General features: G+C 42.3%; 2 protein-coding genes across 5 annotated transcripts; both read left to right on the top strand.

Annotated features, from left to right (window-relative positions):
- The first annotated feature begins 15,299 nt into the window (after positions 1-15,299).
- vps11 (VPS11 core subunit of CORVET and HOPS complexes) lies at positions 15,300-25,831 on the top strand. The gene is made up of 16 exons (XM_034232945.1): positions 15,300-15,502; positions 17,577-17,725; positions 17,818-17,953; positions 18,058-18,221; positions 20,664-20,911; positions 21,201-21,402; positions 21,536-21,687; positions 21,877-22,063; positions 22,268-22,411; positions 22,754-22,951; positions 23,074-23,235; positions 23,350-23,483; positions 24,068-24,270; positions 24,350-24,521; positions 24,716-24,938; positions 25,347-25,831. Exons 1-16 carry the CDS (start codon positions 15,361-15,363, stop codon positions 25,509-25,511), a joined length of 2,781 nt encoding a protein of 926 aa, XP_034088836.1. The 5' UTR covers positions 15,300-15,360; the 3' UTR covers positions 25,512-25,831.
- Positions 25,832-27,117: 1,286 nt separating this feature from the next.
- hyou1 (hypoxia up-regulated 1) lies at positions 27,118-51,250 on the top strand. 4 transcript variants are annotated; one of them, XM_034232940.1, is made up of 24 exons: positions 27,118-27,324; positions 28,263-28,338; positions 28,571-28,664; positions 29,629-29,707; positions 29,874-30,028; positions 30,417-30,493; positions 30,573-30,754; positions 31,047-31,162; positions 31,896-32,082; positions 32,247-32,381; positions 42,860-42,942; positions 43,131-43,263; positions 43,505-43,689; positions 43,891-44,029; positions 44,331-44,388; positions 44,855-44,931; positions 45,035-45,205; positions 45,341-45,561; positions 45,648-45,735; positions 45,927-46,183; positions 46,272-46,356; positions 47,986-48,241; positions 48,340-48,447; positions 49,897-51,250. In XM_034232940.1, the coding sequence occupies exons 2-24, from the start codon at positions 28,269-28,271 to the stop codon at positions 49,944-49,946; spliced, it is 3,006 nt and encodes a 1,001-aa protein (XP_034088831.1). In that variant the 5' UTR covers positions 27,118-27,324; positions 28,263-28,268; the 3' UTR covers positions 49,947-51,250. The 4 variants fall into 4 exon arrangements, with proteins under 4 accessions (XP_034088831.1, XP_034088829.1, XP_034088827.1 ...); XM_034232938.1 differs by having other exon boundaries at positions 45,032-45,205; XM_034232936.1 differs by having other exon boundaries at positions 45,026-45,205.
- Positions 51,251-67,735: the final 16,485 nt, after the last annotated feature.

Raw genomic sequence — 67,735 nt, 5'->3', positions numbered from 1 at the left:
CCAGGCGCCAGATGATGCACCCCTACGCACAAATAATCTTGACTGGTAGGTCCCTAGGCATAGCTCACGCATCTTAAGATCACCTGTAGCCTTTACAAATATTAATCATTGTTAACCAGTTAATCCCGAAGGTCCCCCCAGTGGACCCCTCCCACAGTTTTTTTTCTCTCACATGTCTCAGGGCTTCTTAACATTTATGAAACTATTAATGTTTCATACCCTTTTAAAGGTAAGAAACTCCACTAACTGACAATAAGAACAATTGTTAGCTAGAAAAAACACAAGAGTAATACCAAGCCTTTGAATTAGCATTGAGCGAAACAATGCTAACTAATGCTAACGCTTTTTTACACACAACACACGGTGGAAATGCCCGTATCTTAACTGCACAAACAAGATATACGATTTAAAGCTGAGACTCCACAGATGTAATGTCATCACTGTAAGACCTCGAATTCCTGGAGCTATCAGACAGAAAAGAGAAAGTAAACAACATCCGGTTCCAAAAATATTACAATAATTACGTCTTACCTTTTTTGATTTGTGATCAAAAGTTGTGTTCAACGGAATAAAAACGCATCTCAAGGTTAATCCAATGTCGTTGTGTCACGTAGAATTTTTTACTGATAATCAATCATCATATTTATGGCAATATACTCGGTATAAAGTATTGCCGTCTTACAGTCTTATAGTATTACCTATAGTGAAAATTTCTGAACAAATTTCACCCACTGACGACGAATGGCTGGGTTTCTTGGAAACGCATGAGTCGATACGCCATTCTCTGCATTTGCTGTCGCACTACAGCCATACAAAACACATCTATTCACCATAATAAAGGTTGGCTATTCACATGCAAATGCTATTGAATGTCCGCCATTGTTTGTGCCCGTCTTCCTCTGCTCTCGTCATCACCCGAAGATTCCCGACGATTCCCGAAGTATTTCGTTTCATTGAGAGGGCGCAGTAAAATTGAAAATAAAATGAAACTAGGCGCATGAAATTAAAAAAAATTGTTTATTATGCTTATTTTTAATACAAATACATAAGTTAAACCCAAAATTCGCGGATTTCCACTATCCCTTTAAGTAAGGCCATTTTTCCAGATCTTCTTGTAGAGGAATATTGTGCTTGGAAACAGGCATGGTTTTATGTGTAAACACATCGGATAGTTGAAGGAAATTGTTTTCGTCCAGACTCGATATTTCCAAACCTGAGATATGATGACTAGACACAATCTTTCTCTGATTCATTGTCTTTAGGAGAATGTTAGTCCTTTGTCCTGTAAGGTTTAGCCTCCTCATTAAACTTTCTGTGCAAAAGGTGGATGAACTTCCATGGTCCAGAAATGCATAAGTTTGTAACACTTTGTCCCCTTTGTGGCTCTTTACTTGTACTGGTACAATGGAGAAGATGGAGTTTTCATCACCGGCCCCAATGTGACCACATGTATGAGGTGAGATGACACTATTACTTTCCATTGGCTTCCCATTCTGTTTTGTGTGTTCTGCTTCCTCTCTTTTGCCTTTTTGTTCAATGTGGAGTATTTCAGGATGACTTTGATTGCACACATAAGATGTCAAACGACTGTGGCAGTGTTTGCTCATGTGTCCTATTTTTAGGCATCCAAAACACACCCCTTTTCCTTTCAAAAAGTCAATTTGTTCTCTGTGTGTTTTCTTCAGGATGTGTGGACACTGCTCCAATGAGTGACCACTTCTTCTGCAGAACAAACACAAATGTAGGGAGTTGTAGCTTGATGGAGGTATTTTCATTCCATTCGTTGTTACATGTTCTAGCACTGGTGTTCTTGGGCAGGTAATAATTGTTGCAAAACTACTTCCCCTTAGGCTTGGTTTTCCCTTTGAAAAGGTAGAGATAACAGTTTTGATAGCTGCAGTTGATTTATCATCCTGGATGCTTCCAAACAGAGGATCTGACAGTATCTTCACTTGCCTCTCTATGAAGCTAACAAGGTCAGGAAATGTAGCTCGATGCCCACACTCTTCCTGTAGCTGACATGCTCTATTCCTCCACTTGTCTCTGAATTTGTAGGGTAGTTTCTGAAGTATGTGTTTCATGTTTGAAACAACATTAATTTCATCCATATAGGTGAGATGTTCCATTGCATTGCAACAACCTCTTAGGAACAAAGAGAAGGCTTGCAGTGCTTTCACATCTTCGGCTTTGATAATTGTCCAGGTAAATGCTTTGTTCATGTATGCAGTGGCGATCTTATGTTCATTACCAAAGTGCTCTTTAAGCAGCTGTTTTGGCCCTTTGATAACCTTGAGCTGGAGGCAGATGTTGGCAGCTGCGCACTAGGTCCTGTGGTTGTCCTCTAGTGTATTGCTCTAGGTAATGCAGGCAGTCACTTTCATCATTAGTTTTCCGCTCTACTCCTCTTTCAAATGCACGGATGAAAGCTTCAAACTGCAATGGGTCACCGTCATAAACAGGAATGTCTCTTGGAGGTAAAGTAGAAGTGAGATGTTGTTGAGCCAGCATAGCAGTGTTGTCATTTTGCCTCTGGATTAGGTTATAGATGTCACCTTGATTACCATTGTTGATTACAGGTGGTGTGATGTCAACATGTCCCTGCACATGTGTCTGTATACTTTGTCTGGGAATAGAGGTTTGGGCTTGATGAGGCAAGAATTCAGTGGCCTGTACGTTAAATCTTGCTGTAGGGTTTCTGTAGTAAGAGCTCATCCCATCTGATGCTCTAGAGGTGTTTCTTGATCCCATGCTGAGCACGTTTAGCCTGGCATTGGCTTCTGCCAGCTTAGTTTGATCTATGTCTTCCACTGCCTAGATCACTGAGATGTGTGAAAGTGTCCGAGTTTTCCTACCTGAAAACACCGGCTCCGTTTCGCCGCTCCACCTGCTCTCCTTCTGATCCTCCCGGCTTCACCTGCCTAGCTCCTCCAACGCTGCCTCCACCCCATTCCCGGACTTTTCTAAACGTGTCCTGCCTTTGGCTGGCCTGGACCCCTCTTCCGTGGACTACCTGGAGCTAGCTGCCTGCATCTCTGCAGTAATCAAGCTGCAGGATACCCGCTAGCTGCTAATGCTAGCGGCTGCCCGGCTCACCTGTCCACTCAACGCTCCGTCTCTCCTGCCTGGCATGGCATTGAGGTACTCCGCTGCGAGACATCTACAACTCAACAACCATTCCACACCGTTATGCATCTCTGCCATCAAAAACCACGAACTTCTAAAACGAACCAGATACATCCATAGAGGCTCCGGTCGCAAGTTTGTTTACTTTCACACAGGTCAATCGATCCCCGTACTCTGGTCAGCTGAGCGCACACCCACCTTTCGACAACGTCATCACAACAATACAGACGTGCGCGCCCCCTGTCTGCAAGCCCTGGCAATGACACCGGAGTCAATCCTCACCACACAAAGCAATATGAAGCTCACTCTGTTTAATACCCGGTCCCTCAACAATAAAAGCCACATTCTCAACGAATTCATTCTGGACAATAAACTGGACTTTCTCTGTCTGACAGAAACCTAGCAACAACCTCTGGATTATCTCTCACTCAACCTCACTACACCCAATGGATACTCATACATAAATAAGCCACGCTCGGAGGGCCGAGGTGGTGGAACTGCCGTAATACACTGACAGGACATTAAAACCAGCCTCATCCCCATCTCATCTGCTCCTTCATTTGAACACCTGGCTTTTCAACTCTCTGGTCACACACAGTCAGTCCTGGCAGTTGTCAACCGCCCTCCCAAACCAAACCCATCATTCCTCTCTGATTTCTCTGAATTTCTGACCCAGCTCTGTTCTTTCTCCACCTCAGTCCTCCTACTTGGTGATTTAAACATCCACATGCACTCCACTGACTCTACAATAACTACAGACTTCACGGACATGCTTAACTGCTTCAACCTCATTCAACATGTCAACTTTCCGACCCATAACCGTGGCCACATTCTGGATCTTGTTTGCTCGACTGGACTAAACCTTCACCATCTGTCTGGCTCAGACCTCTTCCTCTCCGACCACTTAGCCATCACCATGACCATCAACATTCCCACCCCACCACCAAAGCAAAAACGCAAAATCAACTTCCGTAAATTAAGCTGTGTTTCAGCTACCTCGCTCTCATCCTCGCTCTCTGAAAAAATATCCACCACTCCCTTTGTGGACCTCCATAGCCCCTCTGATCTCACTGACTACTACAACAACATTCTGTCCTCCTGCCTTGACCAACTTGCACCCATAAAAACCAAAACAGTTTCCTTCACCCACTCTGCTCCCTGGTTCACCCCTAAACTCCGTCTGATGAAAACCCGTGCCCGGCAACTTGAAAGACTACGCAATAAAACAGGTCTCACAATTAATTCTCAAACCTACAAAGACCACCTACAGCAATATAAAGATGCCCTCTCCCATGCCCGCACCACCTACTACTCTCAGTTAATCCACTCTGGCTCCGGAAACCCCAAAACACTCTTCTCCACAATAAACAAACTCCTCAGCCCCCTGGACACGACCACTCAGTCATTCACAGTCGACAAATGCAGCTCTTTTCTCAAAAAATGTCAAAGCAAAATAGACAACATTTACAGCAGCTTAACCACTACCACACCAGCTCTCCCTCAAGCCACCTGCCCCCCCTTATCCTGCCAACCCCTGTCCCAGTTCTCCCCTGTCTCCCCTACTGACCTCTCTGATCTCCTCACAGGAATGAAAACTGCCACCTGCACCCTGGACCCCATTCCCTCCAGCTTTGTTAAGGCCTGCATTCCTACTCTCTCTTCACTCATCATTACAGCAATCAACTCCTTCCTGTCTTCTGGTACCGTCCCACCGTCCCTCAAAATAGCTGCTATCACCCCTATTCTGAAAAAACCCGGACTAAACCCTGACAACCCTAATAACTTCAGACCAATCTCGAACCTACCCTTTCTGTCAAAAGTTCTGGAACGCGCTGTAGCGTCACAACTTAAGCATCATCTTTCTGCTAATAACCTCTATGAAACTTTTCAATCCGGATTCCGCTCAAACCACAGTACCGAAACCGCACTCCTCAAAATTACAAATGACCTTCTCCTCTCCTCCGATGCTGGTAACCTCAACATCCTCATCCTCCTTGACCTCAGCGCTGCCTTCGACACTATCAATCACTCCATCCTCCTCACCCGTCTTGAAACCACCTTCATTGCCCTCTCTTGGTTCACTTCATACCTCTCTGACAGAAACCAGTTAATCTACATCAATAACTGCAAAACCCCCACTGCTCCTCTCCCCCGAGGTGTCCCTCAAGGTTCAGTTCTCGGCCCCCTCCTCTTCATCCTTTACCTGCTTCCCCTTGGTCACATAATCTGCCATCATGGACTTCAATTCCACTGCTTTGCCGACGACATCCAGCTTCTCATCTCCACCAAGTCCATCTCCACTGCTACCCACTCCATTCTGACAAACTGCATCACTGAAATAAAATCCTGGCTCCAACTTAACTTCCTGAAACTCAACTGCGATAAATCTGAAATAATAATCATTGGACAAAACAAGCTCACCACACCTATCCATAACTTCACCCTCAACATTGACAGCTTCCCAGTTCAAACCTCCCCTCACATCCGGAACCTAGGCATCATATTTGACCAAACCCTCTCCTACAACAAATACATCAAACAGATCACAAAGACAGCCTTCTTCCACCTCAAAAACATCGCCCGTCTACGTCCATCCCTCTCTCCCACTGCTGCCGAAACCCTTATCCACGCCTTCATCACCTCCCGTCTGGACTATTGCAACAGCCTCCTCTACGGTTCACCTGCAAAAATCCTCAACAAACTCCAATACATCCAGAACTCCGCCGCCCGTCTACTCACCCACACCCGAATCCGTGACCACATCACCCCCGTCCTCATCAAGCTCCACTGGCTCCCCATCCCCCAGAGAATTCAGTACAAGATCCTCCTGATGACATACAAAGCCCTCCATAACCTGGCCCCATCCTACCTGACTGACCTCCTCCACAGACACACTCCCACTCGCTCCCTCCGCTCTGCTACTGCCAACCTCCTCCCCACCCGGACCAACCTCAAGTCCTGGGGCGACAGAGCCTTCTCCGTTGCTGCACCCACCCTCTGGAACTCACTACCCCAATCCATCAGAGATTCTTCCAAATCACCATCTTCCATCTATCAAAACCCACCTGTTCAACACTGCATTCAACCACTGACCACCCCCCTCCCCCCCTATTTTTTGTTCTGTTTATCTCTTTTTGTATTTCTTTGTTATCTACTTTTTTATTTATTTTTTGTTTTCTCTTGTCTTTTTTTCTCCTCTTAATTCTCTGTCAAAGCGTCTTTGAGTTTCATGAAAAGCGCTATAAAAGTCCCATGTATTATTATTATTATTATTATTATTATTATTATTATTATTATTATTATTATCTCTTGGATATGTCTGGCTCTTTCTCAGCGTCTGTGCTTGCTGGGGCAACACAGGACTGTGGGTCAGTGGGCATCTGACCCCCTCCCCGGGCGTAAATGCGCTTATGTTTCTCCGGACTCCTGGAGGGTCGTGGGGGTGACGTAATGCGCTTTGGGCCCTTACAGGGCTAAAGGGCTCCCCTCGCCTGCCTGGGGGCAGGAGGGGGAGAGCCCTCCATACTATAGTCCGTACACACTCTGCACGGGGTCAGTGTCTGAGTGTGGGGACATAGGGGGCACTTGCGCTCTCCCCGTGCTCTTTAGGGACTCAGGAGAGAGGGTGCATAGTGAATCCATACAGCTGCGGACTTTCCCTGTCTGCCTATAAGCGGACGCAGGGGAGCCCTCAGCACTGTTTTCGAACACACTTTTTTGTGAGGCAAGCGCGTCAGGGTGTGCTCTGTCGGCCGCAGCCTGGACTTCTCCACGGTTACAACCGAGGGAGAGGTGAGTGAGGCGCAGCGGCTGCTAAAGCCGGTCAGGGACAGTGAGGTGGAACGGTGTGCTGGACAACAGTGCGTGCATACATCCGGCCTGTGAGAGATATAACGCCGGGTTACGTATTGTAACCCTTGTTATATTAACACAGGCGGAGCCCTCTACCTTGGGGCACTGTCTGTCCTATACCGCTCGCTGAAGAGTGGTGTAGGATGGTGGTCAGGAGGCGAGGCCTCCTTTTATACGGAAGTGAGATGCGCACGCATTCGGCTACGTCTATAGAAATCTCAGTAGGTGAATGCTTGCATGATAAGGTAGTACCCATAGAGTCCAGTTGAGGACTCCGCCTGTGTTAATATAACAAGGGTTACAATACGTAACCCGGCGTTTAACGGCACATTATTTTTTTTTGACTTATCTTTGAAAATTATCTTTTAAATTGACAAACATCATATGTGTAATTCGTGGCACAATTCAAACGAGATTGAAAGATAATCTTTCTCTCTCCATTGACTTCAATACATAATTTTTCCGAAATAAGGTCCCATGGTGGTCCACCGGAAAGGGAGGGACTTCGCCACTCTATTGCGATCACCGTCTTGCTACTGCGTTGCATGATGGTTAGTTAGTCATTTTGTCCGACTTGGGCTGCGTTTCACATCTCTTATTTTTCATTTCCTCGCTCCTCGGTCTCGGTCTCACCGGAAGTTGATTTGTCTGCGCCATCTTGAGTACCGTCCCATGGCGCTTATTTCTGCCGGAGGACCGAGGAGCGATAATGGAGGAGCGATAACCGAGGAACCACCAGACCATCCTTCGATGAAATCCTCAGACACTCGCCCCGCCCCCTTACTGTGTATCGCTCACTGATTGGACGATGCAGCGCATGCACTGATCTGATGCTTCTTGACATGAGAGCAGATTCCCAGCGGAGTGAAGAAAATACATGAACCTCACGAGAGTCACTCCTCAGTTTATACCGTGTTTTGTTTCAATTAATGTATCATTTAGTTACACATATGTGATATATCTGAACAACAAAGTGGTCACAAATCATTTTATTCATTTGTTGGAAACATTTTCATAATCGCTTTTTTTGTTTTACATTTTCATTTATTGTCATTTCCATTCAGTCAGTCATTAAGTGCTATTTAAAATGTTAATGTGCTACATATCCACACAAAAACACAAAGTGTGCAATCCAATGAATGTTAATCTAACTGGGTTTTGATAGATAACATATCTCTTTTTCTTCTCTCAATTATTTTATTTCTATTGTGCACTCTAATCAATATTAATCAAACTAATGTTCGTTTATACATTTTAAGAATGGCGTTTATCTTTTTTGAGAATGAGTTCTTATTTGATTTTAATTATTTGGGTCTACAACAGATGATACAAATGTTTGTGTCAGTAAATGTGTACTAACAGAGGCGGGGGTGTGTGCAAATAACGGGGACAGAGCTGCTGTCAGACGATCAGCTGTGCGGCGTCATCACAAACGGACGTTGCTTCATGTGACACTCCGGAGGAAAGGACGTCCCATTGCTCTTAAAACTAATTTCCCTGCTTCTCGTGGTTTCCTTGCGTCTCTCCATGCTTCCCTGGTGGGAGGGACTAGTCGCAGGGAAACGACGCAAGTGAGGGACGCAAGGAATCCGTTACGAACTCAGACACTTAGGATGTAGGACCCAATTGCACGACCCGGGAGACAGAGGTAAAGTATTTGTAAGATACTTTATTTTCCAATACAGCAGTGAACAACAAAAAGGGTAACTATCAATCTCTAGCCGAGATGACAAAAATAGCGAACAAAAAATTAAAGCGCTCACATAGTGAGGAATGAAACTTTTTACGAGCACAAGAAACATTGACCTGACCTCATCTATGGTTTCACTTCGGTTAAATGGATTCTGTTGTGCACCGACAGAAATGCTAGAGAGGTTCATGTTGTTTATGTTTGCTTTCTCTCATTCCAGGCTTCTTGATTGTTTGCACCTGTCATCCATCCTGTGTCTCCTGTGCTCATCAGTGTCAGCCCCGCCCCTGATTGGTCCCACCTGTGTCTTCTCACCCTGTGCTTAAATTCCCCTGTCTCCCATGGCCCTTCTCACTTCTCTTATTTTTCATTTCCTCGCTCCTCGGTCTCGGTCTCACCGGAAGTTGATTTGTCTGCGCCATCTTGAGTAGCATCCCAATGGCCTTATTTTTGCCGGAGGAGCGAGGAGCGAGGAGCGATAATGGAGGAGCTATAATCGAGGAACCACCAGACCATCCTCCGATGAAATCCTCGGCAAAAATAAGGCCATTGGGACGCTACTCAAGATGGCGCAGACAAATCAACTTCCGGTGAGACCGAGACCGAGGAGCGAGGAAATGAAAAATAAGAGAAGTGAGAAGGGCCATGGGAGACAGGGGAATTTAAGCACAGGATGACAAGACACAGGTGGGACCAATCAGGGGCGGGGCTGACACTGATGAGCACAGGAGACACAGGATGGATGACAGGTGTAAACAATCAAGAAGCCTGGAATGAGAGAAAGCAAACATAAACAACATGAACCTCTCTAGCATTTCTGTCGGTGCACAACAGAATCCATTTAACCGAAGTGAAACCATAGACTGTATATATGAGTGAAACGCAGCCTTGGGGTCCTTCTCAGGTCGATTATTTTCATTTCCTCGCTCCTCTGTATCACCGGAAGTTGATTTGTCTGCGCCATCTTGAGTACCGTCTCATGGCGCTTATTTCTGCTGGGGGACCGAGGAGTGATAATGGAGGAATCACCAGACCAACCTCCGATGAAATCCACAGATACTCGCCCCGCCCCCTTACTGTGTATCGCTCACTGATTGGACGATGCAGGGCATGCACTGATCTGATGCTTCTTGACATGAGAGCAGTTTCCCAGCGGAGTGAAGAAAATACATGAAACTCACGAGAGTCACTCCTTTTATACTGTGTTTTGTTTCAATTAATGTATCATTTAGTTACAAATATGTGATATATCTGAACAACAAAGTGGTCAAAAAATGTTTTATTCATTTATTGGAAACATTTTCATGATCGCTTTTTTCGTTTATACATTTTAAGAATGGCGTTTATCTTTTTTGAGAATGAGTTCTTATTTTATTTAATGTATTTGGGTCTACAACAGATGATACAAATGTTTGTGTCAGTAAATGTGTACTAACAGAGGCGGGGATGTTTGTGAAAATAATGGGGACAGAGCTGCTGTCAGACGATCAGCTGTGCGGCGTCATCACAAACGGACGTCGCTTCACGTGACGCTCGGAAAAAAGGACGTCCCAATAGGCGCTTTCACACTGCAGTACTTTTCCCACAAAGGTTCATGTGAACTTAGTTCATGAGAACTCTTTAGTTCTCATGAACTAAGTACAGATCGCGTTCACACTGGAAAAAGTCCCTGGGGGTGGATTAGGCAAATGAAGCCGCTGACGTCACTTGTTCTTCTTCTGCTTTGGGTTTACTGGCAGGCCGCAAACCACTTCACGGCGTATACTGCCGCCCAAAGTCCCCGGCCGGAAGTCCCCGGAGTTAGGGACTGGCTTCAGTAGAAGCTGCTGGGACTCCCAGCAGCTTCTATTGAAGCCTTCCGAGTAAATCGCCAGAACGCCGACACCTCCTCATCTCCACCACTCCCATGTTTTATTTTGTGTTGCCATAAGTTAATCTCTCTGCGTTTCTGCGCTGGGTTAATGCTAATACTAATAATGCTAATGCGAGGATAATAAAATGGCGGCTTCACAAAACTTTTTGGGAGTTTTACGGGGCGTGGTTTGCAATCCTTCCAGCCAATCAGAAATGTAGCTCTTTTCTCACAAAAGAGCCGTTCGAAAGTCCCTGCTCTCTAGCAGGGACTTTCGAGGGGGTAAAAAGGTTCACATTAACTAATTTTAGTACCGGCTCTTTTTGGTGTGAACGCGATAAAAGAGTTCACATGAACTAAGTTCACATGAACCTTTGTGGGAAAAGTACCGCAGTGTGAAAGCGCCTATTGTTCCATCCATCCATCCATCTTCTCCCGCTTATCCGTGGTCGGGTCACGGGGGTAGCAGTTCCAGCAGAGAGCCCCAAACTTTCTTTTCCCTGGCCACATCAACCAGCTCTGACTGGGGGATTCCAAGGCGCTCCCAGGCCAGCGAAGAGATATAATCCCTCCACCTGGTCCTAGGTCTACCCCTTGGTCTCTTCCCAGCTGGACGTGCCTGGAACACCTCCCTAGGGAGGCGCCCAGGTGGCATCCTTACTAGGTGCCCGAACCACCTCAACTGGCTCCTTTCGACGCGAAGGAGGAGCAGTTCAACTCTGAGTCCCTCCCAGATGACCGAACTTCTCACCTTATCCCTAAGGGAGACGCCAGCCACCCTGCGGCCGCTTGTATCCGCGATCTCGTTCTTTCGGTCATGACCAGGGCCGTTTCTTCCTATATGCGGACTATGCAGACTATAGGGCCCCCGCGGCCACTAGGGGGCCTCCAAGCTGAAAGTATTTTTTTATTTTTTTTATTTTTTATTCATCCGAAAAACAAAAAAAGTTTAATTCATACACACAAAGATGAACAAAATTAGTAGAAGCAGGAGGGCTGAAGCATAGCTTGTGGAAAGTAGCCCTCCCGTGCATCATCCTAATACAGCGGCATTATTGCGTCAAAAACGTATAGAAATGAAGGAGTACAAAGAAATAAAGAAAACAGTAGAACAAATTAAATAAAAGTTAGGGCAGGAAAACAATAAATGCATATATATATATATATACGAAAACTAGATATAGGGTCATTTTCTGCACATGTCAATAGCAGTTTCAACAACTTTATTTGGAAATTAAAATACTATATATACATAGGTACGTCATGCACTTGGCAAATTAATAATAATAATAATAATATATGCATAATTGCATATAGACATTGTGAACACTTATTTTCAAGTGACTTTTTTTACATTCATATGTTCACGCTGTGGTCTGGAACTGCTTTTGAATGTTATTAGGCATTTTGTTATGGAAAATGTTGTGCATAATCAGTACTGTTTTAAGCTGTACTATCTCAACACATTTTAATAGATTGAGTTTTTTTAAATATGGGAGTTGTGTGTTCATATTTACCAACACCACAGATTATTCGTAATTTTGGGTTTTAATTTTCAGCAGTTTTTTGGGATGTTATTATTTTTTGTAGATTTGTTGAGTAGCCTACGTGTTTCCCCATATTTCGGAGCAGTATTAAAGGTAAGGGAGAAATAGACTGTTATAAAGAGTATATTTTCTTCAAGAATGTTCTTAGTATGATACAAAATACCTATTGTTTTTGACAGTTTAGTCTGTACATAATTTATATAGTGCTTCCAATTGAGTTTTTCGTCAACAAGCAGTCCTAAAAATGTACATGCACCAATTTTTCTATCTCTGTATTGCAAATCCGTATAATGCAGTCATTTCTACTCTCAGACTTTGTATTGAATAACATGTCATTTGTTTTGGCCACATTAAGGGATAATTTATTAACTGCAAACCAGTTACATAGTATTTTTAATTCTGCATTCACAATTTTAACAAGATCGCCAAGATTATGATGGGAGCAGAGAATTCAAAGTTCAGGTTCAGCCTCAATATATTTGGGGAGAATTCAAATGAGCCGTCTTTATTTGTAGACAGCCAAGCCCCCTCCTGTGTTCGGTGAAGCATTATATGCTTACAAATCCATGTAGGATATAAACACGACTAAACTGCAATGATAGCAAAGCTGTGGCTTGGGTTTTTGGAGTAATAAAGTCCAAATCATCGTTGGGCTGACAGCTGAGAAAATGCTGCATCTCTTGCATTTATTGACATAGAGGAGCCTTATTGTTTACCTTTTTAATATCATTTTTTGTAATTTTCAATTGCTTGGTTTTCGTGAAATTAGCCTGTTTTCCTATTAAAGTGTAACAGATTGATGCATCTCCACAGATCATCTTAAAGGCTTCGGAATTCCCCCCATTGTAGTTAAAAAACTGTCAAAACTAGGGCCCCCAAACAGCATCTTGCATAGGGCACCCAAAAAGCTAGAAACGGCCCTGGTCATGACCCATCCTTCATGACCATAGGTGAGGGTAGGAACGAAAATGGCCCGGTAGACAGAGAGCTTTGCCTTCTGGCTCAGCTCTCTTTTCGTCATAACGGTGCGGTAAAGCGACGGCAGTACCTCTCCCTCTGCTCCGATTCTCCGGCCCATCTCACGCTCCATTGTTCCCTCACTCGAGAACAAGACCCCGAGATACTTGAACTCCTTCACTTGGGGTAAGGCCTCATTCCCTACTTGAAGTGGACAGTCCATCGGTTTCCTGCTGAGAACCATGGCCTCAGATTTGGAGGTGCTGATCCTCATCCCAGCCGCTTCACACTCGGTTGCGAACCGATCCAGTGAGTGCTGAAGGTCACAGACCGATGAAGCCATTATAACCACATCATCTGCAAAAAGCAGTGGTGCAATCCTTAGTCCACCGAACTGCAGACCCCCTCCCCCCACGACTACACCTCGAAATCCGATCCATGTATCTCCACAGGCTGCGGAAGCGAAATGCTTGATGGGAAACGACTCGCTGGTATCTCGAGCTGAGCGCTCATTGATGGTTTTTACCCCGTGCTGCTGATGAAACTCTCCAATTGGCTCGGCAAAAGTTTGTTGTTGTTTTGTGTCAGTTTTACGTCGCCACATCCATTCCCATGTTTCATCATTGTTCCACAATGTTTATCATCATGACATTAATATCTATATATTTTATACTATACTTGCACTGCTTACCGTTTCATACTTTATATATCTTAGCATATTCATACACACTGTTCATACTGCTCACAGGCTGCTGTGTATATCTAGTGTATTCATACCCCTCACTGTTTATTCATCATTCAATTCATTCTATATTTTATTCTGTAGATTGTGTACATTACTTTTCACTTTACTGCTTTTTGCACCTGGTTAGAAGCTAAACTGCATTTCGTTGTCTCAGTACCTGTAATATGTGCAATAACAATAAAGTTGAATCTAATCTTGAGCAGGAACAAATGTATTTACTTAGTACATATCTGACATTAACGATTATACACATGTGTGCATTCTTTATAAATGCAAACTGGTCAGTGCACTGACGGAAGTAGTTTTGAAAAGTAATAAGTGGTAGTGATGTTACGTATTGCGCCGAGGCTTCGGAGCGTGTGTCGAGTAATCCCCGAAGCTTTTTGTAAAGCTTGTATCGAGACTTGTATCGTTTTGGGCTAGTGACGTCATCGATGACAAACGAAGCCTCGCTGCCTGTCGATACCACGTGACTGCTTCAGGAAGCCATTCAGATCGGTTGAACCACAACGCTCATAATACCCATGGATGTATAATAAGAACGATGTTACCCTTCCTGTACCCGGGCCCGGTGACACGATGGAATTAAGAGAGCTCAGACCCTTACCTATATAGAGGTCGGAACATGTCATAAGTATAAATAAATAAAAGCATAAATAAATGTAGGAATAAAAACATGAATACATACAGGAATAAATTGTATATAGTGTTTTCAGATGAATTCAGTGTGTGTGCTGTGGCTCAGCTGGAAAGCAGATGGCTCACGACGGCAGGGTCCCTGGTTCAACGCCTGTTCAATACGTCTTTTTTGTTTATAAAAGCTACAGCTAAATGAGATAATGTAGTTAATAAATAGTCTTTGATATGGTTTAGCCTTTCTCAGGCTACAACATGGTTAAGTTTACGAATATTATTAAGGAATACAAATCCCTTTTTGCAATGTTTACCAGCCTCCTTAGGCTTTTCAATCACAATCATTAAACTGGAATAAATACAATATTGTTAACACGAAAACATGATTTTATGTTCGTTGTTTAGAGTTATTCTAAGGCTTTACTCAGTACTCGGTATGAGATAGAGCACACTGTTGAGATGTCCAATCTGCCTGTTTTACACACTTTGACCAACAGGGGGTTTGTGTTCAAATGAAGCCCATGATGAAGCCTCATGAGATGAACCCTTTTGCGAACCAATTGGCTGGAAAGCTTCAACGCTTCATAAGGCTTCATCTCGCCATCACGAATGGGTGGTTCTGTCTTTTACATGTAGGATTCAACCCCCCTTGTATTGATTTGTTTTTAAATGAACAGACACTCGAGTCATTCATTTGTAATATCATAATTGTGGGGTTTCTATTGCATCCACTTCATCTGCAACGAAGAATCAGAGTCAAGCCGACTCCGAGCTGTCCAACTTCAGGCGAGCTTTTTGAGACCTCCCCCGACTGCAATCGTCTACTTTCGAGGCGAGCCGCAGCCTATGGCCGCAGCTCATCATGATCATATGGGTCCGTCGCTCGCAACTGGGAAGCCCACGTGACTTTTTTGTCACATGACAACGCCCCGTTTAGAGCTAATTTGCTAAGGCTAACAAAATGGCATCATTCTTACAGTGGAGGAAATTTGTGTTCTTTGATAAAGACACGGTGAAAGACCCTGCGGATAACGGGAAACACTTTTCTCTTCCTGCCGGTGTGTGTGCGTGCGACTCGGGCCGGGGCCATGTTGTTCTGGGAGATATCCTTCAGCAGCTAATGCTAATGCTTTTAGCTGACAGCTGATAATAGCCCAGACTCAGCAAACAGAAGAGAACAGGAGAGGTGATGTTGGAAATAAAGTGTACCTTCACAGTAAATTGAAACAATGAGCAAAAGACTGAACGCTTCCTGCTGATGGTATTATTGTTACCACACACTTTAAAAATTGTTTAATAAAGTGTGGAGATGCTCCGGCTAAAAACACCCAATGCTAACGTTTAAGGAAGACTTTAATTCATATATAAGGTTCTGATTTGAAACATCTGTATCCTTAGTGCTTAATGTATTAATCATGGTGAGGCTGCATCATGACTTCACAAGCTAGTGTTCGAACATTAAGGCAGCATGCATAGCTGTTGTATTTTAAGAGCACTGCAACATACAGCTCGGGAAAAAATGAAGACCACTGCAGCATTTCAGTTTATCTGGTTTTAATATTTATAGTGTTTGAGTAAAATGAAAATGTTTTTATTTTACTCTATAAACTACTGACAACATTTCTCTGTGTTGGAATTCAACAGACACTGGATTGGAATGGCTGCCGTAGTGTTAATTTCGTTGACTAAAACAATGACGAAATATGTTCGTCAACGACCTTTTTTTCCATGACGAAAACGAGACGATGACGAGACGGCACCGACGGCAGTAAACAATAACTGTAACGAAATCATCATGTAATATCGTTGACGAAAAGTGACTAGACGAAAATGTAGTTTACTAAATAAAAACTATGCCAAAATCTCTCTTTACTTTCGTTGACGAAAAATGAGGAGACGAAATATTATCAAAGATAACGTTACATCTCTGATAGTCAGTTTTTCTCCCAGCAGTTCCATTTCCGGTGCTTAGGCTGGGCAGCAGCTGTGTGTCTGTGGTGCGCGCGGCGGTAGATTTGAATTACACCGGGCAGCAGCACACTGTGAACTGTCAGGAAGACTCGGGTCTAACTCATGGTCTAACTAACCTTATTTAACAGAAAATGAAATGGCAACAGGGCTTGGGAGCAGTGGTCGCACTCGCGTTAACCGAATACCCCCCCGTCAGCGCGAGTGATTGATAAATTGTGCACTCGACGGATAATAATGGATTATGACGGAAATGTTACGATCCGTCAAAATGACTGACAACGAAAAAGTCTAAAGCCACCACTGCTTGGGAGAAAGAAACTGTGATATTTGGGCCCATTTTCACTACAATGAGGCGGAGAAAAAAAGCGAATGCATTGTTTTATCAGAAGGGAAGCAATGTGGCCATAACACAGCTGGTGAAAACACCACAAACCTGAGCAGATACTCTCTGCAAAGCTTCTTAATCATTCAACCTGAGTTTTTCATCAAATAAGGACAAGATATAATCTTATTTATTTATATATACTAAAATGACAAATTATTGGTTTTGGCTAGACTCGTTTGACTGAAATGTTCTATATAATCTGATGACTAAAAAAGACTCAACAGTTTTTATTGACAAAAAGTAGACTAAATAATTAGTTTTCATTTGACTAAAATATGACTAAAATGCTCAGACTTTTAGTCGACTAAATCTTGACTAAAATGTTTACTGTTTTAGTCGACTAAAATAAGACTAAAATGCTCAGACTTTTAGTCGACTAAAACTTGACTAAATAAAAACAGGATGAAGGTGACTAAATATGACTAAAACTAAAAAGAAAATTTAACACGGGACTAAGACTAAAACTAAATTAAAAAATAGCTGACGAAATTAACACTAGGCTGCCATACATGTAGAGATTGAAGAACAGTTTGGAGTGGTCTCTTAATTTTTTTTCAGAGCTGTAGCTTAAAGTATTGTATTGAACAGGGTCTTGCCAAAATACTACATTAAATAAATGGTCGTTGTGCTAAATATTGAAAGGACAATGTTTTAACTATTTACTGTTCAGTGACTGACAGTCCAGCTTTGGTTCCCATATCCCAAAAATTCAACAGGAATAAGCACTCTGGAACTGCCATACATGGCATATAGGCATAGCCCAGATGATATCATTTCTTGCTACAACTGTACAAAATCACCCTTAACCTACACTATCTTACATATGGATGGCAAGATCTGGCTTTTGACCCGCTCCCTGCAGTTAACGTCTTTTCAGGCCTACAAGTTGCGGGTCACACACCTCTACCAGCTGAAGCAGCACAGCATCCTGGTGTCAATGGGACAGGATGAACATGGAATAAACCCTCTGGTGAGTGAGCAGATAAGCCCACATCACAGAACAATTATTTGTCAGTGAGTCCCTTCAACCTCCATTTAATTTGATTGGTACTTGTTTTTCAGGTAAAGGTCTGGAACCTTGAAAAGAGAGACAGTGGAAATCCTCTGTGCACAAGGATTTTCCCTGCAATTCCTGGAAACAAACCCACTGAAGTGTCTTGCCTCAGTGTACATGAAAACCTCAACTTCATGGCTATTGGTAAGACACAAAGAAATGTTTGGTGTATTTCTGCCATTAATCACTGCTTGGCTAACTGATGTAATCTCATCCCAGTTTCTAAAGGCTGTTGTGTTGTTTGACAGGCTTCACAGATGGCAGTGTGGTTTTGACCAAAGGCGATATTACCAGAGATCGCCACAGCAAAACTCTGACTCTGCACGAGGGAACCAGCCCCATCACAGGCCTTGCTTTCCGCCAAGCGGCAAAGGTCACACATCTGTTTGTTTCCACTCTGGAGAAAGTCCATGTAAGTCTGCTCACTCCCACACAAGACATCTCTCAATTCTTCTGGAGCTTTATGCTGAACTATCATTTGTCAGTTTTACCAGCAAATTATCAAGAAAACCAAATAAAGGTGTGATTTTCCTCAATCAGAGGAGTACCATATGTAACTGGTGTTTTCTCACATTTGATGTTGATACGTACAGTGGGGCAAAAAAGTATTTAGTCAGCCACCAATTGTGCAAGTTCTCCCACTTAAAAAGATGAGAGGCCTGTAATTTTCATCCTAGGTACACTTCAACTATGAGAGACAGAATGGGGGGAAAGAATCCAGGAAATCACATTGTAGGATTTTTAATGAATGAATTGGTAAATTCCTCGGTAAAATAAGTATTTGGTCACCTACAAACAAACAAGATTTCTGGCTCTCACAGACCTGTAACTTCTTCTTTAAGAGCCTCCGCTGTCCTCCACTTGTTAACTGTATTAATGGCACCTGTTTGAACTTGTTATCAGTATAAAAGACACCTGTTCACAACCTCAAACAGTCACACTCCAAACTCCACTATGGCCAAGACCAAAGAGCTGTCAAAGGACACCACAAACAAAATTGTAGACCTGCACCAGGCTGGGAAGACTGAATCTGCAATAGGTAAGCAGCTTGGTGTGAAGAAATCAACTGTGGGAGCAATTATTAGAAAATGGAAGACATACAAGACCACTGATAATCTCCCTCGATCTGGGGCTCCACGCAAGATCTCACCCCGTGGGGTCAAAATGATCACAAGAAGAGACGGTTAGCAAAAATCCCAGAACCACACGGGGGGACCGAGTCAATGACCTGCAGAGAGCTGGGACCAAAGTAACAAAGGATACCATCAGTAACACACTACGCCGCCAGGGACTCAAATCCTGCAGTGCCAACGCGTCCCCCTGCTTAAGCCAGTACATGTCCAGGCCCGTCTGAAGTTTGCTAGAGAGCATTTAGATGATCCAGAAGAGGATTGGGAGAATGTCATATGGTCAGATGAAACCAAAATACAACTTTTTGGTAAAAACTCAACTAGACGTGTTTAGAGGAGAAAGAATGCTGAGTTGCATCCAAAGAACACCATACCTACTGTGAAACATGGGGGTGGAAACATCATGCTTTGGGGCTGTTTTTCTGCAAAGGGACCAGGACGACTGATCCGTGTAAAGGAAAGAATGAATGGGGCCATGTATCGTGAGATTTTGAGTGACAACCTCCTTCCATCAGCAAGGATATTGAAGATGAAACGTGGCTGGGTCTTTCAGCATGACAATGATCCCAAACACACCGCCCGGGCAACGAAGGAGTGGCTTCGTAATAAGCATTTCAAGGTCCTGGAGTGGCCTAGCCAGTCTCCAGATCTCAACCCCATAGAAAATCTTTGGAGGGAGTTGAAAGTCCGTGTTGCCCAGCAACAGCCCCAAAACATCACTGCTCTAGAGGAGATCTGCATGGAGGAATGGGCCAAAATACCAGCAACAGTGTGTGAAAACCTTGTGAAGACTTACAGAAAACGTTTGACCTCTGTCATTGCCAACAAAGGGTATATAACAAAGTATTGAGATGAACTTTTGTTATTGACCAAATACTTATTTTCCACCATAATTTGCAAATAAATTCTTTAAAAATCAGACAATGTGATTTTTTGGATTTTTTTTTTTTCTCATTTTGTCTCTCATAGTTGAGGTATACCTAGGATGAAAATTACAGGCCTCATCTTTTTAAGTGGGAGAACTTGCACAATTGGTGGCTGACTAAATACTTTTTTGCCCCACTGTATGTGTTGTGGCGTCAAAGAAATAGAAAGGAGGAAGGACTCGATCCCTGATCTTAATAACTCGAACATCTTCATACCTAAAAATGAAAAGTCATTACTGTGTTTTTGTGCGACAGTTAGTTCTCCTGATGGAACCATTGGTAAACTAGTTTCTATACGCTTTAATTGTTTATTATATAAAGCTTGATGTAACAATAAGTTCCCTTTTTTTAAATCACAATTAACAACTTTTATAAAGATGTATCATGTTAGCCTTTTACACATTCAATCCTTTAACGGCCCGTCCACACAGCGGCGTGCGTTGAAGCTTGCAGGCGGTGTGTCTGAAACTCGACCAACAACCAATCACATGAATCTCCCGCCCCTGACACACAAGCAGCGGTTTGATTGGCTAGAGCTTGTACTGGCATATGTTTTGATTGGCTGACGCTTCTGCCGAGGCTTCAAAAGTTGAACATTGCTCAACTTTTGCAGCAAGCAACGCGTAGCGACGCTCCCACAATGCAGTTCGGCGAAGCGTAACGTCACCCCATTCAAAGTGAACGGGCAGAAGCGTTGAAGCTTCAACGCACGCTGCCGTGTGAACGGGCCGTAACTGAGGCTTTTTCATGACTCTGCTGTTCTAACCTCCCATGTGCTGCTTGTCTCACTGCGCTCAGTGCTACACCCTGTCCATCAAGGAGTATCCTAAAGTGGAGTTGGACACCCACGGCTGTGCGCTGCGCTGCTCCTCCCTGGCGGACCCCTCCCAGGACTCCCAGTTCATCGTGGCTGGAGATGAGTGTGTGTACCTGTACCAGCCAGATGAGCGAGGGCCCTGCTTTGCTTTTGATGGAAACAAGCTTTTGGCCCACTGGCACCGTGGATATCTGTTTCTACTCATCAGGGATGCAAAGTCCCCCAACAAGTGAGGACAACACTGAATACAGGGGATGAAGTGATGGTGGAGAGAGTTCATTGACAAGTTAACTAATGTTAATGTAAATGTAAATGTAGATGGTCACATCAGTTTAATTGAATGTAAGATATCTTACAGATGTGTCTATTTCAAGGCTTTCCTGTTCAGAGGTGTAACCCTAGGAAATAGAACATCTTTGGAAACATACTTACCAATTTAATAAACTTTTTCATGCAGCAGATACGACAAAGTGTCAGTGTTTTCTTTGAGACTGTTAACGGTGTACTTTTCTCCTCAGGCCAGAGTTTAGCAGCAGGGAGAGCTCTCCATCAGACAAGCAGCTTCTGACCATCTATGACCTGGACAACAAGTTCATCGCCTACACTGCCTCTTTTGATGATGTCATTGATGTGGTGGCAGAGTGGGGCTCCTTCTACATCCTGACCAGAGATGGAAAAATGTTTGTTCTTCAGGAGAAAGACACACAGACCAAACTGGAGGTGAGTCCAGAGGGCGCCTCCTGTACTGGATCATTCATGACTTGTATAAGTAACAGTCGTGAAAAATCCACTCAGTGACTTATACTGTGGATCAGGTAGCGAGGTTGTCACATCCTTGTTGTTTTCTTTTAAGATGCTGTTTAAGAAGAACCTGTTTGTGATGGCTATTAACCTGGCTAAGAGCCAACACCTGGACAGTGACGGGCTGTCGGAGATCTTCAGGCAGTACGGGGATCACCTGTACCTGAAGGGAGACCATGACGGGGCCATCCAGCAGTACATCCGGTAACTGCATTATTAGTGCCAGGGCTGTTGTTGTATTATATTGGACTGTGATGTGTGCCGTGTCTAATTCTTCTTTGAGCATTGGTTTAACCATGTAGCAGTGTTAACGATGGTGAGAAAAGAAGCCATGATTTTGTTTTCTTGTTTCATTTTGAATTACCGCTTTTGTCATCACTGTATTACCCACAGTACTATTGGCAAACTGGAGCCATCGTACGTCATCAGGAAATTCCTTGATGCACAGAGGATCCATAACCTGACCGCATATCTGCAAGCCCTGCACAGGCAGTCCCTGGCCAATGCAGATCACACCACCCTGCTGCTCAACTGCTACACCAAGCTGAAGGACAGCTCCAAGCTGGAGGAGTTCATTAAGGTGACTCAGCAGTAAAAGCAGGAGCTTAGAATGTAGGTTTTGGTGATGAATACAAATGTAAGTTAAGTGACTTGAACAGAAACATCTAACTGCTTCTTTGCTAAGAGAACCAATGTCCTTGAGTAACACTCCAAAACAGTTTGCAGCAGGTCACTAATGGCTGTCATACTAACATCATTATCCTTCTGCTCTGGTTTTAAACAGAGCAGTGAAAGTGAGGTTCATTTTGATGTGGAGATCGCCATCAAGGTTCTCCGTCAGGCCGGCTACCACAGCCACGCTGTGTTCCTGGCTGAGAAACACACGCACCATGAGTGGTACCTGAAGATCCAGCTAGAGGACCTCAAGGTAAAACATGTGAACAACTCTAAACTGCAACTCCACTGATTGGCACAGGTATCCATATAAATGGCAGCATCAAAAACAGATACCATATTTTCAATCTGCATTTATGCTAACGGCATGGATGAATAACTTAATATCCAGCAAACTGTTCACATTCAGCTTGTGAGAAAACAGGTTTAAACAAGAGGTGCAGTTTGTCCTGCCACTTCTAAAACAAGCAGCAGCATCTGAATCTCTCTGTCTCCTTCCCTGTCTGAATTACAAACAGCCTGAGTTGAACAGATGGAGAAAACCAGCAATGTTCCATGTCTTAAAAGAGCTTTACTGTTTCCCTTCTAAACCCAGAACTATCAGGAAGGGCTGCGTTATATTGGACGCCTGCCTTTCGAACAAGCTGAGAGCAACATGAAGCGTTACGGCAAAACGCTGATGCACCATGTTCCTGAAGGTACCACGCTGCTCCTGAAGGGGCTCTGCACCAACTACCAACCCAGCGGAGATTCAGCAGAGAGGGAGAGCCTGGGCAGAGGTCGAGCCAACAAGGTCAGGTTTCAATGCCTCTGTTTTATTATTTTTTTATAGTTTTATGTGCTCCTGAAATTACCAGTGATCGAATAATGTCAGAAATATACTTATAAATGTCTGTCCACATTGTTTTGGTTAAGGCCAACTCGGAGGAATTTATCCCAATTTTTGCCAACAACCCCCGCGAGCTGAAAGCCTTCCTTGAGCACATGATCGAGGTGGACCCCCGTTCTCCCCAGGGTGTGTACGACACACTGCTGGAGCTCCGTTTACAAGACTGGGCACACGAACAGGACCCTGCGGTGAGCCTTATTGCATAATGCTTTCAGAGTACAGGTTGCTGTACACAGATTGCTGTCTTTGCAGACATTGTATTTAACTGGTAAACCTTACTGTTATTGCAATATGTTTTGCAGAGAAAGAAGGTCCTGCAGGGGGAGGCTGTGTCTCTGCTGAGGAGTGACAACACAGTGTTTGACAAGGCTCTGGTCCTCTGTCAGATGCACAACTTCAAAGAAGGCGTCCTCTACCTTTATGAGAAGGGCAAACTGTAAGTATCTGGATTCGTATGAACACACAGCAGAGTGACAGCTGCCACATTCAGCACCAAATAAATATAAATCGTTTTTGAGAACAAAGTTTGAACCAATCATTCATTGGATAGAGAAATGACGTTATAGGAGTCCTCCGGTGCATTTTGCACAGAAAGTTTCTCATGAGAGGGGGTGCAGTGTCACACCTTTTATGTTTATTAGTCATCCAATGTTGTTGGTGTAGAGTAGACCAAACAATATACTTGTCTCCACCTCCCCATCAAGAACTAAAATGTATCGCTGTGTGTAATTAATTTGATTAGCCGTTCTGCCTGCGTTTTCTATGATCATCTTCATGCAGTCAGTATACATATTACAAAGGGGCGTTTCACTGACAGGGTGTATCAGTACGCTACCTTTTCATGTGAATACTAGGCACAGTTTTAGAAAAGATGCCCCAAATACTTCAAAGCATCCCCTCAACTGATCCAAAAATCTTCTCTCTGGTTAACTTTCTGTATTCTGTCTCCACCCCCTGGCCAGAGGGATGTTAAGTGCCATGGCTGTGGATAGATAGGACATGATTTGCAATTGCTTGCAGGTACCAGCAAATTATGCACTACCACATGCAGAATGAGGAGTATGGAAAAGTGGTAGAGGCTTGTAAGCGCTATGGGGAGCAAGAGGGCTGCCTTTGGGAGCAGGCGTTGGGATATTTTGCCAGAAAAGAAGAAGACTGCAAGGCCTACATCAGTGAAGTCCTTCATCACATTGACCAAAACAACTTGATGCCCCCATTACTTGGTGAGCTGACATTTTTATTGCACGCTGGTTTGGATGTTGATCACAGAGCATTACATCCATGATTTCTATGCTTCTTTAGTGGTGCAAACCCTGGCACACAACTCGACAGCTACTCTCTCCGTCATCAAGGACTACCTCATCAATAAGCTGCAGAGGGAAAGCCAGCAGATAGAGGACGACGAACGTAAAATTCACCAATACCGCGAGGAAACGGGTCACCTTCGCTCCGAGATCCAGGAACTCAAAACCAGGTAGGGCACATAAAGGATGTATTTTCCATGAACAACCCTGAGCCAACCCTTACACTAAATTATGATATTCTTCAAGTCAGTGTGGGGGCACAGCTGGTGATGGGGGGCTGGCAAACAACTTGTTCTTGTGTGACCTAGGGTCACCCTGTAACCCCAATATGACTTTAAATCTTTACCCCTATATTTCTACACAGTGCCAAGATATTCCAGAAGACCAAATGTAATATGTGCAACAGCCCACTGGAGCTGCCGTCTGTCCACTTCCTGTGCAGCCACTCCTTCCACCAACACTGCTTCGAAAGCTACGCTGAGAGTGAGGCCGAGTGCCCGACATGCACTCCTGAGAACCGCAAAGTCATGGACATGCTGCGGGCCCAGGACCAGAAACGCGACTTGCACGAGCACTTCAACAAACAGGTACGCAACCTCAGCTCCAAACAGCAACAATACAAGTTGTGCGTTCAATCATTAAATACATAGTTATTGTTTTTGAGAATTAGAAAATATAGTAATTCCCTTCGTTTAATTTTGTATGACTCCTTTAATTCCTCATGATTCTCAAAATGTAAAAACCTCATTTACTCAGTAGGTCATACTTTGATTAGATTAAAGCTAGAAATGCACCAATTGCAGGTTTATTAGCATACTTTTAAAAGTCTGACTTGGCAATTAGCCTTTGCTTTTATCATTAACACACGTGGCATAAAATCATATATCTGACACTGATGAGCGGCCGGTTTGGTTGGCAGATTGATTGGATCATCTCTCATTTCAGCAGTGGACCACAATGCAATGCACTTATTTTGTCTTTTCCTTTGATTTCAGTTACGCAGCTCTAATGATGGTTTCTCTGTCGTGGCTGACTATTTTGGTCGAGGTGTGTTTAACAAACTGACTCTGGTCACCGACCCACCTGGCAGCAAAACTGTCGGAAGTCTGGAAGTCAACCTGCAGAGAGACCTTCTCATCCAGACCAAGAGAAACAGCTAGAAGCCTGTGATGATGGTCTGATGCTGCCTGAGCACCTGCCTGCTTTGGGAACCTGTGATGGACATATTTACATAACTGTGTTCCTAGTCCTGATTCACTGGGGGCTGTATACATGTTCTTTAGTTTAAAATATGTACAACTGTGCGTGTGTAAACCCTTGCTGAATTACACCTTGGAGAATTTAGCTTCGATGTGTTGGATTGTACTAATAACTAATCTTGCACATAACAAATCAAATCGTATGTTATTACTGAAATTATTTGATGGCTATCACTCTAATTTGTGTTATACAATTGTGAATAAAGTAAATATGAAGTATATTTGTTCGTGCAGCAGTCAGTGTGATCTTTATCATGACAAAGTGTTCCTCTGTCAGAAACCGAGTTTGAAAAGTAGGAATCTGTGTACCACAAATCATTGCTGTATTTCAAGTTTAACGTGCAGCTACTTCTACTTTTCCCTTTTTTGCCAAAGTGAATAGTTCACTGGCACAGAGACATAACCGTGTTTCTATAATCTTGTAATGATTTAATAAAAGGCTTTGCCAAATGCACGGGTGCCATGAACCCAAGGTCCCAACTCTCATTGGGCGCTCCAACCCAGAGGACCCCCCTCCATGCGGTCTACCATTTATTGTTGCAAATGTATAGCATTTTCCTCTCTTTTGCTGATAGATCTGTTTTTCAAAAGATTTTCAGGTTTACTATTTTAGGTGCACTCACTTTCATGATCTTTGCAAACATATATTTAGTATATATCTTTCCATCCTGTTTAAATGTACATAATTGTACTGCAAATATGTTGATATTTACTTTTTAAATATTGTTTCCCTCTACAGCTTTTACAAAGTAAATATATTTCTTTTCACAAAGTTCTCTGTCGTTGCTGAAATATTGTTAAAAGTAAGCAACATGACGACAACATTTTTTAAAGTTACCATCAGTTCCCTTTAAACTAATTAAACAATGACTTTATTCAATCATTTGAAAGGGGCATGTGGTTTTTCCAAATGTACCTGGAAGTGCCGTCATTCGATATACGCCCACTATCTGGACGTGGACCAATTGACCGTAGCCAGAAGTTTTTCGACGTCACTGACCTCACGTGGACCAATCACAGAGAAGTGCGTGGAGCATGATGGGCGTGTCCTGGAGTGGAGGGTCACAGCCGTTTGCTGCACCAGGCATCAAGACAAGACAGTCGGAGCAAATTAACCGGAGGCAAAAGGGTCTTCCTTTCAAAATAAGAGCACATATATTTCGAGATAGCACAATAAATCAAACACTCGTGAGCGTGCTGCAGTTGCGCTGAAGTGAAATATCATGTAGTACACAGGCAACTACCGCACTGTACGCATTCCTCCAGTTTAGATAACCTTATATTTAGGAATGCAATTATTAATTCAGATGGAGTGACATCTATAGTATTTGTTTGTGTTTTTAACCACGTAGTTCCAAAAATCCCCATTTAAATCTGAATTAAAGTTTCAGAAACGTAACCATTGAAAAATAGCTTTGGGAGTCATGTGCAACAACGTATCCGTATGTGAGTCTGCTGGCTGTTTTGCGCTGGAAGCCTGACCGGAAACAGTGTGTTCGGTTGATGTTAGCCTGACGGTAGTTGTTCCGGCAGCAGCAGCGGCTTCAGCGGATCCAATGAGGTGACGCCGCGTTCCGGGCCCGACTGCTGAGAATGAGCCGGTGATAAGTGGAACTAATAACGGTCAAGTGTGACAACAAAGACGCACTGAATCAAGGCTAGACCAGGAACACTGATCCCAGAACCCCCCTGCATCAGTGCCGGAAGAGAGAAGGTGAGCTCGGGAACAGAGTGAGTCCATCATGCTTTCTACTGATGGGGCCAGACAGTTAGCTAGCTATGTGTAGCTGTCAACTCGTGTTAAAGCTGGTTATCTTCTCCACAGCACCTCAGGTTAACGGGGAAGGGCTAAACAGTTGGGTCCAATTTGGCCCTTAAGCTAGTCTACATCTGCGACTTCTCCTACAACTAGCCCTTGTATCCAGATGTTGACCATCTAAAAGACCAGACGTTTTTCTTTATTTTTTGACTTAGTAATAGTAATAATGAGGGTTTGAGTTGTGTATGCATGCGTCACTGCGTCTCTGGTTGTTCTTCTGCTCAATATCAATCTGAAGCTCTGCATCGGCATGCATTTGTTTGATTAAAAACGAAACCCAAACTTGTAATTATTAAAGCTTTAGTAACAATATTAATACCACGTGTTTGGAAGTGTCCACAGCTGTGTGATCAGGTCATGAACTGCTTTGCATCGCCTTGGGCAGAGACCAGTGGCAGTGTCTCTCTGATCCAGCTGGACCTGAGTCACTGCCAAATTAGCACTAAAGAACCATGAGGAAACATTAGCAGTGAACATTATCAGAGTGTCATTATTCCAGTTTCTACCTGCACAGGTTTGGCTTTTCTAGTAGGTCATATTATTATTATTATTATTATTATTATTATTATTATTATTATTATTATTATTATTATTATTATGACCTATGTGAGGTTAGCACCTGCTTCCACATGATGAATGAAAAGTGACTGTAGGACATCCGTGCCTGCATGGGCACGGAAACAGAGGATCAGGGGAATACAGGTGTTGGTATGTGATGAGCTTTTAACATATTCTGTAAATATAGTCAAGGTTAGATGAGTAAAGACCTGTAATGAATATTCATTAAGATGAAAATGTAAATAAAAAAAGTTAATTTTTGTACATCTTTCCAGCTCACCATGGGAGGGAGGAAGCTGCCACTGGTTGTTCTCGTCTGCCTTGTTCTGGCAATGTTGCCTTCTGGAGCAGGTAACATGATCCATCAAAATACACAGAAATCTTACTCTGACATGAAGTCCTCCTCGTAGTGTGAGCAGTGCTGTTGGAGGCTGAACTGGTCTGGACAAACTGACTCGTTTTCCAACACTGATTACAACTATAATTGTGAATTATTTAGAAATATAGATAACTTGGCTGAACAATGTGTCCCTCAGAGTCTGTGGTGTGCCAGCGTTATGTTACACATGTCTTTGTGTTGCAGGGACAGTAGCTGTCATGTCGGTGGACCTGGGCAGTGAGTGGATGAAAGTCGCGATAGTGAAACCTGGTGTGCCGATGGAGATTGTCCTCAACAAGTGAGTGTTTTTATGAACCTGGTACTGAACGAGTAAATACTTTGCTTTCCCACACAAAGTTTTCTATTTCCAAATTCACAGGGTGCATGCCAAGTCTGTTATTGGACAATTCCTGGCTCCTTGATCCTCTGTTGATTCGGACTTCATTCTGATGCGCTATCTTTGAGACGGTCTTAGAGCTTTTATTTCTGCCTTGGGACTTGAGTGTTCTTCACGGAAATATTTTACCGGCTGACCCGCCCCCTCGCCCTTCAGTTACTGATAGGAAACATTTCAACATCACTGCAGTTTCAAACCGCAGTGAAGACAGATAGCAGATTAAACTCACCTCCAAGTTGTTAACTGCATTTCTGTTCTGATTAATCATGAAGTTAAAAGTAAGAAATTATGTTATTTACTTCTGCTGTTTCTCCTGTTAACTTTAATAATGTATATAAATAAACTCAGAGAGTTTGTCAGCAAGAAACCCACTGCTCACAACAACATTTATTTATGTATCTTCATCTCTATTCAGTCACATGTGAATCAGATAATTCCACAGCGTCGGGTTTGAATTGTAAAGTTTTAATTTTATCTGAAACATTATGCCTTTTTTATAAATAGTTTCCAAAAAAACCAATAATCATGTCCTGGATAATATAATTAGTTTGCTGCTCTGAGGATAAGTGTAACAGCAGACGCACTGTTAACTGACAGCTGGTCAGTTGTCATCACATACGTGTGATTGTTCAGTACCCATGTGTGTAATGTATGGAGGAAAACTAAAGTGTGTGTGTCTGTGTTCCAAAACTGACAATACTTTAAAAAGGTAGCCCCCCTTTCTTTCCCTCATATGTTTTCCTTGCACTGGAGCAATTGAAATGGATGATCCCAGAGATGATCAGAATACAAGAGAGAGTGAAACAAATCCATCAGGAAATGACATTAAAGTGTTAAACATTTTCTCTGTTGTGCTTTTCTTCAGGGAGTCGCGGAGGAAAACCCCCATTGCTGTATGTCTGAAGGAAAATGAAAGACTTTTGGGAGACAGTGCACTAGGAGTGGTACGACTTCTTCTCAAATGTCCTGAATTGAGTTTGATCAAATATCAGCTTCCTCTGCTGAATCACACTTGCAATAACAGTGCATAGTTAAGTAAATGAAATGTTCTCAGAATGATATGTCTTTTTCCTTGCTTGCTATTAATGCTAATATATTGCTACATTTCAGTCTGTGAAGACCCCTAAAACTGTGTATAGACACCTCCAAAGTCTCCTGGGAAAAAAGCACAATAACCTCCAGGTGGCGCTCTACCAGAAACGTTTCCCTGAGCACCAGCTGCTGGAGCACCCAGTGAGAGGCACCGTGTACTTTAAAAACTCAGAGTGAGTGTGTGCCACATTCATCCAATGCTCCTTCATATAATAAATATTGTGTCTATTAATTTGTATTATTTAGAAGTGTTTAGGGGATAATCCCCTGACCTCACTAGTGGTCTGTTCATCATGAAGTCGACAGTAATGGCCTGATACCTCTGTGACACTACAGTGTAGATGCCTCATATCATTTTCACCTCTGGAGCAACTTTTATTCATACTGATGAATGATTATTATTATTACAGCTCATTTCTAAAAACATGACTGATGGTGAGATACTGTAGCTATCCTTAGAAGCACTATGGTAGTTGTCATAGAAACATCAATAGGTTCTAAAGATAAACACTGCTTTGGACTGGGGCCTCTAATCTGTCTTTCTCCTCTTTTTCTTGTCAGAGAAACGCAGTTCACTCCTGAGGAGCTGCTGGGGATGATGCTCAACTATTCCCGGGGTCTGGCTCAGGACTTTGCAGGTCAGTTTGCACGTTGCAGAAGATCATCACTGTTTTAATGTGAGGCATATTCCCTAGCTTTGTCTTCCTCCACTCACAGAACAACCGGTGAAAGACGCAGTGATCACGGTCCCGGCCTTCTTCAACCAGGCGGAGCGGCGGGCCGTGCTGCAGGCGGCGCAGATGGCCGGCCTCAAGGTTCTGCAGCTCATCAACGACAACACCGCCGTGGCCCTGAACTACGGAGTGTTCAGGAGGAAAGATATCGACAATACAGTCAAGGTGCACAGTCAGCATTACTTCCAAATTCATGGTTATTAATTGGTCTGGTTATGTTTATTATCGTCAACAAATCCCATGTGCAGACTCAAGCTAACAATGAATGTATCTAATAACTTTTAAGTGTATATCAAAGCCTGATTTGGTCTTTGAAAGAGAGACAATAACAAATAGAGCATTTTGACCGCTTTATCCTCATGTGTCTCTTACCATTTTTGTACTTCAAAATAATTGAGTGTGTCTGTCACTGTGGCGCATAACAAGCCGACTGATGAGTGACCTGTTTCTGTTTCAGAACATCATGTTTTATGATATGGGTTCAGGGAGCACCACGGCCACCATCGTCACGTACCAGACTGTGAAGACCAAGGAGGCGGGCACCCAGCCCCAGCTGCAGATCAGAGGGGTCGGGTCAGTCACAACCACACACTCCTCTATTCCATCTGCTTTGTCTTATTAATCATTTTCAAGACTGGGGAGAACATGCACAATATTTAATAATAATGATAATAAAATAAACAAGTTATAAAGCAATCAAAAATAACATTGATAAATAGTTTAACATATAAACATAAATGAACACCCAAGAATACCATTTATTAAACTCCTTAAACTCACATTTTTAGGATTTTTTTTTTTCCATAATAGGATTATCAGTAGAAACTCTCGGACAGTGGAGTTCAGCCCACTGCAGGCTGCTGTAAATAAATACACTCTATTGTAGATGCATTGTAAATGTATTGTATTGACCCAATAACTGAAGTAGCAACTACACAGTGAGCCAGCTACGTCTCATAACCAGAGAGCTGTGTGGACGGAGGGGAGGGTTTGTGATTGGCTGAGGGATGAGGGTAGGGTTGGTCTGTATATTGCTGTTGTGTTGATATTGTGATATGGGACTAAATATTGTCCCAGATTTAGAATTTCACAACATAGCATAGATGTTTTTTCTGGTTTTAAAAGCTGCCTGATAGTGACATGTTTGGATTGCCTGAACTCTACTAACTGTTCTATTCTATGCCTTTACCCACTTAGTGATTATATCCACAATACTGGTGTTTAATTACCAACATTTTCTAAACATTTTGAGGATACCACATTCTTCGATGTATTCTAAGGCTTGCTTCTCTTGTTCTGGCTGTAGGTTTGACCGCGGGTTGGGGGGCTTTGAGATGGACCTGCGACTCCGGGACCACCTGGCTAAACTGTTCAACGAGCAGAAGAAGACAAAGAAGGACGTGAGGGAGAACCACCGGGCCATGGCCAAGCTCCTCAAAGAGGCCCAGAGACTGAAGACGGTGCTGAGTGCCAACGTGGACTTCATGGCTCAGGTGACTGCAGGGTCCATCCGGGCACTCTTAAAGCAAACAGCTGATCTGTCTGCAGCACCTAAAATAAATAAAAAACATCTCACACCTGAGTAAATTGCATGACATGTTGACTTTGTTTGATACCAATACGTGAAGATGAAATAGTGTTTTCTTTCTTCACTCAGGTGGAAGGGTTAATGGATGACATTGACTTCAAATCTAAGGTGACCAGGACGGACTTTGAAGATCTGTGTGCGGATCTGTTCGACAGAGTGCCGGGCCCGGTGCAGGACGCCCTCAGCACCGCAGAGATGAACCTGGTCAGTATAGTGGGTCGCAGCGGATGCATAGAATAAGAATAGGAAAATAACTGAATACCACATAAGCCTACAATAGAGTGATGTATTTTTGTAGGCTCTGGGGCAAACGCACATTTAAGATACTTGTATGTTTTGTTCAGCAGGAGATTCTGCACATATTAATACCACTTTATGATTTTTGAAGTGTTAATGCAATGGCCAGAAGTAAAAAGCTAACGTTAGGCTATCAAAATGACATCCTGGTCACATGGCTGCCTATAACCAATGCTAAGCTAAAGGTGGCTAATGATGAGCGTGCTGCAGTCAGTATCTCATTTAGCCGTCTCTTAACAACCGCTGTTTTATTGACACGTAGATCACACATCAAACTGTCATGAAAGAACATTACCTGCTCAACAAAAGATGTGTTTCACATCACACTGATGTTCAACAACATACTGGACCACATTGGTTTCAAGCCATTTCTGGTGTCCCTAAACCAGCTGGTTTGACACGTGTCATACTTTTATTTAAGTTGACCAGAGAAAAACTTTCCCTTTTCCATTTGATACACATTCTGTGAATTAAATCATTGAATTCAATAAAATGCCCCAACCTATGCGAATGACTTTATTGAATACATTTTCAAAGTGTTCAAATTATTTTCTAAATATTCTACGTGACTATTTATAAAATAACTGTACAAAACACTGTGTACTTGTATTCACAGTTTTGTCCTGAATTAGGTGTGTAGTCTAGCTGTGCTTTTGAGAGCTTTGGTAGCTCCACTTGCCCACCAGACTGTGTGATGTCACTGCAGCAACAGTGGGCCAATGGCGCGATGCATTCAATTGAAGAGTAGTTGTAGTGATTGGCTGCAAGAAAAACTTGACAAATGGTTGTATTCTTTCCAGATCTGTGTACAAAGGACCAAACCCAGGTATGGGCTGGGTACTGGGTTGTTTGAGCTGATGGTGTCATATAACACGCATTACTTCTCTTTCACTCTATATATAGAATTTTTTTTATTCCATTTTGGGGAGATTGTGCTTATTAGGCAAGTATTCCCGATTTGTATGTTTTCCTTAGCAAAGTAGGTAAAACTAATAGATAAATGTTCACCAAAAAAAGTATGTAGATGTCTAATGCCCCTTTCACACCAACGCGGTTCCCGTTCTAGCTCCGTGCTAGAGCTTTTCTGGTTCGGAACCGGTTTTTCTTTTCAGCCCCCGTTTTGTTCACACCGCCCAGAGCCCGACTGGTACTGCCGCTGCTGCGTCATGACGTCACCGTTTACGTTGCTGATTTTCTCCCCAACGGCGTCGGGTCGATGATCGTGTTGCTTTTAATCACACGAAGCCAAATTTTAAATAACGACTTCTCCAACCTTGTACTTTTCTCCAGAGTGCCGTGGTTCATTGTTTATTGATGTGTTTCAGCGGCTTTTACCGACCGCTGCAGTGCTGCTCTTCCACCGGAGTTTATTCTCCCGTTAGCTCCGGGTGACCCCTCGATTCCACCGGGTCCGGCTGCGTCGCGGTTTTGGTCCGGTCTCTACCGGTCATACCCTACCAGGCGCATTTCAGAAGCGGAGCGTCTTGCCTGCCGGATCGTAGTTTCTGTTGATTTGGGCATATTTCCTGGACAGGTTACTTTGTACAGACAAAGTTAATAATAATTGTAATATTCCAGTTATAAACGACACAAAAAAAAAAATGCATTCATCATCCTAGGTATACCTCAACTATGAGAGAGAAAATGAGAGAAAAAAAATCCAGAGAATCACATCGTCTGATTTTAAAAGAATTTATTTGCAAATTATGGTGGAAAATAAGTATTTGGTCAATAACAAAAGTTCATCTCAATACTTTGTTATATACCCTTTGTTGGCAATGACAGAGGTCAAACGTTTTCTGTAAGTCTTCACAAGGTTTTCACACACTGTTGCTGGTATTCTGGCCCATTCCTCCATGCAGATCTCCTCTAGAGCAGTGATGTTTTGGGGCTGTCGCTGGGCAACACGGACTTTCAACTCCCTCCAAAGATTTTCTATGGGGTTGAGATCTGGAGACTGGCTAGGCCACTCCAGGACCTTGAAATGCTTCTTACGAAGCCACTCCTTCGTTGCCCGGGCGGTGTGTTTGGGATCATTGTCATGCTGAAAGACCCAGCCACGTTTCATCTTCAATGCCCTTGCTGATGGAATGAGGTTGTCACTCAAAATCTCACGATACATGGCCCCATTCATTCTTTCCTTTACACCAGAGGTGCCCAGTACGTCGACCGCGGTCGACCGGGCAATGCTGGTAGATCGCGAGTCATTCATAATTAAAAAAAAGAATCCAGCTCCGTTAAAATAGACAAAACAGGTTTTGATCCCTCCTCCCTTGGCCTCCCTACCACTTAATTCAGGAGTTTACTTGATTGACAGAAAAAGCGACCTATCGCTTTCCAGTCTGTTAACCCAGAATGCAAAGCGATACAAAATCAGTCAAGTGCCGGGAAAACTCAAATTAAGTTAGAGACAAACAACAAAATGAGTGCGGGACCGAGCAAAAGGCTAAAAACATACCACTTCCACCCAGAATGGGAGGAAGAATATTTGTTTGTGATGTCACATTCAAAGGTTATTTGCCTTATGTGTAAAGCAAGCGTCGCTCTGCCAAAGAAAGGTAACGTAGAGAGGCATTATCGGAGTGTTCACACGGCATATGACAGCGACTTCCCTCCGAGGAGCGAGTTGAGAAAGAGAGAGGTCATGTATTATTGCTACAAAAACATTATCTCGCAGTCTTAGTGTCGCCAACTCGTTTCTAACCTGCAACAAGACAAACAAATGCGTCTATGGTCGGTGTATTTTCGACCTTTCCAATCCAGACGAGATCTCTCTCCCGTCTGTGTGCGAGGGGGGCGGGCAGTTTACACACACGCAGCTGCTACATGCAGCAACACACACACCGAGGAGATGGCGGAGAGAAGCGCTCCAATGTGTGGTTAAATGTTACTCGTCTCGATGTGGACAATGCTCCTTGCCAAGAGTGTTTAGCATGTAAGGGCGGTAACACGAGCAATTTGTTGAAACATTTAGCAAAAGTGCTCCACATCCAGACGGAGGAATGCACCGGGTTCGACTGTCTTTCTAGTAGCTCTGTAGCCCCATCCACGAGTAACGTTTCCACGTCAGGTGTTATGTATGCTAGCAGCAACACACCGAGGTAACTCAATTATACAAACATGGGTTAATGATTAGAGGAAACTGAGTTATTTATTTTGTTAAAGTTTCAGCTATTCTGTTTACAGTTCTGTCATCAGATTATTTAATACGATTTGTTAAAACATTGTCGTTTCTTTTGATGTGAAATATTTTTTTATTTTTTTTTGCAGGTCACCCTTGAAAAAGAGATCTTTTGATCTCAAGGGGCTTTCACCTGGTTAAATAAAGGCTACAAACAATTTATTTTATTTAAATAAAAAGCAATGTTAATTTTGTTCACAATTTGTTAATTTAATAATATTTGTATTTTTGAATCAAGTATTCATCTTTATTGTCTTCATTGTTAGTTTCCACATGCCTAAAACAACCTCAAGCTAAATCTAAAAGTTGATGGCTAAATAAGAGCGTTTGAGAAATTGTGCAAGGCATACAGGAATAGTCGATTCATCGTTTCATTAATCGATAGATTCATCGGTTATCAAATTAGTCGTTTGTTGCAGCCCTATTATCCCATGTATAAATAAAACGTGTTATTCAGCAACCCTTGCAATTTGGGATTTTATTTTTGGTTGGTAGACCTCGGTGAGCTGGTCATTTCAAAAGTAGCTCACCAGCCCAAAAAGTGTGGGCAACCCTGCTTTACACGGATCAGTCGTCCTGGTCCCTTTGCAGAAAAACAGCCCCAAAGCATGATGTTTCCACCCCCATGTTTCACAGTAGGTATGGTGTTCTTTGGATGCAACTCAGCATTCTTTCTCCTCCAAACACGTCTAGTTGAGTTTTTGCCAAAAAGTTGTATTTTGGTTTCATCTGACCATATGACATCCTCCCAATCCTCTTCTGGATCATCTAAATGCTCTCTAGCAAACTTCAGACGGGCCTGGACATGTACTGGCTTAAGCAGGGGGACACGTCTGGCACTGCAGGATTTGAGTCCCTGGCGGCGTAGTGTGATACTGATGGTATCCTTTGTTACTTTGGTCCCAGCTCTCTGCAGGTCATTGACTAGGTCCCCCCGTGTGGTTCTGGGATTTTTGCTAACCGTCTCTTCTTGTGATCATTTTGACCCCACGGGGTGAGATCTTGCGTGGAGCCCCAGATCGAGGGAGATTATCAGTGGTCTTGTATGTCTTCCATTTTCTAATAATTGCTCCCACAGTTGATTTCTTCACACCAAGCTGCTTACCTATTGCAGATTCAGTCTTCCCAGCCTGGTGCAGGTCTACAATTTTGTTTCTGGTGTCCTTTGACAGCTCTTTGGTCTTGGCCATAGTGGAGTTTGGAGTGTGACTGTTTGAGGTTGTGGACAGGTGTCTTTTATACTGATAACGAGTTCAAACAAGTGCCATTAATACAGTTAACAAGTGGAGGACAGCGGAGGCTCTTAAAGAAGAAGTTACAGGTCTGTGAGAGCCAGAGATCTTGTTTGTTTGTAGGTGACCAAATACTTATTTTACCGAGGAATTTACCAATTCATTCATTAAAAATCCTACAATGTGATTTCCTGGATTATTTCCCCCCATTCTGTCTCTCATAGTTGAAGTGTACCTAGGATGAAAACTACAGGCCTCTCATCTTTTTAAGTGGGAGAACTTGCACAATTGGTGGCTGACTAAATACTTTTTTGCCCCACTGTATATATGCTAAGGTCCCGCTGCTGACACGATATCAGTCATTTAGTGTGCATATGTGTAATTAAACCCATGATATCAAAATCTCACTCCAGCCAGGTACCCAAAGTTGGCAACCCTGTGCTAACACCACCCATTTTATACCAGAGAAACTTTAAAGGTGGGGTAGGTAAGTTTCAGAAACCGGCTCGAGATACACTTTTTGTTATATTCCATGGAATTCTCTTAATATCCCGATAGCAATGAATATCTGAAGTACTTTGACAAAAACTCCATACAAAAATGTCATCTGTGGAAGCCGTAATACTGTAAAAAGTACAACCAATCCGTTCAGCCGGGCCGGCTAAACGGATTGGATTGCCGCCCTGTCTGTCAGCCTTCCATCTCGTGCACGCACAAATGTATCGCGTGCCGTCATTGGGCGTGCATTGCAGCAGTACTTCAATGACTCGCCAGCAACAGGCGGCCACTTTCACCAGTCTGCTGACGTCATGTGCGCGTTCATGTGTGTTGGAGAAGGTGCTCTGTAAGGAAGTCTGAAGGAAGGGGCGGATTCTTTTCGGTTGTGTACTTTCACATTTTAGTGCACTCGAGCCGGTTTCTGAAACTTACCTACCCCACCTTTAATAACATCGTTGTGATGCCAAACAGCATCAATTCAGACTGACACACATTCACTTGGGGAATTGGGGATATGTATGAGCTGCTTGTGTGACAGTCAGACAGTGAATACTTTACAGCGGCCGCTGCCGTGTGAACTAACCCCTAGATTCCACCGGGTCCTTACGGCCCCTACACACGGCGGCGTGCGTCGCCGCTTCTGCCCATTCACTTTGAATGGGGTGACGTCACGCCTCGCCAAACTGCATTGTGGGAGCAAAGCGTAGCTTTTCTCGCGGTGCTCGCTGCAAAAGTAGAGCAATGTTCTACTTTTGACGCTTCGACGGAGGCGTCAGCCAATCATATCCCGAGTATGCAAATCTGCCAGTACAAGCGCTAGCCAATCAAACCGCGTGTATGCTGGGAGAGCCAGACCGCAGTTCATTTCCCATATGTCAAAAAATGGAGGAGAAAATAATCGGAGCGGTAGGGAATCACCCGGTGCTTTATGATCAGTCCCTGTTCACCTACCGGGATACAAATCGGAGGAGCCAGGCATGGAGGGAGGTGGCAGAGACAGTGGGTGAAACTGGTAGGTTTTCACCTGTTTGGGGATTTTATATCCAGTTTACTTCGTCTTAACATTGCTATTGCTTTGTATGTCGGGAGCGGGAGATTAATGTGATTGGTTGTTGGTCGCGTTGCTTGCAAAAAATCCCCAAGCTTTCAAACACGCCCACCTCCGCTGCTGTGTGGACTTACCGTCACGGCCTGTCCACACAGCAGCGTTAAAAAAATCTTCCAACGCTTCTGCCCATTGACTTTGAATGGGGTGACGTCACTTTGCCTCGCTTTTCGCCGAACTGCATTGTGGGGAAGCAATGCGAAGATTTTCAGGATTCAAAAGTTGAGCAATGTTCAACTTTTGAAGCTGAGGTGGAAGCGTCAGCCAATCAAATCCCGTTTATGCAAATCTGACAGTACAAGCGCTAGCCAATCAAACCGCGTGCAAGCTGGGAGAGCCAGACCGCAGTTCATTTTCTATATTCCTGAAAATGGAGGAGAAATTAGTTATTGCGGTAGCAAATCACCCAGTTCTTTATGACCAGTCGCTAATAACTTACCGGGATACAAACCGGAGGAACCAGGCATGGAGGGAGGTGGCAGAGACAGTGGGTGAAACTGGTAGGTTTTCGCCTGTTTGGGGATTTTATATCTAGTTTACTTCGTTTTAACATTGCTATTGCTTTGTTTGTCGGGAGCGGGAGATTCATGTGATTGGTTGATGGTCGCAAAAAATCCCCAAGCTTCAGATACGCCCACCTCCAAGATTTTTTTTTTTTAACGCGGCTGTGTGGGCGTACCATAACTGTTAGCTCAGGTTAATCTCGCCCCCCTCTGACGTAATCGTGACGTATGCGGTTCTTGCTTCTAGACAAAGCGGCAAACTCTGGGGCAGAGCCGGGAGCCCATAAGGAAGTGCCTCAAACTGCAGTTAATCTTGTGGCCAGTAGGAGCAGTCTGCAGAAGAGAGCAATTTCCTTAGACCCCCATATTAAAATTACCAACTGTACAGCAGAAATAAACATGTTTACATCGTGGTTAAAAAAAAAATAATAATTCTCTGTATAGATAGATTCCCCCTTCATGACTACAATGTGAATTGTTTTATAACGCAACCTTTTTAGTTATATTAGGTCTTAAAGTGTTTGCATAAATTAGGGCGTGGTCACCTTGAGTGACAGGTCTCTGCAGTGACTGCTGCTTCTAGCTTTCTGTCTCTGCTAGTAGGCATTTTAAGATTTGTATGCAAGTATTATCCCCAAAACTCAATACCTTAGATTATTATTGATAGTTTTGCTGAATAGTTTCATGTTAACTTACCTACTTACCTTAAGCAACGTAAAACGTGCAGACTGGGAGCAACAAATGTAGGTTAGCCGGCTAGCATCACAGATGCTGCTGAGCATGTTAGCTTAGCTAGGTAGCCTCAGCTAGCTCTGGAACTTCCAGCTCGGTGGCAGCAGGTCCCGCCTCTTTGCCCTTATTTGGATCAGGTTGGAGCAGGTGGGAGTTAGACTCTGACGTCACTGTCGAGCCGTTAGTGCCAGACACCGCCTACTTTAGGCTTCTCAGCAACTCTGCAGAATCCTATGGGTGACGTCACGGACACTACGTCCATTTATATATACAGTCTATGTTCTAGACCGACAATTTTTTGGTGCTTGAAACAAACTGGATTCCGCAGCATAGAGGTGGCTCCGCTGCGGTGTGAACAAGCCCGCCTTAACCTGCCATCAGGCCCTGGGGCTGATAGGTTTTGTAGGCCCCCTATTTAAACAACAAATTAAAGTCATTTATAGCCTCGGCAGGCTCTGCACACACACACACACACAATCACTGGGAATCAATGAATATTGCCTTACCTCTTTAGCAGTGCTTCCGAAAAATTCTTTTTGATGTTCTTAAAATCCATCTCACGAAGAATGTCATGCTCAATTGACATCAGTTAGGTTTCCTTTTCCGAGCGCCACTCTCAAACTTTTTCTTCTCCGAAATTGTCTCCTAAACAACCTTCATCTGTCACTCAATCACTCACAATTTGAATAAGTCACATGTGAAACATATTCTCATTCTGATTGGCTGTTAAGTGGTTCCCACTGACTGTTACGGAGTCATCATTTTGAGAAAAATCTCTGGAATCCATCGATCTGATTGATTAGCGGAGCAAATGATCAAAATAGTATGGAGGGAAGATATTTTGATTTGGATTGTGTGTGTGTGTGTGTGTGTGTGTGTGTGTGTGTGTTGTGTGTGTGTGTGTGTGTGTGTGTGTGTGTGTGTGTGTGTGTGTGTGTGTGTGTGTGTGTGTGTGTGTGTGTGTGTGTGTGTGTGTGTGTGTGTGTGTGTGTGTGGTGGGTGTGTGTGTTGTGTGTTGTGTGTTGTGTATTGTGTGTTGTGTGTTGTGTGTGTGTTGTGTGTTGTGTATTGTGTGTGGTGTGTGTGGTGTGTGTGTGTGTGTGTGTGTGTGTGTGTGTGTAGTGTGTTGTGTGTGTGTGTGGTGTGTGTGTGTGTGTGTGGTGTGTGTAGTGTGTGGTTGTGTGGTGTGTGTGTGTGTGTGGTGTGTGTGTGTGTGTGTGTGATGTGTGTGTGGGTTGTGTGTGTGTGTGTGTGTGTGTGTGTCCGGAGGAAACCCTCAGGAGAAACCACCGCTGTTGTATGCCTGCTGTGACTTTAAGTTACTCCGTTCTCCGCTTGTAATTATGCCGTTACAAGCTTCAAAGTTGTATTTATCATCTGAATTTGCCGAAACAAGTTTAATATTCTGAAACCAAGACTTTGTTTATTTAAAATAAAAAATAAAACACCCGAAAAAAGAAAAAAAAAGATTTTTTCTTTCACCCTTTGGAGTCCAGGGCTAATTTGGCCGTTTTCGCATACTTTTGATTTGTCTTACTAAACCCCATTAAGAAATGTTTGGCATGTCAATGTTTGGTATCTTTTTTTTAAGGACAACCTCACCTATATAACCTGATAGTTATTTCTGTCATTTTGAGATACTATATGAACATTTTGGACCCAAAATCACAAAAACATGTAAAAACTGATTTTGGAAATGATATTATTTTTCATATATGTAACGCAAACAGACACAACGAAACCATTTAAAAGCTGGAAATATATACATGGGATGTCACTATGATAATGTGAAAGTTTGATTTAGGTAGCATGAACCTATATACAAATGTTATGAACGAATAACCGGTGTATCCATAGGCTTTTTTCCCTCATTTCTCAAGTTTTGTCAACAGTGACACAGTAGGCACAACAAAACATGTAAAAGCTTAAATAATGTACATGTCATTTCATTCTGATAAGGCAAAAGTGTTATTATAAATATAATACAAATATATATATATATATATATATATATACGACACAGAGGGCAACATCACAGGTTCCTCCTCCTCCATGTCAAAAAACAAGCTTAAAGCTTGACTCACGTTCAGAGTTCTCTTCATCATAGTTGAATCTTCAAAACTCTAAATCTATCTAACTATATCTAAATTCTCAATGTTTGTCTGTCACTTTACTTCAATCGCAGTCTCCCGCCGTCTCCCGCCGCCTGTCTTCGTATATCTTCGTCTCTCTCCATTTCCCGCCGTCTCTCTTCGGTTCCCGCCGTCCCTCTTCGTCTCTCTTCGTCTCGTTTCGTATCACTCCGTTTACCTGATTACCTCACCCCCTCCCTGGTAAATACATCCTGTTGAGCAGGATCTACAGTTTCCAGTCTTTTCCGTTTCGTAAAATGATCAAATACGGCGAAGATATTAAAATATGTGCTTCCATTATTCATACTTTTGAAATAGTAGTATTAACTTTATATCATCGTATGTCCGTGTTTACTGGGTCTTTTTGCATGAAACAAAGACTGGCATATAGTTTCAAGCCAGTACTTTCGACAGAAATACACATATACATCCTGTTGAGCAGGATGTACAGTTTCCAGTATTTTCCGTTTCGTAAAATGATCAAATACGGCGAAGATATTCAAATATGTGCTTCCATTTTTCATACTTTTGAAATGTATTAACTTTATATCATCGTATCTCCGTGTTTACTGGGTCTTTTTGCATGAAACAAAGACTGGGATATAGTTTCAAGCCAGTACTTTCGACAGAAACACACGGCAATGTTGTCCGGACTGTTGTTTTTATGCGGCACCGGCTTGAACAGGTCATGTGATCTGATCACGCCGGCGTGACGGTCGACTCCAAAGGGTTAATTGGCTCATGATATAGGCCCCCAATCTCTGTAGGCCCCTGGGCTTCAGCCCGTGCATTAAGGCGGCCCTGGGTGTGAACAGGAAAAACCGGCCCTGGAACCGGGTTGGTGTGAAAGGGGCATATGTCAAAAGCAGAACTCATTTTGACATTAAGGTCTCTTACCATCTTAAGGTGTGGACTGATGTTCTTTTTTATTTGATGGTAAATATTGAGCAGTGAGTATGTTGTTGTGAGATGTTGAGTGAGTTTTTATATTTCTTTCAACAGGAGGACATTGAGCAGGTGATTTTAGTAGGCGGCGCCACCCGCGTCCCCAAGGTTCAGGAAGTGCTGCTCAAAGCTGTGGGGAAGTGAGTACTGTCCACTCCCATTCAATCACTTCCACTTTCAAAGTGAGCATGATTGATGATTGATTTTCCACAACTTGCTTCACATTTCCACCAAATCTTGGAAATCATCCTGATTCTGATTGTTAGAGAGAGTTGAGTTTAACTTTGGTCGGATTGAGAAGCTGTGGTTTGTGTATTCTGCCGTGCAGAGAGGATCTGGCGAAGAACATCAACGCAGACGAAGCAGCAGCCATGGGAGCGGTGTACCAGGCTGCTGCCCTCAGCAAGGCCTTCAAGGTCAAACCCTTCCTGGTCCGGGACGCAGCCGTCTTCCCCATCCAGGTCAGCTCGTTCACTGCCTCGTTCGTCCTGTCCTGTGGCTTTGCTGATGATGAAAAATATGAATCCTTGTTTGGTAACTGGTGGGCATGTGTTTGAACTCCTGTAACGACGGTGTTTTTCAGCACGTTTTTCACCCTGTTGCCTGTTCTTTTAGTACAGGACTAAAATCCAAATAGGATGTGATATTAAAATCCTAATACAATCCATGGAAACACTAACCACATGTATTTGGTACCATCAGGTGGAGTTCACCCGTGAGTCAGAGGAGGAGGGTATCAAGACCCTTAAACACAACAAACGTATCCTCTTCCAGAGGATGGCGCCCTACCCCCAGCGCAAGGTCATCACATTCAACCGCTACAGCGATGACTTTGCTTTCTACATCAACTACGGCGACCTGAGCTACCTGAGTCAGGAAGACCTCAGGTTAGTTGGCTGAGTGCTTTAGAGCTCTGTGATGATGTTCTCTTCCACACAGACATGTGATCACTTCAGCAGTGCAGATAGACGGAACCAAAATGTACATCATGTCGTCGTGTTGTGGAACCTCACTGTACTTAAAAGCATTCAAAGAAGCTCAGATGTATGATGCCTTCAGGGTTTGAATGTTTTGCTGGTGTTTCGCAGCGTGTTTGGCTCTCTGAACCTGACCACGGTCAAGCTGTCTGGAGTAGGCAACAGCTTCCAGAAGAATGCAGACGCCGAGTCCAAAGGCATCAAAGCCCATTTCAACATGGATGAGAGCGGGGTGCTGCTGCTGGACCGGGTCAGTCTCGCTCTTCTGAACATCCAAACAGCAGCTGCTCACTGTGAGCAGGACACATGTTCTACCTCCTGTGATGTCTGACTTCCAAATAACAATACATGTACAGTGTGCTGGACGATGAAGAGCCACTCCTCATACTGCACACAGCAGAATATCATGGCTGTAGCTCAATTATAGAGGGATACATTTCAAATCAACTATTGTTTTGTTTGATTGATGTACTTGATAATCGCAGAATAGAAACCAAAAGTATATTTGATTTGTTTCAGTGAAATGATTGTTGTATTTTTGTCATCCATAGGTGGAGTCTGTGTTTGAAACTATTGTGGAGGAGAAAGAGGAGGAATCAACATTAACTAGTAGGTTCTGAGCGTTATGGCGGTACTTTGGTGACCTTGAAATTCTTTCTGCCATCTGTGTGGTATTTAGCTTTGTAGCCGGGGGGCGGGGTACATTAAAAGTGATTTGTGCCTTTTGATTAAACCACTACAGGGTTGTATTAAGGAATACATTGAGTGTTCTCGTGAGGTATGTTTGAGCCTGAGCCAAAGTATTCAGTGTTATGAAGATGACAGGGTTACGGCCTCTCAATGAGACCGAGACGCTGTTAGTAAGCACTTCGTGGTTATCTCTGAACAAGGAAGACATGGGTCGATGCTGTAGCTTCCATTGCCTCCTTCTTTGGTCAGCGCTGATGAAACTTGAAAATGTTTTTGGCTTGTTGATTGCTAATACTAAAATACTTTTTTTTAAAGTTGTCAATTTTACAGCCTGTACTTTAGTTTATGGGACTTAATATAACTAACTGAGCCAACTCGTTTTCAGAACTGGGAAACACTATTTCCACCTTGTTTGGAGGAGGATCCTCAGAACCTGCCGCAAATGTGACAGAACCTGTCCAGGTAATTCAAATCATGACAAAGTTGATATGTTTGTTAATCAAATACAGTATGCTGAGGTGGTAGCTCACATTGTTTCCTGATTTCTCTTGTTCGGGACGAGGAGGAAGTGCCTCCAGAGTCTGACAAGGAGGGCAAGGAGGACAAGGAGGACAAGGAGGACAAGGAGGACAAGGAGGGCAAGGAGGACGAGGCAGAGGAGAAGCAGGACAACTCAGAGAAGAGTTCCACTGAAGAGAAAGGTCAGGAGGAGGCGAGCAGCCAGACTGATGCTCCGGTAAGACCTCTGACAGCCCTGAGGAACATTTAGTTTGAAATATTGATTAGTAAATGAGAAATTAACTTTATCCAAAAAAGAGTGGCCTATAAAGTCTTTGTATTTTAAAAAAACAACAAATGTTTGCTGGTAAAGGAGGAAAAGGATGGAGAGAAAGCTGAGAACACGGAGGCAGAGAAGGAAGGTGAGAACACGGAGGCAGAGAAGGAAGCTGAGAACACGGAGGCAGAGAAGGAAGCTGAGAGGAAGGCAAAACCTCAGAAAAAGAGCAAGATCTCTGAAGACGTCGCAGCGGAACTCATCACCAACGACATCCTTGACCCTACTGCAGAGGATGTAGCCTCCTCTAAGAAGAAGTAAAGCAGCAACTTTCTTTTTCTTCTTTCTCGTGTTCTCTCGGTTCTCAGTTAGTTGGCTGAAATGAGTCTTTGTATGTTCACAGGTTGCAGGATCTGACAGACAGAGACCTGGCCAAACAGGAGAGGGAGAAGTCCCTCAACAGTCTAGAAGCTTTTATCTTTGAGACACAGGTAAGTAACTAATGCTTAACCATAGTTTTATCGTCAGCCTTATTTCCTATCCAATTTGGTTTTCAAGAAATTTGAGTCACCAGTGTAGCTATTCGACAGAAATCCTAGATTTAAAATCCTTTAATCTTAAGAACAACCACATGGCACAACATCACCTGGGCCTCCCCCACAAACACTCATTGTTCCTCCAGGACAAGCTGTACCAGGAGGATTACCAGCTGGTGGTGACGGAGGAGGAGAAGGAGCAGATCTCCAGCAAGCTGAGCGAGGCGTCTGAGTGGATGGATGAGGAGGGCTACACTGCCTCCAACAAGCAGCTGAGGGAGCAACTGTCCCAGCTGAGGAGCCTGTGTAAGGACATGTTCTTCAGGGTTGAGGAGCGCCGCAGATGGCCCGAGCGCCTGGCCGCCCTGAACAGCAGACTCAACACCTCCAGCTTCTTCCTGAGGTGAGTGGAGGAGGCTGCTGGAGATGTTAGGACTTCGTAGAGGCGAGGGACTTTGTTATTGACCACATTTGTTTTGTTTTCTTCAAAGGAGTGCCAAACTGATTCCAGAGGATGACCAGATCTTCACTGAAGTTGAGCTGAATTTGTTAGAAAAAGTGATCAACGAAACAATGGTATGTGGGCAATGTATAAATGTTTTCATCACACTTGGGAGGATGGTCGTCCTCCTCATTTATTTAGCTCAAAGTGGAATAGAAAAAAGTCAAAGCTGTGTCGGTACAAGACTTGTATTTTCTAGTATGGGGCATATTCAGGGATGCAAAGTTGTCACCTTTCGGCGAAATTCGCCGTTTTGAATCCAAAATAGGTCGTGTGTGTGATTCATGTAGATCTGCAATAAAAATATTTTTGGGGTATGGGGGGGGGTCTGGGACCCGGAGTAATCTGCGGCCGCGATGATGGTCTAGCTTCAGCAGCTACATTACCTACAGGTGCGTTCGTTAATATTAACTGTGGTCCGGAGTCACTGTGGCACAGACTGGACCGCTGGTGAACAGCTGTTAGAACGGGCCGTTCAGGTGTTCAGAGCAGAGCTCCCTGTCGGAGCGGCAGAGCGTGATGTGAACTGAAACGTTTTTCTGTCGCAATATTATCGTTGAGCTGGCTAGCTAGCTAGCTAGCTAGCATACATTGTCACTATCTGCTAACGTTAGCTTTAACCTTCGTTTTCGAATAGTTTTTTTCATAGGCTATAAACAGAGGTGATATAAGTATAGATATTGTACTTGAGTAAAAGTAGAAGCACTCAGATCTTGTGCTTGAGTAAAAGTAGAAGTACTCATATCTTGTACTTGAGTAAAAGTATAAATACTCAAATCTTGTACTTGAGTAAAAGTACAAGTACTCAGGTTTGAGTCAAAGTAGAAGTACCAGAGTGTAGGAACAATCCTGCAATCAAAATGTTCCTCAAATAAAAGTAGAAAAGTATTCTCATCAAAATATAGTGAAAGTAGCGACAGTAAAAGTAGTCATTGTGCAGATTGGTCCATTTCAGAATAATATATATGATATGTTTTATAATGATTGATCATGAAAGTGTTCTCAAAGCTGGTAAAGGTGCAGCTAGTTTGAATGGCTTTGTATACTGCAGGGTAGCTTGTGGATTTACTCCAGGTGGAACTAAAGTCTGATTTAACACTTGATTATATTTCACATCATTCATCCAGATCTGTGAAGTAACTAAAGGGATTAAATACATGTAGTGGAGGAGAAGTACACCATGTACCTCTGAACTGTAGAGGAGAAGAAGAACAAAGTAGCAAAACATTGAAATACTTAAATAAAGTACAAGTATCTCAACATTGTACCCAAGTATAGTACTTGAGTTGATGAACTTAGTTACTTAACACCAGTGGCTATACAGATAGAAAGACTAAGCCTTGCACAGAGGCATGAAAATAGATTTTCAAAATGCTCAACAGTGCTGCCAAAATGATAAACTGACTGCACAATTAAAATAAATGCTTTTATATATTTCTATTAGATGTGACTCTTTGGCGTTTCTGTTATTACTAACTGCTGCTTTAGTTGTTCTGACTGCTAACATCCTCTATTCCTCATTTTAAAGCCGATATTCCGTGGGGTCGGGGGGCTCGGGTCCTTGTCACCTGTTCCATACCTGATGAGTTTGCATCCCTGATATGCTACATTTCCCATAATGCACATATTATACATTTTTTTCATAGTTAGTTAAGTAGTTCTCTTTGTATCGAGTAAATTGACAGGTGTAACGTTTTCTGCAGACGTGGAAAAATGAGACGGAAGCCGAGCAGGAGAAGCGCTCTCCAAAGGAACGGCCCGTCCTCTTGTCAAAAGACATCGAGTCCAAAGTGTCCCTGCTGGAGCGGGAGCTCAACTACCTGCTCAACAAGGCCAAGTTTGCCAAGCCCAAAGCCAAAGCCAAGAACAGCACAAGCTCTGATAAAAGCAGCAAGGCCAACAACACCACCAAGGAGAAGGTCATCCCCCCCACAGAGGAGAGCGCAGACTCAAAGAGTGGTGGGTCAATCGTGTATTATCCAAAAATAATTACAACTGTTAGTTAGAAAAACTATTTATTTTTGTTGTCTTTCTCAAAATGCTCAATTTAAATACAGAAAGCCCAGAGGAGGTACAGCCAGGGGAAGTCCCGCCCACTGAGGAGAGCGCTACAAACACAGACTCGGACAGCCAATCACAGCCCACAGAAGAATCAACAACCACAGGTCGGTCTGCCATTCCTGTAGCTGATGATGCCGGAGAGCTTTAGTCAACTCCTCACCACTCAACTCCTCACCGACACTAACGGAGCATGAGAGTTCTGCTGGACTGTTGTAACGGATCGCATTATTGTTATAAAGCTGCTGTGTTCAGCCGGGCTTTCTTCAGAAGGCTCTCCTTCATTCTCATGATAGGGACTCTTCTACTGCACTTTCTCAACTATTACATCTCCTACTCAAACATTCAAACGCTTAATTCCAGAACTGTAGATCTGCCACTGTCCCATAATGAAGGATTCATGAATATCAAATCAAAGTTAATGATTTGTATTGGTTGAATAATACCTGTGATATATACCAAAAGACTACACATTTGTTATAGGTGTTTTATTCGCTGCAGTACCAGCAGTGTGGTACTTCAACGTTTTTGAAGCATTTCATGAGCAAGTAAGCATCCTTCTGATGAGTGAATCAGAATAGTACAGTCAACTATTAATGTAACATGCGGCTCCTTTTAGAATGTCTTCCCTCAACTGACACTATGTAGCCCTTTTAGAGGATATCTCTGGGAGAAGCACCTAAAGGTAGAGGACGCCTTTGGCTTGCCACAGAGATTTAGACATGTAAAAAGAGACGGAACTCTGACTCTAGCCTCACCTTAACTCTAACCCACTCCTCACATGTCTGTAGTGGCTTCAGCTGAGTGAACCGGAGGAAGACGCACTGTAGTTCAACAATCATTTATTTCATTCGTACATAGGTTGATCTGTACAACAACACTCGTCGTTTTGACATGAAATGGTTGATTTATGAATGGACATAAATATGTAATACTCCAACAACTTACAGTGGTAGTAACACATTGGGAGTTTGGTCCCTTTTAAGACAATGATCCATAACAACAAAAACCAAAGTGTTTTCAATGCTAGTTTGTGTTGCTGTTGTTCCAGCTGTTAAATAGTAATAAAACCTGCAGAACAATGTGATGTCATTTATTACATTAAAGGGTTGAATCACATTCTCTTCCCATCCAAAGGAGCATTTGCTTTCCATTAGAACAAGCTATCCCGTCATTCTGTTTCTGACTCGCAGCAGACTGCTCCTTGTTGTAAATGAAAGTGATGTAGACAAAGCTGACGGGTGTGGCATGTGATTGCTTGTAGTAGAACATGTAAATCGTTTGATGTGGTGCATTTCAATAATGATGAGAATGCCTCGATGACATGATCAGATGTTGTTTTACCAGGTCAGAGTCAGACCACAAACCAGCTCTGGATTTTCCCTCACCTTGCAACCAAGGCCTGCAAATGTCTCTGCTAACAGGCTTCACCATGGCAACAGCTTTGTGTGTGTCTTATTGAATCTGTAAACATGTGCTGGAGTTACCCAGCACTTGAAGTGAGTTGATGTAATCCAACACAGTATTCATGTTTCCCTCTCTCTTCTCATTTCCAGGAGCAACAGAGAAGACCCAGCCTGAGAAGCACATAGAGGATGAATTATAACAGCTGGAACTGGGAAAAATCACTTTATTTATTGATAGTGTATAAATGTTCGCGTTCCTTCTCACTCTGTTTGTTTTTTGTTTAATTTTGTCCTTCTTTATTGAACCGCTGGAAGATAAGGATTGGAGACCACTCAGCTTCTTCTTCTGTACTCTCATCTCCTCCGTCTCATGGATTCTATAAGCTACTGTCACTCAAACACCAAGAAGCAGCACAACCAAAATAAAGCCCAGATGAAGCTCCAAAGCACCACCTCACGTCCAGCAAACTGCTGATGGAGAGGAGATGAGGCCGTGTTGAGACCATCCGGACATTTGACAGGCCGAGTGTGTGTATTCTCTGGTCTGTCCTCAATGGACACTTCCTGTCCTACTTTGTCCTCTGCACTGATTCTGTTTCTGTAGCTGGGAGGTTAGTATTGGTCTAAAAGCTGCAGCTGCTCTTTCCATGGCCGAGTGGTGGTGATCACTGACTATTAAGCTGCTGCTTAATAGTCCTTTAGAATTTATGTTTTTTCTCCAAACCAGAATGTATTTGGCCAAATAAGTTAGATGTATTTGTACCATTTATACTGTAATCACTTACAGTATATTTAAAACTATGTGGTAGCACAGTCAGTTGAATTTTCATTTGGTTAAAGAATCTGTCATAAATATTCATGGTTTAATTGTATAATATAGGAGGTCATAATATATTTACCAACTGGGCTAAAGAGTGGCTGTCAATTAAGAGACTCAATTCTATGACCATGTAAACTAGGTATAACATGCATATTAACATATGGTGGACCAGCGTGTTTAAAAGCAGAACTACTGATGGTGGCAGATCTACTGCCCCTGCAGCTCATTCAGACCTTGTTATTTTCCCAATTAGTGGCTGAATACATTCATGAGAACCTCTCCTTTAATGTGCAAGGTTCAGACCGTTTGGGTCCATCAGGCAGCACTTGTTGCACCCCCCCCCCCCCCCCTGCTGCTCCTGTATGTGGGCTGAGTTCTTTCTGATCCAACTGAAACTTTGATTGTGTGCCAGGCACAGTGGGCACTCCATCTTTAACATTTCATAAGCTGCTAAACAATTTAGAGGGTGGGGGGGGATCATTTGTATCTTTAGGGACATGCCCTGTCGTGCAGATGTTGTCTCTGTTTTCCGCTGGAACGTTTGGGGGGGGTGGGGTTGGGGGTGCGTCTGTTTGTTGCACTGTGGATTATTTGAAGGGGAGAACTGTAGAAAACAGTCAGGAATGGAAGATGCAAACAATGTTGTCTTTCTAAACTGTTAATAAAAACTTTTTGTTTTTCATTCTTAGTGTATGATGTAATTGGCTTATCGATTGAAACGGTTATTGATAGCAAGGCTAGTACATCAATCAGTAAGCAAACTTTATTATTTTTGCTCTTAGTAGTTGACTGGATTTCTACTAACAGAGCCAAAAATGTTTTTAAATCAGATCAGTCCCTGACCTTTGTAGTGCTTCACATTTTGTAAATCTGCCTCATAGCTTTCATAGCTAAACATATTGGGAAATAGTTTGAAAGGTTAAAGGAATCCCTCTGCAGTGAATGCTTTTAAACTAAATGACATGTTAGCACTGTCCAAACTGTTAGTATGAAGCTGTATCAACACATCAAAACAAACATCGATTGAATAAGTAATATAAATACCTTGGAACAGAAAATAAACTGGTCTCGATGTTGACCTAAAGTACTGGAGAGTGGAGCTTCCAGGAGTTAACCAAATAATTCACTTTATTAAAATATACCAGTACTGTTGCTTTATTCATCAGTATTGTGAGGTCTTCTGAAAGGTTTGTAGGAAACACACACAATACCCATAAATAACTGTATACAGCAAAAAACAGAACCTTAAGGGATATGTGTTCAAAAAACTGAATATGAGCTACAATACCTAACACTGCTATAGTACCATTACCACCTATCTTAATATACATGGTATACAAAGCCTGAAGCAGTGTGAAAGGCTATATCATGTTATGAGTGCATACCATTTATATGATCAGAATATATTATTTTGTTCTGTTAATCTTCTTATTCCAAGATAAACGGAAGCAATAAGGTTTATTAAAAAGATTACAAGATGCAATTTTCTGCATTTCTCCTTTTCTTAGAAGTATTTCAGGGAACTTGTATTGTGTAATATACTAATATTTATCAAAAAATCGCGCTCATTGGTTTAGTGAAGCCCACTGCAGAGTGGTCCTGGTGGAGCTGTGTTGGAGCTGCTGGGGGAGCTGTGCATCCTAGTGTAAACGATGAGGGCCACCAGCAGGAGGCAGACGGCTCCAACTGAAACCGCCAGCACCGTGCTGTTCACAGTCTGATGAGCACTGTTGGTGTGTTAAATATGCTTGTCCTTAGACAAAATAAAAGCGTTCTCGAGCCCCCCACTAAAATGGCAATTTTCTCTTGTCCCTCCTTCTTGGAGACCAACTTGCATACAAATATAACATTTAAAACAGGCTTACCAACCCCAATTCCAATGAAGTACAAAGACAATTATGTAATGTTCAAACTGATCAACTTTAGTTTTTTTGGCAAATATTCACAAATGTTTTATGTTCCAAAAAAGCTGGGACAGGGGCATGTTACCAGTGTGTTGCATCACCTTCCCTCTAACAACACTCAATGAGGACACTAAGGCCCCGTCCACACGGAGACGAAACCGATTTAGAACCGAAGTCGATTTCAAAAAAGTCTCCTGTCCACACGGAATATACACAACTTTATAATAAAATGCACACATTTACCTTTTTCTAGACTAAACACAGTATGATCCTAAGTTAAAACATATGAGGCTATCATGAGGTTGAGGTACAGTGGCGGCGCTAGGGGGTGGCTACTTGGGCTCAAGCCCCGGATGTTTCACTTAAAAACATTTTTTATAACGTCTCGGGAGTAATGTCCAGTACCGGAGTCCACCAGAGAGGCAGCCACTGTGGGACATTAGCCTGCGTACTGCGTAGCCTGCCCTGAAGAAGAAGTGATCCTTCCTAGTGCCTGACGAGTTTTAAGCTAATAGCCTATACAGTTATGGATATTAGAAAGTTATTGTCATCGAAGCAGGCGCCACAAGCTGCAGCAGCAGCAGCTGACAACAATGTCATCACCATCAGTGAAGAAATGGATGATGTTTCAGGTTTGTGAATCTAATGGTGATATCTGCACTCTGGCTGACTGAGTAAGAAGTGAAAAAGAGTGATGTAACGTTAATGTTATAGCTAGTAAACATGGAGTAACCACACTAAGTATACCCTTATATGTTAGGATGTATACAGAACATGACTCAAAATGATCCTAAGATGTAACGTTAACCCTTCAAACTCAGTCTACTTTTAAGACACTAAAATAACGTATTCCAATTTTTATTTTGTTTTCACACGTGGAATTATACCGGCTCTCGTTTCAGTACACATAACAACAGAACTGACAGGCAACCCTCTGAATCAGACTCCGATTGGCTGTGACTGCATCCAAGTGTCCGATTCAGAAACGTGACTCTTACACTCTTTACGTCACAAACAAAGATGGTGGATGAGAATAGATCTATAAAACGATAAGCAATGCGCCAGAATCAAGGTGAGACTATCCGCATCCTTTAAAACTCTACGCACATTCGTTACACCTTAATAAGTAAATGACTATTTGAGTGAGTTAAGGCATTAGTTTGCTTCATTAAAGGGTGTTAATGAGTGTTCTCCAGTGCCTTTTGTCCGCTTTAAGGTGTTATTAAGGTAGGGTTAATGTTGCTCTCAAAGTGCACCAGATTGATGCTTTCAACTTCAATATTTAAAAAATCCCGGGAGCATGCCCCCGGACCCCCCGAGAGGAGGCGACGACCCCCCTAAAGGATGTTCGGTCCACCCCCCACTTATAAAAAATAGCACTGTACCCCTGCACCCCCCACACACTTTTTTTCACAACAACGAAAAATACTGGCAATGTAATGAATTGACACACCAAGCTTTTTTCCTTCTCACTGCTCTACAATCTCTTTGCTTCTTTATTTTTATTCCGGATTTACCCCTCTCGTTCTGTTCTTTTCCTCTGATCTTTAATAATAGATAGTTGATAGATAGATGGCTGCACTTTGGTTAACAGACTAACATTGATTTCCTCAATTTATAAATTGACAGGCTCTGTAATTATACCATAACCTTTTCTCCTCTATCCCTTAAGTCGTCTTCCTATACAGATTTACTTACCTCTAGTCAGGTCAGGATTAAAGAAACATTAATCTGGTTGATTTTTTATTTTCAGGATTGAATGTTCAAATTAAGGCCTAAAACCTGGCATTTCATTAGAAAGTGACTAATATATAAACCAAATGTAATATTGGATCAAACACTACACCAAATGGACAGACACAGATTAAAAATAAAAATAAAGTCCCCTGGTTTGTCTCTAGAGTCTAACTGCCATGAGAAAAATCAAATCAATGTTCCAAAATCCGTCACTAGATGTCGCTCATTGTACCAATACGGTTGATATAATACATAATATATTATTATTATAGTAAAAGGGCTCGCTTTGGCAAAGACCTGATCCATACAGGCAGCCCTAAATAATAACAAGTAACCATCATGTGTGGTGCTATCTGTAGTTGTCTGTCTTATTTTTTGTTGATGTCATATTGTTTTCACCAGGGCCGGCCCTTGGCATAGGCAGTATAGTCGAATGCTAACCCATCGGGGGGCGCCGAAAATTGGGGAGAAAAATGACATCATTTAGCTGCCCGGATTATAACAGACAAAGACTAATTCTGAAAACTGCACTGAAACAACATAACATCAAGGCAGGGGCGGATCTACCGGGGTGGCATGGGGTGGCAGCTGCCACCCTAAAACACATCCTTGCCACCCCAGCTGCCACCCCAGTTGGCAGCTTTGTTTTGAAATAAAAGTTGTGGCTCATCGGACATTTATGAGAAAAAATCTCTAATGTCCGAGTGCAAGTGAATGCACCACAAGACGCGAGCCAGTTACCCCCCTCCCTGGCGCGAGCTGAAATGTGATTGGCGGCGATTTAATTTTGACAGAACAAATAGAGAAGCATTTGGTGAAGTAGACGGAAGGAATGAGGTAAGACTGATCAACTACGTCTCCTGTGAAATAAGTGTAGAACAAAGCTAATGTTTTCCAGTTACAGAAAAGAGAGAAGTTAGATATGTCCATGTGAATCATAACGTTAATGCTGATATTGAAACAATACAAATCCGGTTGAGTAACGTTATTATCAGTAACTCTTTACTTACTGTACAGTGTGCGTGGAACGTTAGCTAGGTTTTTGTTTAAAAAAATGTCATGCATGAAATATTTTTATATTATCAATCATTTAGCAAGATGTAGCCTACGACCTGATCAAGGCTAAACGAGTCTGCTCTTCAACAATAACTTTGAATCTTATTTCAGGAATCTGTTTGGATTGCAAGCAAAGATTGGGCCACAAGCTAGAGTTTGAAGCACATAGTAAGTGGGAAAACAACAAGCATTTGCTCAAACAGCATTTTAATTTGAACACCATTATTAATAATGATTACTGGTAATATAAAAGAAAACAACGTAATAAATGGGCTTTGAATCTTATAGAAATGAAGAGGAAACGTGGCATTGCAAGTTTTTTGTCACCAAAGAGGATAGAAAGTGAGGCTGAGCAACAGGGAAGTGACAAGGTAAATGACCAGGGACATGAGGAGGAGGAAGGAGATGAAGAACAGCAACAGGAAAGTGTCAGTGATGAGATAGAAGGCAAAGATGAACAGGGACAGGAGGAGGAAGGAGAACACAACAGAGAAGAAGAGACGGAAGAGGGAGAGCATCACATAGACAAGGTGCAAGAGGGAGAGAGCGAGAGACAACAAGACGGCATGCAGAGCTCAGACAGTGAGGGGGAAAGGAATAATCCTAAGCCCTTGCAACCAACAGCAAGTCGAGTTGGTCCACATGGTATGAAAATTGTTAATACAAAGTATAATGCATCTGAATAAGATGCAAAAATCACACAAAAGGACATTTTGCAAAACAGTTTATTTAAGAGACAGGGCTAGCCTCAGTCTAATAAATATATTATTAATTCAAAAAAATTATGTTTGCTTTCCTTAGATAGTTTTGAGTATGAGGAAAAGGGTAGATTGTGAGTATTTTGTGTACAATGTATTTTAGACCTATTATAGCAGCTGAGGTTGAAATTCAAAAATTACCCAAAACAATACACACCCAGGCCAAAATGTTGTGCTGCACGCATTAACACAGCCAGTAGGTTAAACACATATTGAATAAATGACAGCTCCAAACTGTGTTATAATTAGTTGATTATAATGTGTAATCAGTTAAGCTCTATTACAGTTTGAATATGTTTTACTCCCATTTTCTAGACATATCCAAGTCCAGGTGTGAGGAGCCAGCTCAGCCGACACGGGAGAGTTTCCCCAAGACCCTTCAGGGAGGAGCCAGAAGAAGCTTCAGAACGGACTGGTACAAAACTCATTCATGGCTTGAGTACTCACAGTCCAATGATGATGATTGATGGAGTTTGCTCAATTTTTACCCATACAAGGATGTTTTTTACGAGTTGTCCAGATTGTGTAAAATAGCAGTAGTTTTACCGGTGAGCAGTGCATCCTGTGAAATAAGTTTTTCAACTCTTAGGATCATTAAGAGTTATTTGAGGTCTACAATGACAGAAAAGAGACTGTCAAGTTTGGCTGTACTCAGCATTGAATCCAAACGCAGTAAAGCTTTGGATCTCAATAAGTTTGTGAGGCGTTTTGCTGAACAACATGGAAATCGCCGCATTCAGCTGTTATAGCCAACTTGATGCTCTGCTCACGAATGACTCGATGAGCATAGAAAACTGTTAACATGATAAACTTGTGTTAAGGGAAATGTGTACATTTGTCCTCAGTTGTTATATATATATTCTGTACTTAAGCTCACAAAGGGATGTCAAAGGGATGTCATGTTATTATTGTACCACTGTGAGGCAATAGGTGTTGTTATTCTAAGTTAGCTCGGCTGAGCGAAAGGATGCACCTGCAGTGCAGAGTAAAATAAACCATGCCTAAGGACTTAACAGTTCATCGTCTCTGTCTCAACTATTTCTCTCCGAGTGCAACGTATGAGGAAGCTGCCATCCTTAACCTCTCTGTGGGGGTCTAACATTGATTGTTAACATTGATTGATATGACTGCGATTAAATCAGCATATACTTCTGCCACCCCTCAAAATCTCCTGCCACCCTCTTGCCACCCCATGAATATTTTTCTAGATCCGCCCCTGCATCAAGGACATGGATTTCATGTCAATATACGAAAGTAAATCAAGAAATGAAGTAAACAAGCTGATCTTCAAGTTCCTCAAAAACACTGGTCTGAGGACAAGGATTTAATATAAACATTTAATAAATCAACAGTAAGTAGCGATAGCAAGCAGTGACGTAGCCAGGAATTATTGTGTGGGTGTGCCTGGAAAAATGTAGGTGGGCCAGGGGGAGACATATTAAGCATGGGGTCTGAGCTGAAACTTCATTAATGATTTTAATGATTTTTTTAATGCACTAATAGAACATAAGCATACATAAGCAGTGAAAACAAAAACATAGGCACGGTGGCCTCAGAATGTGTGTAAAACTGACATCCACATAGGGATGGGTATCGTTAAGGTTTTAACGGTACTACTACTTTTATCGATAGCGCTTATCTGTTCTTTTGGAGAAAGAAAAAAACAAGGTAAACTAACTAAACAAATTGTGAACAAAACTAACATTGCTTTTTATTTAAATTAAATACATAATATTTCACATCAAAAGAAACAACAATGTTTTAACAAATCGTATTAAATAATCTGATGACAGAATTGTAAACAGAATAGCTGAAACTTTAACAAAATAAATAACTCAGTTACCTCTAATCATTAACCCATGTTTGTATCATGTAGTTAACTCCGTGTGTTGCTGATAGCATACATAACACCTGACGTGGAAACGTTACTCGTCGATGGGGCTACAGAGCTGCTAGAAAGACAGTCGAACCCGGTGCATTCCTCCGTCTGAATGTGGTGCACTTTTGCAAGATGTTTTGACAAATTGCTCGTGTTACCGCCCTTACATGCTAAACTCTTATTGCACTTTTGGTAACTTTTGGTAACGAGTATTGTCCACATCGACACGGCTATAGTTTAACCACACCTCGGAGCGTGTTCTCTCCGCCATCTCCTCCGTGTGTGTGTGTTGCTGCATGTAGCAGCTGTGTATGGCAAGCCATTTGAGTATTTATTCAATTTCCTTGATATCAGACGGCAGCGGACTACACTAGTTGGCTCTTTGATTTCACTTGTTAGATATATGGTCAAACTAGTCAGGCACTCTGCTTTACTAGTTGAATAAAACATTTCACTAGTCGCTCTTTTTCAGCAACTAGTGGCACTTTTGTCCGACTAGTTAACACGTATGCCTTACTAGTGACGCCAGGAGCAGCACTAGTAACGCCAAAGTCCCAACGTGTAAGCTTTTTGATGAACTAGTGGCCCTCTGACCGTACTAGTGACCCTAAAAGTCTTACTAGTTAACTAGTGCACTGCAAAAGCTCTGACATGTTAACTAGTCACACAAAAGAAGCACAACTAGTTAACATGTCAGAGATTTTGCAGCGCACTAGTTAACTAGTCGCACCCAGAATCACTCACTAGTTAACTAGTAAAGGCAAAATGTTCACTAGTTAACTAGTTGACGCCTCTTTTGACCTTACTAGTTAACTAGTGGGGCTCAAAATGTCTACACGTTAACTAGTGAACCCTTTGCCTTTTACTAGTTAACTAGTGAGAGAAGTTTAAATTCCACTAGTGAACTAGTGAGGCTTAAAATGTTCACTAGTTAACTAGTGGATCCCAAATGTGCACTAGTCACACTAGTTGCACAGAATGCTAATGAGGAGGAGGGGAAAAAACGCATCGAGGTCTCCTATTGGCCCTAAGATATAGAGCGCCACCCAGCCCAAATAGTTTATTTAAGAGCTTAAATACACTGTTTTAAAATATGACCATATTTACAAAAATATAAAACAAAAGTATTTGTGTTATTATGATCATATGACTCTTATATCAAATTAGGTAAGAACATTGCAGACTTTCTTAAAATTAGAAAGTTGCCTTAGGACTGCAGGCAGGAATATAGATCCTCTTTAACACATTTTATTAAACTGCAATTTGAAAGGTGCTTGGATTAGATTAGCATTGTGATAACAGAGGGACATTATTGATGGATAGAAAGAGGAAGTAACCCTCTTCGGATCACAGCTTTGAGAGATCGACGTGACTTCCGTAAATATTAGTCTTGGCAAATATGGAGAGGTTGTTTATCTTCATACGGATCTATCGTTACCCTGATTTTAAGATCTGTCCAGTGTTTCAGCTTTATTCATTTCTTGAGCACCGCTGATAAAATGTCCCACGATCACTCCCTCTACTTTTGTGTCTCGAGTGCCGGTGTTCTCACACACAAGCGTGCGCACATTCGCACCAACAAAAACACACACACAAAGCGGAATATAGCAGAAGCAGAAACATGTATATTTCTAGGTAAAACACACACTGACTGACTTCCCGCAGACAATATGTTAACAGTAGGCACTAAATACCCGACTGATGCACCTCACGTCTTCAAGACCTTGCTAAAAACATCGCAGAAGAACGCCCCCTCAGGCTCTCCCTCACAGAGCTGAACTGACCAATCAGAATCTGGGTCCCGCCTGCTTCATTTGCCTATGGCTGACTAGTTAACGTGTTGGCCATATGAACGGCAACTAGTTAACTAGTGGATGCATATTGCAGCATACACGTTAACTAGTGAAGGCAAAATGTTCACTAGTTAACTAGTTGAAGCCTGTTTTGGTCTTCTAAGCTGACTAGTGAGGCTCAAAATGTGCACTAGTTAACTAGTGAGGTCCAAATTGTCCACTAGATGCACTAGTACAATTGTTTTTACCTTACTAGTTAACTAGTTACACACACTTTATCTCACTAGTTAACTAGTGGAGCCTTAGAGGAGTCACTAGTAAACTAGTGACATAGATGTTTTTCTTATTAGTTAACTAGTGGAGGGTATTTTTTCTCACTAGTCAGGTTTTGTCATAAACATGTTAGACTTTGACCTGACATGTTACACATTTGTCTTACATGTAAGGCCTTTCCTTCAACTAGTTTGGTTTTTTTTGCACTAGTGAGCAACTGCATGCAACTAGTTAGCTATTGATTCAACATGTATGGCTTTTTCCAGAACTAGTGGATATTTTCAGCCCACTAGTTGTGCTTTTGTTCTCTCTAGTTCAACACAATGACTTACTAGTTGACGTGTACGTGCAACTAGTTAACTAGTGAATTGTTTAAAAGTCATACATGTTGACTAGTGCATTTGTTGACACATCACTAGTAAACTAGTTGTACGTACACGTCAACTAGTAAGTCATTGTGTTGAACTAGAGAGAACAAAAGCACAACTAGTGGGCTGAAAATATCCACTAGTTCTGGAAAAAGCCATACATGTTGAATCAATAGCAAACTAGTTGCATACAGTTGCTCACTAGTGCAAAAAAAGCCAAACTAGTTGAAGGAAAGGCCTTACATGTAAGAAAAATGTGTAACATGTCAGGTCAAAGACTAACATGTTTATGACAAAACCTGACTAGTGAGAAAAAATACCCTCCACTAGTTAACTAGTAAGAAAAACATCTGTGTCACTAGTTTACTAGTGACTCCTCTAAGGCTTCACTAGTTCACTAGTGAGCTAAAGTGTGTGTAACTAGTTAACTAGTAAGGTAAAAACAATTGTACTAGTGCATCTAGTGGACAATTTGGACCTCACTAGTTAACTAGTGCACATTTTGAGCCTCACTAGTCAGCTTAGAAGACCAAAACAGGATTCAACTAGTTAACTAGTGAACATTTTGCCTTCACTAGTTAACGTGTAAGCTGCAATATGTATCCACTAGTTAACTAGTTGCCATTCATATGGCCAACACGTTAACTAGTCAGCCATAGGCAAATGAAGCAGGCGGGACCCAGATTCTGATTGGTCAGTTCAGCTCTGTGAGGGAGAGCCTGAGGGGGCGTTCTCCTGCGATGTTTTTAGTAACGTCTTGAAGACGTGAGTTGCATCAGTCGGGTATTTAGTGCCTACTGTTAACATATTGTCCGTGGGAAGTCAGTCAGTGTGTGTTTTACCTAGAAATATACATGTTTCTGCTTCTGCTATATTCCGCTTTGTGTGTGTGTTTTTGTTGGTGCGAATGTGCGCACGCTTGTGTGTGAGAACACCGGCACTCGAGACACAAAAGTATATGAACGTGGGACATTTTATAAGCGGTGCTCATTAATAAATCAGAAACACTGGACAGATCTTAAAATCAGGGTAACGATAGATCCGTATGAAGATAAACAACCTCTCCATATTTGCCAAGACTAATATTTACGGAAGTCACGGCGATCTCTCAAAGCTGTGATCCGAAGAGGGTTACTTCCTCTTTCTATCCATCAATAATGTCCCTCTGTTATCACAATGCTAATCTAATCCAAGCACCTTTCAAATTGCAGTTTAATAAAATGTGTTAAAGAGGATCTATATTCCTGCCTGCAGTCCTAAGGCAACTTTTTAATTTTAAGAAAGTCTTCAATGTTCTTACCTAATTTGATATACAATGATCACAATTACACAAATACTTTTGTTTTATATTCGTTTAAATATGGTCATATTTTAAAACAGTGTATTTAAGCTCTTAAATAAACTATTTTGGCTGGGTGGCGCTCTATATCTTAGGGCCAATAGGAGACCTTGATGCGTTCTTTCCCCTCCTCCTCATTAGCATTCTGTGCAACTAGTGCGACTAGTGCGCATTTGGGATCCACTAGTTAACTAGTGAACATTTTAAGCCTCACTAGTTCACTAGTGGAATTTAAACTTCTCTCACTAGTTAACTAGTAAAAGGCAAAGGGTTCACTAGTTAACGTGTAGACATTTTGAGCCCCACTAGTTAACTAGTAAGGTCAAAAGAGGCGTCAACTAGTTAACTAGTGAACATTTTGCCTTTACTAGTTAACTAGTGAGTGATTCTGGGTGCGACTAGTTAACTAGTGCGCTGCAAAATCTCTGACATGTTAACTAGTTGTGCTTCTTTTGTGTGACTAGTTAACATGTCAGAGCTTTTGCAGCGCACTAGTTAACTTGTAAGACTTTTAGGGTCACTAGTACGGTCAGAGGGCCACTAGTTCATCAAAAAGCTTACACGTTGGGACTTTGGCGTTACTAGTGCTGCTCCTGGCGTCACTAGTAAGGCATACGTGGTAACTAGTCGGACAAAAGTGCCACTAGTTGCTGAAAAAGAGCGACTAGTGAAATGTTTTATTCAACTAGTAAAGCAGAGTGCCTGACTAGTTTGACCATATATCTAACAAGTGAAATCAAAGAGCCAACTAGTGTAGTCCGCTGCCGTCTGATATCAAGGAAATTGAATAAATACTAAAATGGCTTGCCATAGCTGCGTGTATGTAAACTGCCCCGCCCCCTGTAGGAGCAGACACAATAGTGGTGGCTCAAAGCCCACCTGTGCTCCGTGCCGTCCGTTAGATGAGCCTGGTCAGATTGATAAAAGAGGGAGTTCAACACACCGGCATAAAGTTATAACAATAATCTGATTTTAATGGTAAAAAACACCAATACAAGTTTACAGAGTACTCCGGACTCCCAGTTCTACTGCTGTGCGATACAGGTATCGGGACCAGCCAGTCAGAAACAGGGGGCATTTTGCATGAAGAAACAACAGTATATATGGACATATTTGGAGGTGGAGATGTGTCGGCTCTTCCGTCCCATTTTACTCCTAAGCGAATTAGAGTTCTGGGAAAAAGTGTCTTTCTTCTGAACAGAGCGTGACAGCATCGGAACTATACAAGGTCAGAATCACTTTTTATCTTATACCTGGGTTAACTCCTTTAATTTCCCAGGGAAGATTTCACACAAACTATTCTTTTAAAACAATCAAACATTGTACACAGAAATATTGGTGCTTCGGATTATTCCCAGCAAGGACCAAAGAAAAAGAACATGTGTGTGTGTTGGTGAGGGAAAGTGTATGTGTGTGTGTGTGTGTGTGTGTGTGTGTGTGTGTGTGTGTGTGTGTGTGTGTGTGTGTGTGTGTGTGTGTGTGTGTGTGTGTGTGTGTGTGTGTGTGTGTGTGTGTGTGTGTGTGTGTGTGTGTGTGTGTGTGTGTGTGTGTGTGTGTGCATGCTGATAAGCAGAGGCATATGTGTGTGTGTTGCTGATATCTGGGTTAAGGAGTTTATGTGTGTGTGCTGCATGAAGACAGGAGGAGGTGTATGTGTGTGTGTCAGGGTCTCTGGGTCATGGAGTGTAAGTAAGAAGGTTTAGATATATAGGATTACTTTAAACAGTCCCAAATAATACATGTTCACTTCAATACAGTTCAAGATAATACCTGTTTACTTTAATACAGCTTAGAACAATATCTGGGTGCTTTACCCCTTGCACACAGACGGGGGAGAGAGATCTCTTGTCTGGATTGGAAAGATCTAAAATACAAAAAATAATCAGACACATTTTGCTGTCTTTTTGCATATTAGAAATGGAGTTGGCGACACTTAAACTGCAATGTAATGTTTGTTTAGCAATAATACATACGACATATATCGGGGGCCACAGGTCCTTGACAGTCGCACAGTGGGCACACACTGAGTGTTTTCATATTCAGCAAATGTGTACACGCTAAACTGCAGACCTTAAGAAGAAATAATACTTCCATTCACTCACGGCAAAAGTTACTTTACTTACTATAAAAACTCACGGTAAAAAAATACACTCCCTATTCCATTGTCATGAAGGTGGAATCTAACTATATCCAGCATAAGTTTTATTGGATCCAGGCTAGAAACATGTTTATTTCTGCTGTAAAGTTGGGCATTTTAACATGAGGGTCTATGGGAATTGCTCCTTTTTGCATCCGTCCCCTGTCGGCCACTAGATGAACTGCAGTTTGTGGCACTTCCTTCTGGGCTTCCCGGCTCTGCGCTATGAAGCGCTGATTGGCTGTGGGTGGGCCAGACATGCATGTGGGTGGGCCCAGGCCCACCCGGGCCCACCCACAGCTACGCCACTGGCTCCAAGTGGAAGCGATTCGCCTTTAAAGAAAAAAGAAGAAGAAGAAGTAGTAGAAGAAGAAATACGCTAACGCTACAAACAGGCACAACACTGTTACTCTGTTTTTACTGACATATAACATTTGATTTCACCTTGCTCTATTTTTTTTACCGTACGTTCAAAAACGGGAACATTTTCGGGAGTTTCAACCGGGTACCAGCCACCGAAAATGGGGACTCTGCCCGGAAAACGGGGACGTTTTGGTCACCCATCCGACTGTGTTTACAGCTAAGCACACACGCTAACATTAAAACTACAAGCTCACTTGGGGTTGAGGCTTTTTTACACGTTGCTTGACTGCCTGCCCACATATCTGATCCAAACATACACTGAACAAAAATATAAACACTTTTGTTTTTGCTCCCATTTTTCATGAGATGAACTCAAAGATCTAAAACATTTTCTATATACACAAAATAACCATTTCTCTCAAATATTGTTCACAAATATGAAAAAATCTGTGATAGTGAGCACTTCTCCTTTGCCGAGATATGATTATTGCACAGGTGTGCCTTAGGCTGGCCACAATAAAAGGCCACTCTAAAATGTTAGCATGAATTTAACTTCTGTTAGACAGCCATATGCCATACATTTTTGCGTACATTCACAGTAAATATTTATTCAGTATGATAGCTGTCTAACAGAAGTTAAATCCATTTCTCACTTATTCTGACAATGTACTTAACCCCAAATAAAAGAACCCAATAAAAAGAGTTGTTAAATAATAGTGAAGTCACGTTGTAATAACAATAACGCATCTCTCTCGAGTTTTCTTTTTGAGCTTTGCTAAAAGCCACTGTGTCAAGTATCCATCTTGGGTTGCCGTCCGGAGTTGTCCAATATGGCGGACCATCTCGCACATGCGCAGTACCGATCGGGCAGGGGGACGGATCGGGTAGTGACAGACGTGTCTCAATTCAGGGGTTGCATACTTCGAAGGGTGCATTCGTAGACCGCTTACGTCACTTCCGCCGAAAGAAGGCGGTCCCAATTTTTTTTTAAAGACTAGACTCCTCCGAATGCGGCCCACGAATGCAGCCTACTTTTCCCAAATTTGAAGGATACATCTGATGTACACTCCGCGGCCTACCATATCCCAGGGTGCAATGCGCGCAGGGAAGAGGATGGCCGTGTCTCAATTCAGGGGTTGTATCCTTCGGGGTACGCGCACTGTTAAAAAAATTACAGGGGATTTTACAGTAAATTACTGGCAGCAAAGTTGCCAACAAGTTACTGTATTTTTACTTTACAGTAGCGATCCTGTATTTAGTTTACAGTAATAAAATCAGTACTGTATTTTTACTTTACAGTAGCGATCCTGTATTTAGTTTACAGTAATAAAATCAGTACTGTATTTTTACTTTACAGTAGCGATCCTGTATTTAGTTTACAGTATTAAAATCAGTGCTGTATTTTTATTTTACTGTATATTACTGTAATTTTGTAGGTTGCTGTAATCTCAAAAACAATATTTTACTGTGATTATACAATAAATCATAAATGAAAAAAAAATACATTACTGTAGTTTATACAGTATAACTTTACAGTAGTGTATGCATTAAAACAGTATCTTACTGCAGTTTTATCTTTACCCACTTTTACATTACATTACATTTAGCTGACGTTTTTATCCAAAGCGACTTACAATAAGTGCATTCGACCAAGAAGATACAAACTTGAAAACTTTTAGATCCTTGTCTCGTGCCTGAAAACGATAAACAAAAACCGGGATACAATTTAAATAAAATATGTTTATTGATTTGATTTCAATGTTAAATTCAATATAAAAAAACAGATTACAATACAACAGTTCATAACAGATTCAATTGGACAGTTCATAACAGATTCCAATACAACAGACCAATTCAAATACAAAATCACAACAGTACATCTTCTGTAATTATATGAAAGTAAAAGAAACAAAACTGATTCTGGAGGCGATGTTTTAGTTAGAACATTTAACATTAAACGAGGTGCTTTCGAAAAGAAGTATGCATATGTGGTCTCTCTCTCTCTCTCTCTCTCTCTCTCTCTCTCTCTCTCTCTCTCTCTCTCTCTCTCTCTCTCTCTCTCTCTCTCTCCTGAAGTTACTTTTTCAGGCAGATTCTGGATTTCAATTTTTTGTCTTCCATTCAAACTCCGTCAGATCCAGGAATCTGTAGATACATTTTAATTATATTTAGTTAACCCATCCAGTGATTTCAGCATTCTGTACTTTTATGCAGATGGCCAGGTAAGAAATGAATAAGAAAAGCCAAACGACCACTTAAAGAGCAACTTGCAGGTTAGAGACCCCAGTGAATACATGTGTAGGAAAATTATGTATACACTAGATTTTCAAAAAATATACAGAAATATACACTACAGTGACATCTGGCGTCGTTTTTGTAAGACATTTTTACTTTTGCATACTTAATAAAATTAATGTGAAAAAATTCATTAATTATTCATTTAAAGGTGACCTCACCAAGTGTCAGAAAACACAACCCTCTCTCTTTTCCTCCATACCCAAATCTCTAAAAACGGGGCTGCAACGGATCTGATACAGACTGATCCAGATTTGAACACTTCTATGAACGAGGGGACCGTGCGGCAGAGTTTCAGTTAGATTTTTCGCCCGGTCAACATGTCCGGTAAAGTTGAAATCTTCCGGACAAAATTAGAAAACTGCCGGTCAAAGGTCTTCTTTGTTATTTATTGAGCTTTAAAACAAATGAATAATGACTCTAATCATATAAGAATAAAACACGGAGGATGGAGATCTCTTTTCCTCCACCTCTTCTGACAGCCCAGCAGCTGATCTCAAAGCACGCTCCCCTCTCCTGCATGGGGGCGTGGTCAGCTGCAGCTCACAGAATCAGCCTAAACAAGTTCATTCTTTCAACTACCAGTATTACTGGAGAAAGACAGTTCCTAAACTCCATGTTATCGTGAGTTTAGAACTTGCCTCTGAATGAACTCCAGGATTGCTGAGACCTCCTCTTGGTCCTGGATATTGAGTACAAAGAAGAACCCAAAGAAGACCGTGAATGCATCCACAAAGTTGGCCTCGTTCGGCAGAGTGCAGATGACTCTACCTTCAAGCGACACCATCCATTTCCAAGCTCCCAAAATGGAATTTCCTGAAATATATTGAATATGTTGTCACATTTCCTGAACATTAAAGAGGCTGAGCCCTCCTGAAAATAAAAGGGGTCAAGAGAAGTGGACAAAAAAAAGTGGACAAAAAAAAAAGGCAAAAAAAGTTTGCTACTTCAAAACTGAACAATTTAAAATGTGGAATTAAAATACATGCTCAGCTTTACACCTCAAAAGTAAAGTGGCAATCTAAAAGTACGAACTGTAAGTACACAATGCAGCAGCACTATGTACATAGTGCTGCATTAACCCACTTTTGTAAAATAACGCAATAACGAATCAGAAAACACTTCACAGACTTATTTTGCAGCTGCTTCGTTTCACTTCAAAACAACACATACAACCGCTCGCTCACACTAGGCTTGTTTGAGACGCGTTGCGGCTCGCCTCGAAAGTAGACGAGAATAGCCGATCGCAGCCGGGGGAGGTCTCAAA

The sequence above is a fragment of the Gymnodraco acuticeps genome, unplaced genomic scaffold, assembly GCF_902827175.1.
Source record: "Gymnodraco acuticeps unplaced genomic scaffold, fGymAcu1.1, whole genome shotgun sequence".
In the NCBI taxonomy this organism is placed as follows: domain Eukaryota; kingdom Metazoa; phylum Chordata; class Actinopteri; order Perciformes; family Bathydraconidae; genus Gymnodraco; species Gymnodraco acuticeps.
The sequence above is the reverse complement of the archived record's forward strand: the minus strand, read 5'-3'. Positions and strand labels throughout refer to the sequence as shown.

Coding starts and splice junctions, on each gene's coding strand:
- vps11 (XM_034232945.1), top strand. CDS start 15,361: ATGGCATCATTCTTACAGTGGAGGAAATTTGTGTTCTTTGATAAAGAC. Junction 18,222..20,663: donor CCACTCTGGAGAAAGTCCAT/GTAAGTCTGCTC, acceptor CACTGCGCTCAG/TGCTACACCCTGTCCATCAA. Junction 24,271..24,349: donor CTTGATGCCCCCATTACTTG/GTGAGCTGACAT, acceptor ATGCTTCTTTAG/TGGTGCAAACCCTGGCACAC.
- hyou1 (XM_034232936.1), top strand. CDS start 28,269: ATGGGAGGGAGGAAGCTGCCACTGGTTGTTCTCGTCTGCCTTGTTCTG. Junction 28,339..28,570: donor AATGTTGCCTTCTGGAGCAG/GTAACATGATCC, acceptor TTTGTGTTGCAG/GGACAGTAGCTGTCATGTCG. Junction 30,755..31,046: donor ATATCGACAATACAGTCAAG/GTGCACAGTCAG, acceptor TTTCTGTTTCAG/AACATCATGTTTTATGATAT.